Source organism: Pseudorasbora parva, chromosome 4 (genome assembly GCF_024679245.1).
Source record: "Pseudorasbora parva isolate DD20220531a chromosome 4, ASM2467924v1, whole genome shotgun sequence".
In the NCBI taxonomy this organism is placed as follows: Eukaryota; Metazoa; Chordata; class Actinopteri; order Cypriniformes; family Gobionidae; genus Pseudorasbora; species Pseudorasbora parva.
The window spans coordinates 32,507,817-32,579,905 of record NC_090175.1 but is presented as its reverse complement, the minus strand read 5'-3'; the positions used below and the strand labels follow the sequence as shown (position 1 = coordinate 32,579,905).

Here is a 72,089-nt window from a genome sequence, read left to right as displayed (position 1 = left end):
AGTGTCTGCTGAGCCGTGTCAAATGGTGTCCCCGAATTTGCCTCACTGGCACGACATGCTCAAAACCCTTCTTCGGCGCAATAATTCCGATCTTTCATGTATTCATACTCTTGTGTAATGGATGCCCGATCCTAAATAAACCTGACTCTTCCGTGATACCCTGAAAATTTTGAATAATCCGATCTAATATGATTTCCGACCTGTAAGGTTGCCAGAATAATAATCTTACACGGTGTGTTAATAGGCCAGAGGAGAACTGGCACCCCGACTGAGTCTGGTTTCTCCCAAGGTTTATTTTTCTCCATCATGCCCTGATGGAGTTTTGGTTCCTTGCCACTGTCGCCTTTGGCTTGGCTTGCTCAGTTGGGGACACTAAAAATATGATTAAAGTTATTCAACTTATTATACAAATAAAATATATGAATTAGGTCTTATTTAATTCTATAAACTATAATACTGATCTGCCAACATTGTCGCTATATGATAAATTAAAATAAGCTGATAACATCACTGTTTTCTCCAGTACGACTGTACAGCCAAATCTAATTTTGTCGCAATATTATCCTGTTTGACACTGTGAAGCTGCTTTGACACAATCGTGATTGTAAAAGCGCTTCATAAATAAAGTTGATTGATTGATTGATCAAACATTAGAAAGGGGTGCTTGCTACAAAATGTTTGGGAACCACTGATCTAATTGATCGCCCTTACCTCTTTAGGAAATAAAGATAAAACGTCATCAACAAAATAAGTATGCATTAAATAAATAAAAAATTAGTCTATTTTCAACTTAAATTTCAACTTAAATTCAACTATTTGTAAATTGTGAGAAAATTGCTATTTTAACCAGGAAAGCCGGGACATCGGTGCATAGCATCTGAGGGAGTCATATGTCGATTGCGTCATATCTGCTTTACCCTCGGTGTCCGGTTTTATTTGGCAGAATCACTTTACTCTTAGCAGTGTGAACAAGTGTCACAGCTGCCGCCAAGCGAACGCACAAATTAATGTCATAACATAATTTTCAACACACTCAAATGTATCTAATATGATAAACAGAGGACAGGCGTTTCAATACTTTATGTACTGCTTAATTGAGCGTCTGTTTGCATAAGAATAAAGTCATCATCATATAACCCTACACTATCAACATCATATAACCCTACACTATCAATGAAGTGGGATCTATGTTTTTTTTTTTTTTTTTAATCAGTTTTAATTTGATAAACATGACAATATAACATGAAACAAGGATTTACTGTTATATAAAATTAGTGGAACAGAAGGTTTTAGAATAAACATAAACACAAAAGATTGCTGTCATGTTGTGAATCCGGCCAATTGTGGAGCAGCTGTGCCATCATCAGCTCTCATGCAGCCACTCTGTAGAAGCTGTAGCAGCTGTATTAGCCAGGTGCTCTTAAAACACCCTCACGGTACTTTGTTGACATACATCACAGTCACGTGCCGCCGGCGCTGCCTCAAGTCGGACAAAATTTCTTACATGCATGCACTGCTTTAAGTCAGCCGTCGATTGGTCTGCCTATCACTGTATGAAGTCAAACAAGCCTTAGAACACAGGGGAATCACATGAATGGATCATATGGCAAATAGGAATACATGAGAAAACATAAAAAACAACTAAAAACTTGACAGTGAACATGACAAAATAAACATGGAACATGAACAAACCCCAAACACATAGTGACAATGTGGTTTTTAAAATCTCACTTAGCGGTCACGAGCAAAAATGCAGTTCCCACCCCAGTACCTGTGATGGAAAAAACATGCATTCCAGTATCACCTGTAGCTGTAATGTTCTAATAAATATAATCATATGTACTGAGTTATTGCTAGTTAAGTATAAGCAGTGTAAAGGTAGTGGGGGAAAGAAAATTTGGATTGTACTACCTTGTTCTGGCGACAGCCACCTGTTACATTTTCCGATTCACATTTTTTAAAGTGTTTTACATAGTAATTACATTTTGTGACATTTTACCATAAATTGGAGAGAAAAGACACTGTGTTAATAATCCCCTAACTGAATGAAGTATTTATTTTATATTCAACTGATCTTAAAGAGATAAAGTAATGATATTTATTTTATTTTATATAATTCAATGATACCTTGATGTCTTATGTGAAGTAAGCCGCCACCAACTTATTTTTCTGCTCCTCATCTTGCATCTGGAAGTTTCCGCTTTGTTCGAGGTAATATAGACAAATGGTCCATTAATCTGTTTTAGAGTCTCATTCTACATTCCATTGCTTCAGGCTTGATCTCAGTTTGCTGTTCTTTAAACACATTTTCCTACCTTAAGCAGCACTTTATTGTGGCGTGTTCCTTTTTGAAATCACATTAAATGGACACTAACCAGAAATCCATTTGAACTTGATCTTTAGTGAAGCATTTCCAGGAGACTCCATTACCTGTCATACCCGTGTACATTGGCCTACTTGTCAGGCCAAATTAGTAAGATGATGCGTTGTCAATATCAGCACTAAAGAACCCCTGTTGTCTCAAAAGGAGTCAGACCCAATTGCAGTGGCTTCATTGCAAGCAGATCAAATCAGCTACAGTTCATTCACACCCTAACTGACCCAATGCTGATGCATGGCAACATGACACTCTTAAACAAATACGAGCTTTCTGGATTGGATGCATTAGCCTTTGCTGTTCGTTTATCACTATCTAGGAGCCTCTACCAGAGGTCTGTGAAACTGAATATATGAAAAACTTCACACTTATATGTTAAAATCTTGTTTATGCAGTTGCCTGCTTGTCCCTGAGCATTGCATAGCCTAAGAGAGCGAGATAGGTCAGCCCCAGAGATTTGAGAGAAGCCCTGAGCACAGCACTGCCTCAGATTTATTGAAACTCTGTATCCTATCTCTCTGTGCCTCATTTGTCAGGAGACCTAATTTACACTGGCCCTTAAGACTAATTTCTAGAAAATGCTGATGTTGTTGAAACAGGGATAGTTTTCATTTAAATATATGATTTTAATATATAATAAAAAAAGGTAACACTTTATTTTAAGGGTCCAGCATAATGTATTAGTTAAGCATTAATTAATGATTAACTTGTTCACAAGTAAGCATTAGTTAAGCATGAACACACTATTAATTAATGATTAGCATTACATTTTAATTATCTGAAATTATGCATTAGTCAAAATAGTAATTAATGATTTGCTTGTTCACAATTATGCATTAGTTAAACATGGACACAATAGTAGTTAATGATTAACTTAACATTATTGTAAGGGCATATTAGCCATTATTTACAACTTAATAAGCCATATATTATTTTGTGTAGTGATGTAATTATATTTCTGTGCCATTCTTTTAAGTTAACTGAACAATAAGATGATTTTGCCATTATATATAGCTAAAATAGAGTAATAAAGACAATTTGACCCCCTATTCTAAAGTGTCATTCTCATTAATTATGGCACTTACTGAGTGAATTTTAAGTTTATTGCCCAGAATAATCCAGTAATTAAGGCTAAACTGCCACTAATTAAGTACAAATAAAGACCATTTGACACCCTGTTCTAAAGATAAGTTCTTATTTACACAACATTTTCAACTAAATATACAAATAAATGTAATTACTAAACTAAATTAACTATATCTACTAAATTACTGATCTGCCCACATTTTTGCTATATGACAATTGAAATAAGCTGGATGAACTCACTGTTTTCTCCAGAGTGGCTGTACAGCCGAATCAAAATCTCTTGCATTATTTTCCCGTGTAACCCCGTGAAGCTGCTTTGAAACAATTGGCATTGTAAAAAGCGCTATACAAATAAAGTTGACTTGACTTGATTTAACATGACTATTAGTTTGTTTAGCAGTTATGCTGCAATGTGATCTCATGAGAATGTGAAAGTGTGGTTCTACATTAATCTAACATTCATACAACATTGACATCACTAAATATTTAGCACTTTTTGTGACATTTTTATCTTCAACACAAAATGCTCAAATGCTCATTGGCTCTTGCTTGCTTTGTCACAGATTGCAACATGCTGTGTTTCAGTGTCTGAAATCATTGACCCTTGACAGCCCATGATGTCATCAATGTGTGACAAGGAAGTATATAATGAAGCCTTGTAAACATGACATTCATCTTTTCATCTTCAGGGACTGTTCTGTCTAAAATTGCTTCAAATTAAGGTAATACAAATTCATTATTTAATGCACACGAGCCATGCGTTGACTTCCTGGGATAAAGAGCATGCACAGTCAGTTCTTGTGGGAGCTGCTTGTATGAATTTTGAGTGTTTTTTGATCTGAGATCAGTCTACTCTCGCCTGGCTTTCTTTTCGAGCGAAGAGGGTTCGGCATATGGGACTGGTGGTGCAGGTCCTGCTATTGCCAAGGCAGAGCACTGACGCGCATCATGGGTTTCCCAGGTGGAACTTGCCGATCATCGCGAGAGGGGTATAATTGTCTCAGACGATCCGGTGGCTGACGAGACTCATTAGCAAGTGCTCTTAAGGATGTAGGCTAAAATTAAAACTATATAGACTTCAATATGCAATATACATTGATTAATGGCTACTGTATTATTACTTTATTCAAGAGCAGTGAGTGATTTTCTCTTTGTTTTAGTTGTTTTATTAATATAAATTTAGAGGTGAACTGATCCCTTTAAGGACAAGTGTTCACAATCACTAGGCTGTGCTGTTAAGACCTGCTCGCATCTCATATACAGACACACGCGATTTTAATTTCACTTTATTTTTATTTTTATTTCTGCACGGATATCACATGGATACAGTACAAGGGGTGGAACGAAGCCCAATTGGGTTTATACAGAGTTCCACTCCACTTACATGAAAAAAACCCAAAAAAGACAGAAAAGACACAAGACAAATAAGTTGAATAAAAAATAAAAAAAGGGTGAAAAACACATTTTCAGAAGCCTGATTATCCTTTTAACTTAAGGTTACAGATGTTGAAGGGTAATGGTAAAGGAGGATCAAAGGAGAAGAGCAGCATATAAAATAAACTGCAGGAAACTAAGACAAAAGACTGTCATAGTAAAGTTAAAAGATCTTTCAACTGTTTTTTAAAGACGAATAAAGATGACATAGATCTTAGGGACAAACTTAATTTACTCCATAATTGAGGAACCCTAAAACTGAGGTCAGTTTTATGAACGGAAAAACAAGATTTATTTCTCTATGCCTTGTTTGATGGATATGAGTATCTGAAATGAAAGTAAAAAAGTGTTGTAATGTTGGTGGAAGGTCTTCTCTCTTATAAATGAACTTATGAATAAATATCCATGATAAATAAACATTGACTTTCTCAATTGGAAGAATCTTGAATCTAAGAAATAGAGGTGCAGAAGGAGCATATTTAGAAGAGTTGGAAATTATACGCAAGAACTTCTTCTGAATTTTTTAAATTTTTGCGAGATAAGTGGGAAAAGTAGCACCCCAGACAATGTTGCAATAATTCATAAAGGGGAATAAAAAACTATAATAAAGTGTTAAATGAGCAGATGAGTGAATTGGTAACACGATTCTTAAAATATTTAACGTTTTAGAGGATCTTGTACAAACTAGATCAACATGTTTGGACCAAGTTAAACCTTCTTCAATCAGGACACCGAGAAATTTTGTTGAAGCCACTTGAATAACTGGAGCATCATCAATTTCTATACAAGCATGTTCTTTGGGATAAAATTTATTAATATTGTGAAATATCATAAAATTACTTTTTTTGACATTGAGCATTAGCCTGTTAGTACGAAACCAATTTGATAATATTTTTAACTCGTCATTAACATGTTTGATCAGGGTGACAAAATCCTCGTGCACTGCAATGAGATTGGTGTCATCAGCAATAAGGGTAAGAAATGATTACAACAAAGGAATAAATTGTTAATATAAATTAGAAACAATAAAGGACCTAAAATAGAACCCTGAGGAACCCCAAATGAAATTTTAGAAGTTTTAGAAAAGAAACCATTGAAGTAAACAAATTGTTCTCTATTAATAAAGTAATTGCGGAACCAAACTAAAGCAATACCCTCCACTCCATATCTATTAAGCTTAGAAATCAAAATATCAGGTGAAACAGTATCAAAAGCTTTACTTAAATCAAGAAAAACACAGAGAGCAATTTTTTTATTATCCAGGGCATTTGATATATAATTTACAAGCTGTATTAATGCATGTTTGGATTGGATTGGTTGCTAGGCAACGTGGGGGAGAGGACGCTGGCGTTGTCTGTTCGCCGCTTCTCCACCCACAAATCATGTTACTGTACTATTAGATTTAGATTTTATTTTATTTTATTATGTTTGTGACTAGTCTAACAGTCAGAGCTATAATTGGGGCTGATTGCTGGCAGCCACTGAGAGGACGTTGTTCACCGTTCGCCGTTTTCCACCTCTTCTCTGATGTTTATGTTTGAATTGCTGTGGTTGGTTCTGGTTTGGAGGACATTTGATGTTGCTCGCTGCGACTGCTCACTGGTGGTCTCCCTCGGGCTTGAGCTGCATGGTGGCTGAAGTTTGCACCGGGCTAGCGTCATCCGGGCCAGCGTCATCGGCGTCCGGCATGATGTTGGGATGTTCCGCTTCTCGGCTGCGCCACTGTTCCGTCTTGCATTGCGGCCGTGGAGCGGCTTGGACTTCTGCGCCGACCCCAGTGTGTCCACAGAAGTGCCCGGAGAGCTTTGTCTGCCTCCTGCATGGTGCTGCGGCGATCCCCACTGTCTGAATCGTCAAGAAGACCCATCATCTGGTCTTCAGCTGTCGTGCCTCAGCGATGTCATCAGGACAGTGCCGCTGGGAGAAATCTGAAACATGGAGTGGACCACAGTGTGCTGCGGAGCTAACAGAGACTTCCACCATCAGCCGTTTTCTGTTCACCATCAGCTCTATTTCTGTTCACCATCAGCTCTGTTTCTGTTCACCATCAGCTGTTTTCTGTTCACCATCAACTCTGTTTCTGTTCACCATCAGCTCTGTTTCTGTTCACCATCAGCTCTGTTTCTGTTCACCATCAGCTCTGTTTCTGTTCACCATCAGCTGTTTTCTGTTCACCATCAACTCTGTTTCTGTTCACCATCAGCTCTGTTTCTGTTCACCATCAGCTCTGTTTCTGTTCACCATCAGCTCTGTTTCTGTTCACCATCAGCTCTGTTTCTGTTCTGTTTTCTGTGTTGGTTGATTGTTTGTAGTATTCTATATTTTTACTTGTTATTCATTTTTTGTTATTTTTTCCCCCTTTGTTGCACTTTGAGATTCTTCGGAATGAAAAGTGCATTATAAATAAAATCTATTATTATGTTCAGTTGAGTGTTTTTTCCGAAATCCGTAATGGTGTTTATATATAATGTTATTAACAATTAAATGTTTGCTTAATCGTTCGTAGACGAGTTTCTCAAATATTTTAGAGATACAGGGCAAAATGGATACGGGATGATAATCGCTAAACACCTTTATATCACCTGATTTAAAAATGGGAATGACTTTTGCAATTTTAAGAGCTTGGGGAATAATTCCAGATTGAAATGATAAAGAGATTACATACGTAAGAGGTTGAATAATATGATAAATGGTCTCCTTGAGGAGGATACTCTTAATGCCATCGTGGCCAGGGGCTGAGTTTTTTAAAGAAAAAATAATATCTCGGACCTCCTTCGTAGTTGGATTATCAAGATTAGGGAGGCAAGAGTACTGCCCATTTATTAGGCTACATGGATCATTATCAGTCTTCTGGATATTGTGTACTAAATCAGAACCAATTTTGGTAAAAAAAACTATTGAAGCCATCAGCTATATCAGTGGGGTCTGATAGACACCTATCATAGTCCCTCAGCTCTGTGGGTGCAGATGCAGCCTTCCTATTACGACAGTACCTGATTTATAATATTCCAGGTTGATTTAATGTCATTAGAGACACGATTAAACTGGTCTGCATAAAACTTTTTTTAGTCGCCTTGATTAAGCTTGTGATTTGGTTCCTATATTTTCTGTATGTTTCTAAGTTATGCAGAGTGGGCTTGGTGACAGACTTACGATACAACTGTTTTTTCTTTCTAGATAGTTTCCTCAATTCACAGGTAAACGTCTCGGTTACGTATGTAACCCTAGTTCCCTGAGGGAACGAGACGCTGCGTCGAAACGCTGTGAGAACGCCTCTGTTTAAATGCGTCGTGAAGCGCCTGTAGAACCATTCCATCGGAAAAAAGATCGATCGTCGGCGTGATGACGTCATCGACCGGAAGCTATAAAACGTCCGTGAAAACAAACAGGAACTAACTTCTGATAAAGCCTGAAGTAAGTGATCACGGACACGCCGGGAGTATGGCAAAGCGACGCAGCGTCTCGTTCCCTCAGGGAACTAGGGTTACATACGTAACCGAGACGTTCCCTTTCGGGGAACTCGAGCTGCGTCGAAACGCTGTGAGAACGCTTATACCCACATCGCCATAGGACCAAGTGTCTCGTATGTGTGAAGCCGAAGCGCACACGGTTACGAGAGTACCTGTGCCCCTACAGTAGATGCCAGGTCTAGTTCGTAGAACCTGACAAAGGTAGAAGGAGACGACCAACCGGCCGCGTTACAGATATCATGGAGGGAAGCCCCCGACAAAAGTGCTTTAGAAGCAGCCATACCCCTGGTTGAGTGCGCCCGGACAGCCAGTGGAGACGGCTGCCCGGTAGCTTCATAAGCAAGTGAGATGGCCTCGACCACCCACTTGCTCATCCTCTGCTTGGATACTGGGGCCCCCTTCTTAGGGGGTCCAAAGCAAACAAACAATTGTTCAGTTTTTCTCCACAGGGCAGCTCTGTGGACATAAGTATCCAGTGCCCTCACAGGACACAGCAGATTTAATCTTTCCTGGTCTGACGTCATAAATGGAGGAGGACAGAAGGCTTGTAGAGTGATGGGGCCCCGTGGGCTCGTAGGAACCTTGGGGACATAACCCGGCCTGGGATGCAGAAATGCTTTAACCATCCCTGGCGCGAACTCTAGACATGAGGGCTCTACCGACAGAGACTGAATATCTCCTATCCTTTTAAGAGATGATATGGCCAAAAGGAAGATGGTTTTTAGAGTGAGGAACTTATCCGAAACCTCCTCCAGAGGTTCGAACGGAGGTCCGGACAAGCCCCTCAAAACAATGGCCAAGTCCCATGCCGGGACCCTCGAGTGCATAACTGGCCTCAACCTTAATGTGCCACGAAGGAAGCGTGTAATTAGAGGGTGTCTTCCCAAAGACACTCCACTGCAAGGGACGTGGACAGCACCCAAGGCCGCCACGTACACCTTAAGTGTGGAGGGGGTCAACCCTGCAGAGAACCTCTCCTGCAGGAACTCCAGCACTGTACCAACCGGGCAGTTAACTGGATCCCACTGGCGTTCTCTGCACCATGCTGAGAAAAGTCTCCATTTCAAAGCGTACAGCTTCCTTGTGGACGGAGCTCTGGAGTGTAGGATGGTCTCTACGACCTCGGCCGAGAGACCCTCCTCTATGAGCCTAGCCCCCTCAGAGGCCAGGCCCACAGTTTCCACATCTCTGGGCGTGGGTGCAGGAATCTCCCGCCCGCCTGAGAGAGTAGATCCCTCCTGGTCGGAATCTCCATCGGAGAGCCTTCCAGGAGAGATATCAGGTCCGCAAACCATACTCGGGTCGGCCAGTTCGGAGCCACTAGAAGTACCTGGGCCCCGTCCCGGCGTACCCTCTCCAGAACTCCTGGAAGCAGGACAATCGGGGGGAAGGCGTACAGAGGCAGCCTCGGCCACTCCTGTACCATGGCATCCAGCCCCAGCGGGGGTCAGAGAGAACCACTGCGGGCAGTGAGAATTCTCCGCCGAAGCGAACAGGTCTATCTCTGCCTTCCCATAAACCTTCCAAAGGAGCTCCACCACCTCTGGATGGAGTCTCCATTCCCCGGGCCTCGGCCCCTGTCTCGACAGGCTGTCTGCTTCCTGATTCAGGGCCCCCGGGATATATACTGCCCTGACTGACAGCAATTTCCCTTGGGCCCACAGGAGGATCCGATGTGCCAATTTGTCCAACGGACGAGACTTCAGACCCCCCTGGTGGTTTATGTAGGCCACCACGGACGTGTTGTCTGTTCTGACTAGTACATGGTGGCCCCTGAGGTCGGGCAGGAACTGTTTCAATGCAAGAAACACTGCGAGCATCTCTAGCCGATTTATGTGCCAGTGCCGCTGATGCTCCTGCCATAGACCCTGGGACGAGCGACCACTCATGGTCGCCCCCCAGCCCGTGAGAGAGGCGTCTGTCGTTAGCGTTACGCGACGAACAAGAGCCCCCAACACGGGACCCTGAGATAAAAACCCCGGGTTTTTCCACATGACCAGAGCACGTAGGCATCGCCGCGTGACTTTGATCGTGCGGAGCGGATTTCCCCTCGGGGAGAACCCTTTTGTCTTGAGCCACCACTGCAGTGGCCTCATGTACAGTAGGCCAAAAGGTATCACGTTGGACGCTGCTGCCATGAGACCTAACAGTTTCTGGAACTGTTTCACAGTGACGGCTCGGCCTAGCTTCTGTTCTTTGGCGGCTGCCAGGATCGATGCTATGCGTGTTGGCGATAATTGCGCCCGCATAATTACCGAGTCCCAGTTCACACCCAGAAAAGTGGTTCTCTGAGCCGGAGAAAGCACACTCTTCTTGGCGTTCAGCCTCAACCCCAGCTTCGACATATGGGCGAGAACAGCATCTCGATGCTGAACCGCCATCTGCTCTGTATTCGCTAGAATCAGCCAGTCGTCGATATAGTTCAATATGCGGATGCCCTGTAGACGCAGCGGCGCCAGAGCTGCATCCACACACTTGGTGAACGTGCGGGGTGACAGTGCTAGACCGAAGGGAAGTACACGATATTGGTATGCCTCTCCCCCGAAGGCAAACCTCAGGAACTTCCTGTGATGTGGAAGGATGGAGACATGAAAATACGCATCTTTGAGGTCTATGGTGACAAACCAATCCTCCGATTTGACCTGCGCTACAATCTGTCTGAGTGTAAGCATCTTGAATTTGAGCTTGGCCACCGAGCGATTCAATAGCCGCAGATCTAATATCGGGCGTAAGCCCCCATCCTTCTTCGGCACGATGAAGTAACGGCTGTAAAAGCCAGACTCCCTGCTGGGAGGGGGAACCCTCTCTATAGCCCCTTTTTGCAGGAGTGTCTCTACTTCCTGTGCCATTACCAGAGCCTGCTCCGGGCCCACCTCTGTAGGCAGGACACCGCAGAAAGGAGGTGGCCGACTTCCGAATTGAATGGCGTACCCCCTTTCTATTATCTGCAGGACCCAACGAGATATATTTGGTAGACGTTTCCACTCGTCTAGAAAATCTACTAAGGGAACCAGCCTCTCGAGGCTGGCCTCTGGTGTATTTTGAGCAACAAGCACAGTGCCCTGAAGCGGCGGACCGGCAGGGAACAACTGACTTGACTGCTCGGGGACCCCCCGAAGGGGGTGCGGACCACCCTCGGGTGGCCCGCGGAGACCGACTGCGCCCCGGCATTGCGGCAGGGTTGGCAGCGCGGCCCCCCGAGGGTGCCGTAGGGAAACGGGTACCGTAGGCAGGGGTAAGCACCGTTTCCCTACGGGGGGAACCACCCTCAGCGTCCTGACGCTTCTGGCGTCAGGAACGCTTCGACGAGGCCTTCTTGGCGATCAGGACTGTCCGCAGATCAGCCCTGCCCCTCGAAGGCCTCGTCTGAGAGCGCCGCCCCTCGTCCCCACGCTGAGGGGGAGCTCGGGCAGTGACGCTCTGTTTCTGCTGAGCCCTGTAGGAGGAGCTCGTACTCGGCTTGGGCTGCTTGGTGGTATCAGCAGCAGCCCCAGGGACCTGGACCCGGAGAGGGAGGAACTGCTTGAGCGCCGCAGCTTGCTTTTTCGACTCCTGGAACCTCTCGGTGACAGTGTGAACTGCGTCACCGAAGAGGCCTCCAGGAGAAAGCGGCGCATCGAGCAGAAAGGCTTTCTCCCTCTCCTTGATGTCTGTGGGGTTTAACCATAGATGCCTCTCCGTAGCCACCAATGCTGCCATGGAGCGGCCAACACATCTGGCCGTCTCCTTGGTGGCCCGGAGAGCTAGATCGGCTGATGATCTTAATTCAGCGATAATATCACCCCCCACAGCATCACTACCGTCCAAATCCCTCAGCAGGTCAGCCTGGTATGCCTGCACGATAGCCATCGTGTGCAGGCATGCAGCCGCTTGACCCGCCGCCGAGTACGCTTTACCCACCATCGCCGACGTTGTTTTTAGAGGTCTGGTGGGTAAAGTCGGGGCCTTCAGGGACGATGCCGAGGAAGGCGAGAGATGGCTCGCAAGCGTCTCTTCAACCTTTGGCATCGCCCCATAACCATACTGTCTCAGCCCGCAAATGTTGCTGTAGACCGAAGTCTGCGGGCTGAAGACACGATATGAAGCCGGTCTCTTCCACGATCTTGCCACCTCGGTGTGCAAATCGTGGAAGAACGGCAGGCCCCGTCGCTGAGGTTCTGAAGCGCGAGACGGCAGGAAGCGTTCGTCTAGCTTACTATGACGTTTTCTTCCTGCCTCAGATCTTTCAGTGGGCCAGTCGATGTTTAATCTGGCCACTGCTCGCGTCAAAACCTCAACTAGCTCCTCACTAGCAGGGGACTGAAGTGGCGAATCTTCAGTATCGATACTTTCAACGTCCACCTCCTCAGAGCTGGACAGATGAAGTACCGGCGGCTCTCTCGGGGGGGAAGAAACCGCCATGCGTGCTTCCATGCCCCGAGAAGAACCGCTGGATGGAGCAGGTGAGGGCAGAGATAAGGCAGCGCCCGTCTCTAACCCCTCTGCAACATCCAATTGTGATCCCCACGACTGCAGCCTCCGCTCCGCCTCGGCGGCAGCGGGACCAGAGCCGCGGGGAACACGAGCCGAGGCACCCTCCTCGAAGAGTGCCCGGCGGGAGCGCAGCGTTCTCAGTGGCATACGCTCCCAAGCATGCAACACAGAGAAGATGTGTGTCCCCGCCCGTGATGTAGCGTGGGCAGGGAGGAACACACTTTCTGAAATTGCTGCTTTCACTCGCCATTCTATCTATTTTATTTTCTCTTTTTTCTGTTAATATATGGAATATTTAACAAAAAGGGTGGAAAATCTCTGCTTTCTTGTATAATAGACAGACAAAAACACCAAATAGACAGACAGGTTCACACAGATCGCTTGCTGAAGGCTCAGAAGCTAGTTCCTGTTTGTTTTCACGGACGTTTTATAGCTTCCGGTCGATGACGTCATCACGCCGACGATCGATCTTTTTTCCGATGGAATGGTTCTACAGGCGCTTCACGACGCATTTAAACAGAGGCGTTCTCACAGCGTTTCGACGCAGCTCGAGTTCCCCGAAAGGGAACCAAGGTTTATCTCTAACTCCTCTGGATTTCACAGCAATCAGAGGAAAACTGGATTCCAGAGCAGAATTAAAGAGAGTCAAAAATAAGTCATAGGCTTTAATAGCATCCTGCAACAACATGACCTCATCCCATATGATAGAGCTGATGGCTAATTTGAATATTCCAATATTTTTAAGGGAGAAATTTCGATATTTTGCATGCACATTATTATTAGTACATGAATCAGAAACAGAATGTATCATTTGAAAGACTGGAAAATGGTCAGACACGTCACACCATAACAGTCCTGATGACACTTTATAGTCACATGAGTTGAACAGAATTATCTATAAGAGAAGCGTAGTGGTAACCCTAGTAGGTTTTGTGATTAAAGGGTAAACATTTACAGAGTATAGGGTATTAAGAAAATCATGTGCAGCAGTGTGATCTGCATGTAAGATATTCAAATTAAAGTCACCGTGTAACAGAGCTCGTTGATAGATTAAACATTCGCCGTATCAGATCGGCAAAATTCAGAACACATCTTCCCTTTTTAAGAATGACTTCAGTGCCGTTCTTTGTCCTTTTCTCAGAGAAAAGCTTAACTCCAAGTCTTCCAGAGTCGCGGTAAGAGCTGATTCGAAAGACCGCCGTTCGCCAGTTTCTGTGTTTACTAGAAGCACGCAAGCGCAACTCGGCCGTCGTCATTATGGCCCCGCCCACCGACTCTATACACGATGTGATTGGCCCGGCAAGAGTTAGGGGAATACAGCTCAGAAGGGTATTGAGAGTTGCTAGACGACACTTGCGGGCAGATTAAATTTGCTGCCGCTAGGGTGCGTCTAGATTTCTAGGCTAGGTTGCAGTGACATTCATTTCTTAATTTTATGTCAGGAGTGCATTATTATCGATCTGTTATGAACGATATTTTGAATAGATTATCAGACACACGTTCATTCTCTCTCGTCTGCACTGGCTCTGTGTTCACAGAGATCGCAAAGAACAGCTTTCAGTTTAGCTCTTAGTTCAAAAGTGCTTATATTTGGAGAAATATTGACATATCACGTTTGCAAAATATTTTGTCATACAGAATACCATTTCTATTAATTTCTCACTGAATTATTCGATATAAAAGAGTTAAAACATGCGCAGACCTCTCTCTGTGTCTCTTCTTAATGATATGCATCAGATATGACTCAGAAGGCATTGATTCGCCTTCTGATCTGTCATTCATCTTTCTGCTGAACACCGCCCTCTTGCACGACGCGCACCTCCTGTGTGGACACTTCCTTATTCTGGCTCGGTGAAGAACGAGTCTGTTCTACATTTCTACACGTGAACTAAGAAGCTAATAAACACACGATAACTATGGAATAAGGTTTTTGTGTGATTTGTCATGTGATTTCGGCTATTTTATATCAATAGTGGATGTTTACAATGTGACTGCTAACAGGTGTAGCGATTAGCTCCATATAAAATTATACATATAACATGTTTTACCATCACCATTTGAATGAAAATCCCATTACATCGCGACAGGAAACTAATAAAAACAATCGACGGTGGTCTAAAGTGAGATAAAGAATGAAGGTGTAGCGAATTAGCCCTTAAGGGAAATATTAATAATTATTCATAACTCATTATGATTTATTATGAATATTTGAATCATTTAAATAGATTAACTTTATGTAGCTACATTAATATTGCAATCAATCAATAAGTTCATTTGTGAACATTGATTATTACTTGATTCAAAGAAAAGGATATTTTTCATGGCTACAGAAAAAGTATTCTTCCTTTGTATTTACATAAGCGCTTAGAGCGCATAACCAGATCATTTAAGGGACAATTTGTTTGCAGGCAGGGAGTCAGAACCAAACATATATTGTGCACAAAATTTAATATCTATAAATCATGAACGAGACATGAAACACATACATACACAAAACATACATAGCAAGAGTTGAAGTGAAAGTGATTAGAAGAACCGGGCCAGTACAGATGGATGAAGTCTAAAGAGTCTAAAACCTTGAGAGAAACCATCGGTGACTACAAGCCCCTTTGTCTGAACAAAGGGGTTTACAGTTTTACTCACTACACAGCAATTTGTTTTGCGTATGATACTTGCATATGGCTTGAGCCGTAGAAGGTGGAAATCGCAGGAAAAAGTTCGATGGTTTGGTCTGATAGGTTTTACCATGCATGATTCCTTCCGTGGTGAGTGAAGGAACGACGGTGAACTTGCAGAGTCTCTGATGGTCGAAGAAGGTCGACATGAAATGTGTATGGCCGTGTGTGTGCCTCGGGTTTCTGGTCCCACACAGCACATGGCTTTGTGTATGGAGGCTCTACCTGCTTGGAGGGCCTGCATTGGTGGCCTGGCTCAAGGGCCAGCCACGATGACGTGTTGGTTCAGCCAGAGAGAGAAGAGAGAGGGAGGGCATCCAAGCACCTCTCTTTTTAAGGTCTGGGAGTAGTCACACCCTCCTGGTTGACTTGACCAATGAGATTGTTTGGATTTCCAAGCGGGAAATTCCTCTGGAGATTTTATGGCTCTTTGTTTCAAGCTTGAATCAATGGGTCTCTGCCCATTCATACTCTAATTAATGCAACAAACACACACTGCATTCTCTGAATAAGTGACATACATGGAAGTGTAAGTCGTGAAGTGAGCATTAATTTGATAGGAGACATGACATATATGAGGTTATCTGAACTAGTAAGTTGTTAAGACAAAGACAAAAAGATGCATGTTCATTTATAGATGGTTGTCTATAATTTGAGGCAAAAGCATGTGTTTTACAAGCTTTGTGTCTTTAACTCTGGACTTTTCATGTGGCCAAATTCTTTTGGGCCATAAAACGTCTTATCAGATGGTTTCCAGGGTAACGGAGAATCTTTCTCTGTTGTGTTGGGGGAAGGTCTGTTACTCAGCACAAAGCATTCAAAACATATTTGTTAAATGTAACTGGCGATTGTGTGTTTGATTCGCCTGAGTCGCTACATAAATCCCCCCTTTCGACAGTTGTTGCCCCTCCTATAGATAACAACGAGCGATATCAAAGGATCAGGAAGATCAGACACACCACAGCAATGTTAGGCTCCAGTTGTTTGTGTCTCCTGGAGTGATGAACGTTCCACGGCAGATAAGGCAGACAGTAGCCAAGCTCAGGTCTCTGTGCTCGTGCAGCAGGTGTCGAGGCAGCAGGTGCCCTGACGGTGTGTCACCTGTCATCCAGAAGTCCGTTTGTGTGGTGCAGGTGTCTAGTTTCAGGAAGTGGTTAGGGGTCTGTGTGACCTGAAGAGGGTTTTAGACTGACCTAGTGCTCGTAGCAGGAGGGCAGCAGGCTGTTGTTAGCCTCTCAGTCACGAGAAGTCCGAAGGATTGGAGTTCTGCTCTGCTCTGCTCTTGTGGCTGTGCTGACAGGAGCTTGCCTGAGCTGTGTCGGGCAAGGAGTTGGAGGCTTGTTCATGGAGCTATTTTGCTGGTTTCAGCAACTCCTGTAACTCTAAGATAGTCGTATCCAGCTATCTTTGTTCAGCCTTCGCTTGACACGTGTGTAAAGGGTTTGGCAGAGGATGTTGTCATCGGCCGTGGGATGGCCTGTGGTGTGCGCAGGTTGAGGGTGCAGTCTTCCATGGCTTTGCCCAGTGTCTTGTACCTGGATGGTTTCCATAGTGACAGTTCTGCACTGGTCCTGTGCTTGCTCTGTCCAGCTGCTCTCATTGTTCAGCAGCTGTCTGAGCCGTTTAAAGTCTTTTGATTTTGGTTTGGGCCTCAGTCTCTAGCTGGTCTGTGAGACTTTGAGGATGTGTCCGCTCCTTGCTGGTCTCTGTGATCTGCTGTGTAAGGTTGTTTTACCTTCGGTTTCAGATTCATGAGGTGGAAGCTAAGGAGTTGGAACCCTTGGTCATCTGTGTGGCTGCAACTCTGGCTTGAGTCATGTACTGTTAGTCCTTTTCTCTCATTGTCCAGTTGTGTTGGCTCTGGTGCTGTGGGCTTTCCGCAGCCCTGGGTGGAACCATGTTCCTCGCAATGGCCAGTCAGTCCTTTAGGTCTCCTGCCTAGGAAGACGGACTGTGCATCTGCAACATTTTGGCACACTTGTTGTTGAGAGTCGGGTGAGGAACTAATGCATGATCCTAAAGAGTTCACAGCTAAAGGTTCATTGGGTCAACTAGTGATAAAGTATAAAGCTTGATGTCTCTGGCATAGCTTGCTATGGAAATGTGTCTGCTTTGATTACTATCTTAGCTGTAGGGGCTAAGTTTTGCTTAGCTGTAGAGCTAAGATTTGAGTGGTTCTGAGCGTGTTTCAGAAAGGTGTAAGCCGAGATTAAATAAATGACTTAAGATGGTTCTTGTGGTCAAATTATTTCTCAGAATCTCCTATTGGCTTGCACAGGCTAGGTCTTTTAAGAGGTGGCAAAAGGAGAAGAACGGCCTTCCTATTCAGATTATCTTTATAACCAGTGCTCAGAACTATATTTATGCTCTAGTAGTCTTGGAGATTACTGTGTAGCAGGGTCACAGAGCTTTGTGCACTCATTGAGTGTAAACAGAATCACAAATAAAAATTGTTTGTCTCTGTTCCCTTTTGGGCTCTATGGGGAGACGAAACCACACTATATAGAGGTACAAGGTGGTGCCTGTACTTTCAGATATTCAAGAATATGACGTTTTTTTTTTGTTGTTTTTTTTTTGCGAATTTTACTCATGTAAGCTCTTTCTGCAAGTGCTTCTCTTTCTTTTTTTTTCTTTTTTTTGGACTATAGGCTTCTGGCACTTGTCTCAAGAGTAAGTAAACAGTTTTGCTACAAGTTAAAACTTGTTTAAGCACACAGAATTACATCCACCTCATGACTGAATACTGATGTTTCTTTCAGCGAATGAAACATAGCATTGATCAACAGGTAGCTATGCTTGTAGATGCAGCTTAAGTTTAGATGAATGACATCAATCTGACTATAATCTTTAAGGCCTTTACACGGTTGAAAGGGGAGCATCGCCCAAATCTATATCTATATAACTGTACTGAGATTCCTTCATCAGAAACAGGTTAAGCACTACTGCAAGTGGTATTTTTTTCTTTCCAACCAAAGCAGACTAATTAATTCTGGTACAGTTTATATGCTGCTGAGCTGAGATTCTTTTGCCAAAACAGACTTAAGCTTTAATACTGAAATTAGAGTCTCTTTCCTAAAATCAGTAACCTTATGCTGATACCATTTGACCTATGTTAAGATGTGTTTAAGATGTGTTCTACTTTCTGTTAAAGTAGAGATGTCAATTCAAGCCATCACTTCATCTGCACCCTTCAAACCAGCACTAGTGATCTGCATGGTCATGGACTATAATGTCATGTGTCATAGTTTTCAAAGTCAGACCTTTAGGTGGACAGTGGTTTAAGCGAATGGCTCTAGGCCGTACTAGCTTAATCAACTCAATCTGTCGTCAGGGATGCATGCGCTATCTGGAGTTAGCATTTTTCTTTTGAAAAGTTATTGTCATGAAAATTAATGCACAGCAGTGCCAAATCAAACAGTGTATATCAAATATCTGTATATTTCAACACTATGTATAGGCTGTTGACATGTGAGGCTCACAGCCATTAAAGATTTCGCTTTAAATCAGTAAAATTCAAATTTCCCTAATGCAGAATTTTGCGTTTTTGTGAACACACTTTCATCTACCTTGACACTTGTATGTCCTATGCTGACTAGGAACTTTTCCAGAGGGTGCCTTGCATTGTGACCAGGCTGGGTGCCTTCTGGTGATCCACTTTGGTTTCACTGTTTCAAAGTTCAAAGTCATTGGGGTTTTGAGAATCTCTTCAGAGGCGGCCTTGTGTTTATTAAAGGGTCATGAAACCCCCCTGCTGCAGCGGTGTTTTTTCACACCTTCGATTTGAAAAAGCTTGTTAAAAGGGGAGTGGTCGACTGTGAAAAGGTGGGATGGTATTATGTGGGAAGAGGGAATGTTTGCATAAATAGGGGAGTGTCTGTCAGTAGGTGCATTAAGATTAGCAATACCAATAGCTGCAGTTACAGCGGTTCTGAGACATGTTCTTGGTTCACGTTGGCATTGTTTACCACAGTGAGATTAAATGAGGGATGAGTACAGCGAATGAGAGAGCTATGAGTGGCGTGCAGCAGAGATCGCAAATCATTCAGCTCTTCAAAGTTCAAACCAGCATAATTCAGTGAGAAATGAAAATAAATGTTATTCTGCGTGACGAAATATTTTGCAAACGTGATAAAACTATATTTGTCCAAATATGCACGCTGTTTGGCAAGATGAACAACGTGCCGACGTGATAAGAGAACGTGAACCACCCAACATGCGATGTGATCGAGATGTGTAATTCTAGATCGGGGTAAAAGCGAAGGGGTTTGAGGCTAGTCTCGACTGCACATCTGAAGCAGAGCGATGCGCGCTGGGTTGCCGTGATGATCCGCGCTGTCTATCACTCGGCAGCTAAATCTATATTTGTCCAAATATGCACACTGTTTCACTAAGAGCCCGAACACATGCGGTTTAGTGCATGGCTGTGACGACAAATAAAACAGAGAGGACGTGGCTTTTGTTCATTAGCCTACAGATTACAGATTGGTTATTTTCAAGGGGGTAATCTAGCGCTCGGAAAGCGTTCCACCCCTAGGGGCTGCCATTGCTAACCAAGCCATCACCTGCTGTTAGCATCCCATTGACTCCCATTCATTTTTGAGTCACTTTGACAGTGAATAACTTTACATCTGAGACGTTTAAAGACTCCATTTGTCCATTGTTTATTTCTAAAGAAACACAACAATGCATAAAAGGCTCCGTTACCTTGTATCTTACACTATCGCCCCGCAGAAGCTGTTTTTGTAAAAATAGGCTAACGATTGCGTCATAACCAACGCGACCCTGTCGCACAGTTGAGAAATTACCGTATAGACCTGAGGAGACGCTCGCAGGCAATCTTTTACTGTCTATGAGACAGTTGGGGGGGTGTGGAGACATAAAGTCTGATAAAGTCAAGGGGGAAGAATGGGGAGAAGCCCATAGTGAGCCAAAAGCAACGGGAGAAAATATTTAAACAACGTGATTCAGCTTTTACTTTCCACATCTACTAGAAGACTCACAGCTGTCAGACAGGAGGCTCACGTCACATCTACGTCGTAAAGCTCAGTCTGAGCCTGCGCAGTTCGCTCAGCCATCAGGAAGTGAGTGCCCCTAGGTTGATTTCATTCTTTCGCCGTTGACGTCAATGGGATCACTCGGTCCATTTCTTTTACTGTCTATGGTTATTTTGCACTCCTGACATCGATAGTCAACGCTTGCAGGTTCGGCGTGCGATTCCTCAGGTGAATTTTACTTTACCGAGCCTTTGTAGCAAAGGCTTCCACAGACGGCGCCGGTTACAGCTCGCTCGGCGCCCTTTACTGCGCAGTTCGCTCAGCCATCAGGAAGTGAGTGCCCCTAGGTTGATTTCATTCTTTCGCCGTTGACGTCAATGGGATCACTCGGTCCATTTCTTTTACTGTCTATGGTTATTTTGCACTCCTGACATCGATAGTCAACGCTTGCAGGTTCGGCGTACGATTCCTCAGGTGAATTTTACTTTACCGAGCCTTTGTAGCAAAGGCTTCCACAGACGGCGCCGGTTACAGCTCGCTCGGCACCCTTTACGTTATTTCGTATCAGCACAATGCCTAGCTTTCCTCCGTGACTTTTCCGCACGCTGCTTCCAAAACTTCCCTACAATAATGAGGGAAGACGAGCCTGACAGAAGTGACTGTCTCATGCATATTAACTAAATTATCTTGTATGCATACTACAGCGCAGGGATTGGACTGAATGAGCTTTATGTCATGAATATATATCGAGAATCGCTCGGAGCGGTCGACGTCAGCATGTGCCCAGCTGCCCATACTTGGGCCGAAAAGGCCGCGCCGACGTCAGCATTTGTGACGTTGCTCCGACTAAGCTTTTCAAACCGGAAGACAGAAATCGCTCTGAAAAAATGCAAAAATAACTATTTTCACATATTAATACCATTAATGAGTACCCTTAGTGTTTTCAATGATGTGCAGCCTATACATATCTGTTTACATCTCAAAAAAAGTGTTTTGGGGTTTCATTACCCTTTAAAGGCCTTCTTTCTCAAATCACATGCATGACATAGTGTGGAGCTTGGCAGTATTGCCTACAAGGTGACTAACTGGTGTTGGAGGAGAAGGTTCTTGAAGCTTGAAACCCGAGTCTGTAGTAGAAACACAGGCAATTTTATGTCTGCCCTGTTTAGTGTGTTAGGGCAGTGCTCAATCCACTTTCAGGGTCTGAAAAGTTCTCTATGTTGGCCTGTTTCAGCTGCTGGTAGTCCGAGTGGAGGTTTCCTGGCTGCCGAGCCATAAAGCGTTGCATCTCTGGGCTGGATGTGATCCAGAGCAGATAGAGTCTATCTTGGTGGTTCACCATCGCCGAAGACTGCAGGTGAAGGTCAATTTCTCATGGATAGGCATGGATGTTGAGGTCTCCTGCAAGCTTTGGTGTGAGAGCAGGAAAGGGTCTGTCCATTTGCTTGAGGTCTGCACGTGTCATTTCAGGGTTTTTCTGAATGCATCCTTTTCCTTCTGCGGTTGCAGGAAAATGGCTGGTGAAAGGTTAAGCAGAGGGCTTGGGCTCCTCCCCCCCTTTGCGTCTGTGTGCAGGGCTGGAGGAGCTTGCGCTGCTGATGTGAAGTTCAGCAGAGTACGTCTTTCTTTTGAGGATTCATTTGCAGTTGGTCAGGCTGTTTTAGTTCTTTTTGGACCACACCACATTGAGCTTGTCTCTAATGCTGCGGGATTGCTGAGTCAGTGCTTGGACTTCAGCTTCTGGCTGCATGTAGATGGCCTCCAAAGGCCTTAGCTTTAATGTCTTTTCTATTTAAGTTCCACATTGGCTGTTTTAACAGAGTTTTTGTGTGAAACAGTTCTCTTTGGAGGTCTTGTACAGTAGCTTTATCCAGCTGCTCTTGGTGCCCAGCAGCTGTCGGAGCCTCCTGAAGACCAGTGATCTCTTCCAGTAGCTCTCTTCTGTCGGCGTCCTTGCATCTGAGCTGTGCCTTCTCATGCTGAGCGGGGGTTGGTTCTCTGTGGATCTCTGTGACTTACAGCGTCAGTCCGTTGACCTCCCTTTTGAGGCCTGTGGGGGTGTTGCCAAGGAGACGATGGTACTGGTCAAGTCTTTGTAGCTCAGCCTGGTGTCTGCTGTCCACTTGTGTTGCAGTTTCACTGTTCCATTCTCTGCCATTGCAGGTTGCTGTCTGCTTTAGGCTGAAGGATTCCCATCACATGCTCTGCCGGGTCTACAGGGGTTCCTGGTGGTGGCAGGGCTGGATGTCTGGGGCATAGTGGCACACTTTGTGGGAGAACGAGAGGGAAATGGCAAAGGCCACTGCAAGTTTTTACAGAGCTGGTGAGCTAACTGTGTAGGAGAATGGCTATGGGGGCCACAGGAATGGTTATGTGAGCCGCCTAAGACACGATGGCTGAAGGGTGCCGCTAGTAAGGCAAGGTGTTAAGATTTGATGTTGGGAAACACATGCTATGAATTTGAGTATATTGGTTGACGGGCTGTAAGCAGTCAGCTAATGACTGGGCTGTACGTGTGGTCAAACTATTACTCAAACACAGATGGTTCTCACAGGCTTTCACTTAGAGAGTAACAAAAAATAAACAAAACTGGAAAAATAAATAAATAAGATGAGATCAGAAAGGGAAAGGGAAAAGAAGAAAGGAGTGTTTTTACCTCAATTTTATATTTATATATATATATATATATATATATATATATATATATATATATATATATATATATATATATATATATATATACACTTTATATTTAGTTTCAACTAGGAGATGACTAAGCAGGTGTCACTTGTGGGTGATACTGCATAGATCATACTCATAGGGTTAGACTGTTAGCTTAAGCTAGCAGGGACACACCAAACAACTTAATGTCAAAAGAAAAGAAATAATGGGAAATGTTTCTAGTTCTGTATGTGGTCTACAGTGCATTTGGCCGGTAATCTTATACAGAGAAGGAAGATGGTGATGGTAAGGTAACTAAAGTAAGGTAAACGTACAAAAGAATTTCCTTATAGCTTCCAGAAACTAAAAGACAAGGTATGTAGACAAGTTGACATAAATTAAATTTGAAATTTAATTAGATCCATCTTAGCTGAATAGGGATATTCATGCTAAATGGAAGTCAATGAAATAAAATGAAAATAGAGGAATGAAGGTGAAATTAGAATTTCCTTATAGTTTTAGAAAAACTTAAAAGGAAATGGAAGAGTTGATTTAATTAAATTAGAAATTTAATCAAATTAAATTTAGCTGAATAGGGATATTCAGGCTAAACAAAAGTAAAAAATAAAATGAAATTGGTGGGATATGGTCAGAGTAAGACAAAAGCCCTATTCGGACTGGATTAGTTTAACATGGGGACGTGGGGGTAAAGTAATTATTACCAGAGGTTCTCGGTGATTTTAGTCCCGTCCGAATGTGCCATCTCGGTAATCATTACGGACAATAGCCCTATTCGGACTGGATTAGTTTAACATGGGGACGTGGGGGTAAAGTAATTATTACCAGAGGTTCTCGGTGATTTTAGTCCCGTCCGAAAGTGACATCTCGGTAATCATTACGGACAATGTCAGTAAAGATTACCGAGACTTTTACCTTCTGTAAAAACGTCCGGAAAAATTACCTCAGGTAATACTAATCCCGTTCGAATAGACCTGCTGTAAAAATGTATGGCAAAATTCCGTCATTGCCTGTTTAACCCTTTAGGCGCTAGAGGTTTTTTCCTAAAACGTTCGATTTTGACATCTTAATTTCAAAAGACTATATCCTAAAAGTGATAAAAGATAGAAACTTTCGATAAATTACAGAAATATTAAGGATGACCCAAAGTTTAGGTAGGGATTACATTTCCCCATCTAAATTGCATATTCATTAATAATAATAGTAATAATAATCTAATGCTTTATAATCTTTTGTTTTCACTGATTCAATGCGCTCTTGCTTGAAGATTTTGTATAGAATCATGATGTTTTTTTTGAGTCGGGGATGAAGTATGACATGTCTGCCATCTAGTGGAGGGGAAGTTGAACGGAATTTGACACCCTATTTGACAAAATCGGCCGTTTTATTCAGTGCCGCATCTTGTCGAGTAAACTCGACCGTGGCGCCTAAAGGGTTAAAAGTTAAAAAAGAGCACATTTTGCGACCTTGGAGGCGCTTGAAGCATTCGGTTGCATTGTAGGTGGTGGGACAAATCTGTGGAAAATGTCCAGTATTTTCCACATATCATTTAAAGCAAAAAGAAGATCAAAAGTACTTATTAGAGGCACGACACATTTTAGCTCTAGGAAAGTGTCTATTACCAACATAATCCAATCAGAATCATTACACTGGACCTAACTGTTTATTAAAACACACATATATATTGGAGACGGAGTTCAGACTGGCGCTCAGGTTATGTGTTTGCTCACGTTATAGCAGTAACGTCATACGCACATGACGTCAAGGAGGTGCGTAAAGCGAGTTACTCCTCCCACTTCTGCTAGTTTTACTGAGATGTCTTATCCCGTGCGAATTGGCCATTAATATTACAGACGTCCTGAGGTAAAATGACTTTACCCCCATGTCCCCATGTTAAACTAATCCAGTCCGAATAGGGCTAATGTCAGTAAAGATTACAGAGACTTTTACCTTCTGTAAAAAGGTCCGGAAAAATTACCTCAGGTAATACTAATCCCGTTCGAATAGACCTGCTGTAAAAATGTATGGTAAAATTCCATCATTGCCTGTTTAAAAGTTAAAAAAGAGCACATTTTGCGACCTTGGAGGCGCTTGAAGCATTCGGTTGCGTTGTAGGTGGTGGGACAAATCTGTGGAAAATGTCCAGTATTTTCCGCATATCATTTAAAGCAAAAAGAAGATCAAAAGCACTTATTAGAGGCACAACACATTTTAGCTCTAGGAAAGTGTCTATTACCAACATAATCCAATCAGAATCGTTAGACTGGACCTAACTGTTTATTAAAACACACATATATATTGGAGACGGAGTTCAGACTGGCGCTCAGGTTATGTGTTTGCTCACGTTATAACAGTAACGTCATACGCACATGACGTCAAGGAGGTGCGTAAAGCGAGTTAGTCCTCCCACTTCTGCTAGTTTTACTGAGATGTCTTATCCCGTGCGAATTGGCCATTAATATTACAGACGTCCTGAGGTAAAATGACTTTACCCCCATGTCCCCATGTTAAACTAATCCAGTCCGAATAGGGCTAAACACACACAAAACAAGAGCTTACTGCAGCTAAAACCAGTGATGGGTGCCTTTGAGGCCTCAGGGGTCTTTTGAAGCCTCGAGACTCTCGCAAATCATTTGTCTTGAATCAGTGATTCGAAGCGCGCATCAAACTGCTAAAGTTGTGTGATTTCAGTAAACAAGATTGTTAAGCATCATGGCATTTCAAAATTATTTTAAATTTTCAGGTTTCTCGCGAAACAATGTCTCTATGTATAATTGGAATATGAGCACATATCGATTATAAATCTAGACACATTTGATGGTGCCCTTGATTACTAGTGAAGATGCATATTTAACATTCTCTTTGTCTGGTTAACCCAGCTTTCACAAAATGAGCACTACAATTTACTGAAAAATTATGCCTTATAAGAAACCTCAGGTTTAGATGGATCATTGATTGTCTTTAATTGAATACACCTTCAACAAGACATTTGTGAATGGTTTGTTAAAGATGTTTCAATAAGTTTTAGCTGCACTTCCTGTTGTGACCCCCAAGGGTCACCGGATTGTGGCGCTTTGAGTGGTTCAAATCAGTGAATCATTTGTGACTCAATGGATTTGTTTGATTCGGAGCTTCACAAGCTTCTGATCCTTAATAAGTTATTCAAAGTCCCTTAGTCTAAAGGGTCCCAAAGTCTGTAAAATCTTTGGTACGAAAGTTACACTCTATGCTCAAACGTGTCTAGGTGTTAGCAGGGTGCTAACAGCTTTAGTTAAGGTAGAGGGCTTTAACTTATACGTGTAGGTTGGCTTACAAGCTAGCTTTGGCTTACAAGCTAACTTGGGCTACACACAGGTCTGTGACGTGAGTGCTGCTATCAGATTATCAGAAGTATCTGCTCACACGTTCTGTGGTCATGGGTCGCCAAGAGACCAGTGCCAGCCCACAACGGCACTCGAAAGGGAGCAAACTTTCGAGCCCCGCTGAGGGCACACACTGAGAACTCTAGCGTGGTCAGTCATGACTCACAAATCAGACAGCACATCACTCCACAGACAATGGTGACTTTCTAGTTAGCTAGGCTAGAATTTACACCACTAATTTGACGCGATTGTTTCATAAGAACGGTTTGACGCATCAATATGAATACGATGACGTAACGAATAATAATAAGGCCTTGATCGGTGACTGAGGAGGATCGCTCAGTCACCATTACAAACAATGTAGTGATATTTCTTCGTCACGCAGTTTAATTCATGCTGCTAATCTGAGATTTCTTCATCATGAAAAGACTTAGGCATTAAAGGCTGAAAGTAGTGTTTTCCTTCATCCACAATCAGGACCATTTATTCTGGTAGTTACCGTTTATACGTGCTGCTCTGGCATTTCTTCATCAGAAATAGTCTTACACTTGTTTAACGACTGAAAATATGATTTCTTAGATCATTTCAGGTTAGTTTCTTATCGTACGATTTAAACATGCATTCTAGCACTGGTAAACTGTCTGCTGTTCGCAGGAAGGTACACTTAAGCTCTAGTTTTGCTGATTTTGTCAGAAACTTGTATGTGCATTTATGATGTTAATACAATTTTATGGTACAACACATGATTGATTACTGGATCCGTCTGCAAACAATTGTTTAAAATGATGCCCGCATCAATCTTCACCAATTTGTAGCGAATTAGCCCTTAAGGGAAATATTAATAATTATTCATAACTCATTATGATTAATTATGAATATTTTAATCATTTAAATAGATTAACATTATGTTTCTACATTAATATTGCAATCAATCAATCAGTTCATTTGTGAACATTTAGTATTGATTATTACTTGATTCTAAGAAAAGGATATTTTTCATGGCTACAGAAAAAGTATTCTTCCTTTGTATTTACATAAGCGCTTAGAGCGCAAAACTAGATCGATCATTTAAGGGACAATTTGTTTGCAGGCAGGGAGTCAGAACCAAACATATATTGTGCACAAAATGTAATATCTATAAATCACGAACGAGACATGAAACACATACATACACAAAAAATACATAGCAAGAGTTGTAGTGAAAGTGGTTATAAGAACCGGGCCAGTACAGATGGATGAAGTCTAAAGAGTCTAAAACCTTGAGAGAAACCATCGGTGACTACACGCCCCTTTGTCTGAACAAAGGGGTTTACAGTTTTACTCACTACACAGCAATTTGTTTTGCGTACGATACTTGCATATGGCTTGAGCCGTAGAAGACCGTCCAGGTGGAAATCGCAGGAGAAAGTTCGATGGTTTGGTCTGATGGGTTTTACCACGCATGATTCCTTCCGTGGTGAGTGAAGGAAGGACAGTGAACTTGCAGAGTCTCTTATGGTCGAAGAGGGTCCACATGAAATGTGGATGGCCGTGTTTGTGCCTCGGGTTTCTGGTCCCACACAGCACATGGCTCTGTGTATGGAGGCCCTCCCTGCTTGGAAGTGTAAGTCGTGAAGTGAGCATTAATTTGATAGGAGACATGACATATATGAGGTTACCTGAACTAGTAAGTTGTTAAGACAAAGACAAAAAAATGCAAAATACCATACAGAAGAAACATTTTACAAGACAGTTATGTGTTTACATACAATGTCCTGGGGTGCATGTTCATTTATAGATGGTTATCTATAATTTGAGGCAAAAGCGTGAGTTTTACAAGCTTTGTGTCTTTAACTCTGGACTTTTCATGTGGCCAAATTCTTTTGGGCTGTAAAACGTCTTATCAGATGGTTTCCAGGGTAACGGAGAATCTTTCTCTGTTGTGTTGGGGGAAGGTCTGTTACTCAGCACAAAGCATTCAAAACATATTTGTTAAATGTAACTGGCGATTGTGTGTTTGATTCGCCTGAGTCGCTACAAAGGTGTAATTTTAATGTTTTAAATTGTGTTATGTAGCTTGTTGCTAACTGAAGCTCTAACCCAGATAGCAAAATTGCTCTGGCCCAGATCCGGCCCACACTTGACACTTTCATCTGGCCCACTACCCGCGTGGAATGATGGCACTTGGGCGGTCCACTCCCGTTTGTCAGATTTAGGCCACAATCAAGCCATAGCAACGCCGCATGTCAGCCATGAACAAAACGCATGAAGCAGAACTGGCCCACATCTGGCCCAGATAGCAAAATTGCTCTGGCCCAGATCCGGCCCACACTTGACACTTTCATCTGGCCCACTACCCGCGTGGAATGATGGCACTTGGGCGGTCCGCTCCCGTTTGTCAGATTTAGGCCACAATCAAGCCATAACAACGCCGCATGTCAGCCATGAACAAAACGCATGAAGCAGAACTGGCCCACATCTGGCCCAGATAGCAAAATTGCTCTGGCCCAGATCCGGCCCACACTTTACACTTTCATCTGGCCCACTACCCGCGTGGAATGATGGCACTTGGGCGGTCCGCTCCCGTTTGCCAGATTTAGGCCGCAATCAAGCCATAGCAACGCCGCATGTCAGCCATGAACAAACCGCATGAAGCAGAACTGGCCCACATCTGGCCCAGATAGCAAAATTGCTCTGGCCCAAATCCGGCCCACACTTGACACTTTCATCTGGCCCACTACCCGCGTGGAATGATGGCACTTGGGCGGTCCACTCCCGTTTGTCAGATTTAAGCCACAATCAAGCCAGAGCAACGCCACATGTCAGCCATGAACAAAACGCATGAAGCAGAACTGGCCCACATCTGGGCAACAGTTCATTTGAATTCTGGCCCAGATCCGGCCCAGATTTAATACCTTGCTTTGGCCCACATACCACGTGGAATGATGGCACTTGGGTGGTCCGCTCCTGTTTGCCAGATCTAGGCCACAATCAAGCCATAGCAACGCCACATGTCAGCCATGAACAAAACGCATGAAGCAGAAATGGCCCACATCTGGGCAACAGTTTATTTTAATTTTGGCCCAGGTCCGGCCCATATCTAATACCTTGCTCTGGCCCACATACCGCGTGAAATGATGGCACTTGAGTGGTCCACTTTTGTTTCCCAGATTTGGGCCAAATTCAAGCAATAGCAATGCCACATGTCAGCCATGAACAAAACACATGAAGCAGAAATGGCCCACATATGGCTCACAGTTAAATTTAATTCTGGCCCAGGTCCGGCCCAGATCTAATACCTTGCTTTGGCCGATATAAACCAGAACTGACCCTAATGTGGGCCACAGTTGGTCTTTTACACAATCCTCATGTGGCCCACATGCTGTTTGCCAAATCTGGTCCACAATCAGGCCATTGCACAATTCAAGTTACCTTTCTTTGTTAATGCTTTATAAAGTTTCAAAGCAGATTTAAAGGAATAAACATGAAAATAATTATTTAATTAAAGCTGCGAGCAGCGATGACGGGCCCAAGCCGGTGGCACCGCCACCCCGGTGGCATCAGCTTAACTGTGCACAGAAGGCCAATAGGCATTTAATATGGGAAAAAATAAATAAAGGGACTATGTCAAAGTTGAATTCACCTCATTAACTGCAGCAACTGGTGCTGCTATGACCAGGAACCACAACAGTTACATCTCTGAGATCAATTACATTTTATTCATTAATTTTATGTCAGATGATGTCAAATGTCAATTTCAAATGAGTGCAGTATACTGTCCAAATGCTGAAGTTGTATTATCCTTACACTTCTCTTAAAAATAAATTAAGCCAAATCACAGAGACCGCAACAATGATTTTAATATCAGTGTCAGGTAAGAGTAATATGCATGCATATAATTTATGGAAGTTTATTATAAACAGCCACTTTTATAAGATCATGTGAAATTAACTTTTTTTATCCATTTGAATTCTATCAATAAATAATTAGTTTAAAGAGGTGTCATACGTGATCTTTGCAAACACAGCACATGACCTTCTTTAAAGCCCAAGTTATAGAAAACAATTAAAAGTATTGGGATATCACTTTCAATTCTGTGCAAATATATTTTTTGCAGCTCAATTTTGTAAGTTCAGAAGACCCGTATTTAATTAAAGATATAATATATGTTTTTGTTTTTTACTTATTTTTCACAATAAAGTGATAGATATTTGTGATAGCCTATGATATGAAAGGGTTAAATTATGAAAACACAAGAGAAAAGGTGACACACACACAGAGTGAGAGAGACCCCCTACCCACACACACACACACACACACAAACACACACACACACACACACACACACACACATAGTGATCCTAAGAGAGGGAGAGTGAGGGGGGGGGGAGGGGAATGACAGACACAAAATCTAAACAGTGAGCGAACATTGTTTTTATTTCACTGTCTGAAAACACTGTTTTGCAATAACAACAATAGTTTAATCTTCAAAACAGTGTTCCCTAGGACATATCCAACCTGGTTACTAAATAAGGCTACACTTCCACCTTCTGGTTATTCTATATGCCGGTAGCTCATTGGTTATCATTTTTGTCCTTAAACATTAATCTTCTCATTTTTAAGTTACACACACCAATTACTTTTTGTTGAAAAAGACAATTAAATGTGTTTTTTCCTTTGTTAGTAATTTTTTTTTAAATATTTATATGTTTTATTAATAATTATTTGTATTAACCCAATTATTTAACTAATTATATAAAACAATATTGTCAATGCCCTACAAATAAACTGGTTTTATACATTTATTTTTTTATTCAAACCCAGAATAATATGTTTTATCCTTTAATGCAGGCCAAAGCACAGCATTGAGAGGTAATCTTTTTAGCGCACACACACACACACACACACACACACACACACACACACACACACACACACACACACACACACACACACACACACTCATGTCTGGTTCACTATCTTTCTGGGGACTCATAGACGTAATGGTTTTTATGCTGTACAAACCATATATTCTGTCCTCCTGCCCCTACCCCTAAACCTACCCATTTCACAAAACTTTCTGCATTTTTACATTTTCAAAAGAACTCATTCTGTATGATTTATAAGCTTTTGTACCCATTGGGACCTCAATTTAGGCCCCTACAGTGACATGTGTCCCCATGAGTCTGTGTGCATTCAGGTTGAAGTCCCCACCAGGCTAGAACAACACACACACACACACACACACACACACACACACACACACAGTAGTAATGCTGAAGTATGCTGCAGGCAACTCAAATCAGCTCAGCCCATCCCCCCATCCACAACACCCCCCTTCACCCCCCCACCCCTCACACACACACACACACACACACACACACACACACACACATACACACACACACACACACTCATGTCTGGTTCACTATCTTTTTCTGGGGACTCACCATAGACGTAATGGTTTTTATGCTGTACAAAACATTAATTCTGTCCTCATAGACTGCTCCTACCCCTAAACCTACCCATCACACAAAACTTTCTGCATTTTCACCTTTTCAAAGTAACTCATTCTGTCTGATTTATAAGCTTTTGTACCCATTGGGAAGTCCCCATGAGTCTGTGTGCATTCAGGTTTAAGTCCCCACCAGGCTAGAAAACCATTCACACACACACACACAGAGGCAAGGTTTTTTGCTTGAAAACTTATACAATATTGCCCTCTACTGGTCATTTAAGGGAGAGCATAAGTGTTGAAAAAAAAAAAAAAAAAAAAACAGTGTGATATAGAGAATAACCAGCAGGTGGGAGTATAGCCTTATTTATGAACCAGGCACGTGTGTTCTTATTTTGTGTTTTTTAGGCTTTTGCTACGGGAACACCGTTTGAGATATCCAATAACCGTTCGCATTTTAGCATCTTCTGTATATTTACTTCATGTTGTCCGAGTTTGGAGGAGATTGAATGAATCGCTTTTGAGGAGAAGGTAAAAACTCAGAGCTCGCTTTGCCACTTCTTGTTATCTTCCAACCAAATTATCTGACTTCCTGTTGGTCAGAGCTAATGACTGTAAATTAGAAAGTTGTCCGGCTCGAAATGTACAATATATATACCGAGTTTGGTGAATGTAGATAAAACTAACCCCCCCAGTTTGGACAAAAGTGACACACTTCCTGCTGCCAGTTGGTGGCGCTATAACTTTGACTCACAAAAGTCATATCCATGTGATCGGCCTCTTACAACGAACACACAGCTGAAGTTTCATCAAAATGAGTTAATGTATGCAAAAGTTATAACACACTTCCTGTTTCCCTTTTCTCGCCATAAATTCGTCTCCTCGCCACAGCCTAACCGTTTGAGATATCAAAAAGTTGCTCGCAATTTAGCATCCTCAGTGTCTTGAATTCATGCTGACCGAGTTTGGTGCTGATCGGGTCAATCGTCTAGGAGGAGTATCGCAAATTCCAGAGCATGCGTTTTCCGAACAACCCATAATAGCTCACTTCCTGTTGGGCTGACACATAACTTAGAGCACGAAAGTTGTTCGGCCCCATGAGCTCTATATTTGTACCGAGTTTCATACATGTGCGTGCAAGTGTGTTTGATTTATAGACCATGTTTTCAGACCCCACTTTAGGGGGCGCTGTCGAGCCCCCCTGCCACGCCCAGGTACCAGCCTCAGCCCAGCCCTGATGGCCGCAGGTTCCGATGTGTGTGCAAAGTTTCAAGAGTTTTCGAGCATGATAAGGGCCCCGAAAGTGCCCGAATAGTCGAAAAAGCTAAATTGTCCTTAGAAGAACAATAGGGCTCTGCGCCCTTTCAGGGCTTGGGCCCTAATAATCCTTAGAAGAACAATAGGGCTCTTCGCCCTTTCAGGGCTTGGGCCCTAATTATTCAAACAGCGTTAAATTCTGCAGTAAAGTCAGGTCAGTGTTGATTCAGTTCTGTTCAATAACTGTGTAAGGTTCATCAATTATGAAATCAGTTCAATTTGCTATAAAGCAGCTTTGCAGAAAACATGATGCAGCGCAGTTCAGTTCTCCTCCAATAGCATCAGTGCAATTAAATCAATATTATATAGACATTAGAAATACCATAGACATTTTGTAATTCTTGCTGCCAATGATACAAAAAAATTGTGCTTAGAAACAGTCTCTCTGACAGCGTGCACATGTCGTCAAATGAGGTGTCTTTCACTGCTTACTGCATGATGGTCCAAAATCAGTAGCAGTTGATACATTTCTACCAGTTAATCATATCTACCAGTATATAGCCCACCCCTATTGTAGAATATTAAGCGTCCCAAACTAAGCAAGCCTAAGGCGACAGTGGCAAGGAACCCAAAATCCATCAGGTGACAGAAATGGAGAAGAAAAAACCCTTGGTAGAAACCAGGCTGAGTTGGGGGACCAGTTGTCTCTGGCCAACGAACATGGTGTGAATATGATTCAGGCTGCATTACAAGTCAGACTATGGATTGCAATAATTCAGAATATTTCATCTAGATCCACCAGCTTGAAGATCAGGATACAACATGCCGACACGGAGTTTAAGCTGGCTTTAGGGGTCTGTGCAGAGGACAGAGGATCTGTGTTGATGGCTGTTAGCAAGTTCCTCACAGGGGATCCATCTCTAGGAGTTGTCTAGTTGACATGTTATCTGTTGACATTTAGGGCTGCGTTGATGTCTAGGTGCAGGTCCACCATCTGATCTGGATTTGGAACAGATCCAGCTGACAATGGTAACCTCGGGATAAGAATGAAAGATTGTTAGCAAAGAATACACCAAATAAAACCATTACTGTACCTTATCGCTGCCATATTTATATAAAAATGTGTATGTCACTTTTATGTATATAGATTATAACATCCTAAACACTAAAATTAGGGTTTTATTGACATGATTTATTATTTTGTGCAAAAAATACTGAAAATTTGGCTTCCCAAACGTTGATTTTAATCGTGTCTGGATTTACTTTCAGTGCAGAAACAACTGCTGATCCTTGTATCATTTGGTTAATTTCTACAATTCAGAAAGATCAAACAGATCTTAATATTAATCTGCACAAGCGACAATCAGGTCAGTTTTGGGAAAGATCTTGGGACATGTGGTCTTCACCTCACAGCAGGTAGGAAAAAAATCGGGATAGGACTCAGAAATCATGTTCATGGAAGTGATTATTAACGTTTAGGGGTTTAACGATACACTCGTGTCACGATTAAATATGTATCTCGATACTGAACTCCCGACACGATATGTATCCCGATACGATATGTATCCCGATAAGCCGAAATAAAGTTTTTATTTTTATTTTGTACTTTTTTATTGTTATTATATTATTTGTGTATTATTATCAGGACCCACAAATATTCCCCCATTGCATTATTATTAATTATATTTAACATTATGTTTTGTCATTGTATGATTCTATGTAATGAGATTATTAATGTAATAGTGTCACTGAAACACTATTCAAACAAAAATCCCTCACGAATTACTCGCACTTTCAATGCAGGCAGCATTGCTCATGCTCGCTATGTCCTGCTGTTCCTGCTATTAATGCAGTATAAGAATGAACCATCTAAACTGCTTTGAATAATCATACTACTAAAACTAAATGTGATCTGGTGATTTAAATTATGTTTCGCTTTCACTAAGGATTGCCGCCTTAAATGGTGTTTGCGCTTTGACTTTGGAGGAGTGCCACTTTAAATAATGTTTGCGCTCTCACTTTGAAGAGGGTCATTCCAGCAGTGCATGCATTTCAGATGATCAATGCAATCAATCACAGTTCTAATCGCAAGAAAGTGTGTCAAAATGGCCGCTCTCAAACTGTAAATGTTTAGCTCATCCAAGAATTTTACCTCACTTTCATGTTGTTTTCGCACGTCACACAATCATTTGAACGTCTGTGTTTACTACAGAATGTTCACTGTGTTAAAGCTACACTGTGTAACTTTTTTAGTTTATTCTTAGCTAAAAACACTTAGTTCTTTCAAAAATATGTGCTAATTAATGTATGTAATGTGATGTAATGCAATTCTTTCAAGTAATAAAGTATTTTCGTAAGTTTATAATATACCATTGAAAATACATACGGGTGAGGGTTCGAATGCCGGTCGCCATGTTGCTCCTCCATCTTAAAAGTACATTAGCCAAAGAGGGACATACCCGTAAATTCAAGCTTCGCCTTTCGCGTTTTAACACTCGATGGCACTCATGGACGAGGTTGAACTGGATGCCATGTTAATCTTGGACTAAATTGGCCACTGTAGGAGTTAAAACAAAATCGGAATTGAGAGGAACAGAAAATAATAATCACTGGTTGGTCAAATACCTTTACACCACTAAATGGGGGAAATTATCACACAGTGTAGCTTTAAATATTTTCACCACATAAAGCCATTGTGTCTATTCAGAAGACTTGAAGATTTCAGAAGATTTGGATTAGACCACTTGATTACTTTATTTTTTGCATCGTTTAAGTTTGAGAGTAATGGACTTTAAAATGGGTTTTTATAAAGAATATCTTCATTTGTGTTTGGAAGTTAAACGAAAAACGACATTATGGTGAGAATTATGACAGAATTTACATTTGAGGTACATTTGTAAATTTGTGTCTGGGTAAATTGTACCTTATAAATAGGCTTACTACAGCAAGTTGAGCCTTGGATAAAACAACTATATTGCAAATCATATCGTTTCCATCAACGATACATATAGTCACATTTTATTAATGCGATATAACAATTTATCATTACATCCCTATTAACGTTACTGCAGTGTGAAGCAGAGCAGTAGCGAGTGTTGTGGAGCTAAGCAAGGCTGCTGGAGTGATTGTTAATGAGATGAACAACACAAGCCTCACGAGCAGCGCGAAAAACTTTGATTATGCCATAGTCGCCGGCACTATTTCTGCTTTTCTGGTAATGAGTATGAGGTAACGCAGTTCTGTTTATCATATAACACATTTGAGTGAGTTTTAAATTATGTTATGACGTTACTCTGTGCATTCACTCAGCGGCTGCTGTGACACTTGTTAACACTACAGTCGGAGTAAAGCGCATCAGCAGAATAAAACCAGAAACCGAGGGTTAAGAGATATGAAAAACATCGTTAGGCGACGCCCTCACACGTCCCAGTTCCTTGGTTAAAATAGCATTTTTCTCACGATTTACAAATAGTTGGAAACATTTGGGATATTGAAGGTTCTCAACTGAACAAAATATGTAGTATTGGCCTAGTGGTTTTGGGATATCTTACTGCAAATGTTACATAATGCTATTTTACAAATCTAGACGCACCCTAGCGGCAGGAAATCTAATTTGCCATGAGTTTAGTCTAGCAACTCTAAATACACTTCTGAGCTGTAAAAACCAAACTCTGGTCAGGCCAAAAACATTGTGTGTAGAGCCAGTGGGTGGGGCTTAACATAATGACGGCAGAGAAGGTTCCGAGAAGGTTGGTTGTAGCGCTATCCTATCGTGTGCAGAGGTAGTTTGAAAGGCAACCGTTTATCCCGCCCCTCGGACTGAGCCCTGTCAATGGTGAGTTCCCAGAGCTAACTTCCTGATGTGGCTCTGGCATGTCAGGCTAACTTAATGCAGTTTTAAGTGAACATTTGGGGAGCAGTTGGGGAAATGATGTCTAACATTATATTAGATCTGTGAATTAGGTCTTTATATTTATGTTAATGAAACAATAAAAGAAAAAAGGTAATCACTCACTGTTCTTAACTGAACTACATTTGTAGCTTTAATAATGATCAATTCATTTGTAACAAACACACTAAAGACTAAACATTGATTTTTATTTTATTTGATTATTTGTTTTTCTTCCCTAAAAAGTTTAGATAAGTAAAACACTACAATATCTATACAGCTCTGGGAGAAAAAAAAATTAAGAGACCACTGCAATTTTTTTCTTAAATCAGCATCTCTACAAGTATCGAAGCCTACAAGTATATTCTGGCTTTACTGGCATAGGGATACAGTGAGCGTCGGGTTGCTTCCATCCTTAAAATTTTAAAGACGGCGGTTCATAAGAACAAGGTCAAGCAGCAGACATTGGGGACAACAAAGTTACAGACTGGCAGAGGGCGAAAACGACTCTACACTGACTGGAATGACCACCAACTCATTCGAATGTCACTCAACAACTATAGGATGACCTCAGGTGACCTACAAAAAGAATGGCAAAAGGCAGCTGGGGTGAAGTTCACGGCGAGGACAGTTCGAAACAGGCTCCCAGTGGACAGGGCTGAAGTTGTGGAAAGCTAGAAAAAAGCCCTTCATCAATGAGAAGCAAAGAAGAGCCAGGCTGAGGTTTGCAAGAGACCATAAGGATTGGACTGTAGAGGACTGGAGTATGGTCATCTTCTCTGATGAGTCCAATTTTCAGCTTTGTCCAACACATGGTCTTCTGATGGTTAGACGGAGACCTGGAGAGGCCTACAAGCCACAGTGTCTCACACCCACTGTGAAACTTGGTGGAGGATCGGTGATGATCTGGGAGTGCTTCAGCAATGCTTGAATTGGGCAGACTTGTCTTTGTGAAGGACGCATGAATTAAACCACGTACAAGGTTGTCCTACAGTCTAAAAAATGCTGGGTTAATAACAACCCAAGTTGGGTTGAAAATGGACAAACCCACACATTGAGTTGTTTGAAAAGGTCCATTCACTGGGTTCAAACAACCTATTTCTGGGTTTGTCCATTTTCAACCCAACTTGGGTTGTTATTAACCCAGCGTGTTTAGAGTGTAGAAGAAAACATGCTTCCTTCTGCTCTGACAATGTTCCCCAACTCTGAGGACTAGTTTTTTTGCAGTGGTCTCTTAATTTTTTTCAGAGCTGTATATACAGTCTTGTTCAAAATAATAGCAGTACAATGTGACTAACCAGAATAATCAAGGTTTTTCGTATATTTTTTTATTGCTACGTGGCAAACAAGTTACCAGTAGGTTCAGTAGATTCTCAGAAAACAAATGAGACCCAGCATTCATGATATGCACGCTCTTAAGGCTGTGCAATTGGGCAATTAGTTGAATTAGTTGAAAGGGGTGTGTTCAAAAAAATAGCAGTGTGGCATTCAATCACTGAGGTCATCAATTTTGTGAAGAAACAGGTGTGAATCAGGTGGCCCCTCTTTAAGGATGAAGCCAACACTTGTTGAACATGCATTTGAAAGCTGAGGAAAATGGGTCGTTCAAGACATTGTTCAGAAGAACAGCGTACTTTGATTAAAAAGTTGATTAGAGAGGGGAAAACCTATAAAGAGGTGCAAAAAATGATAGGCTGTTCAGCTAAAATGATCTCCAATGCCTTAAAATGGAGAGCAAAACCAGAGAGACGTGGAAGAAAACGGAAGACAACCATCAAAATGGATAGAAGAATAACCAGAATGGCAAAGGCTCAGCCAATGATCACCTCCAGGATGATCAAAGACAGTCTGGAGTTACCTGTAAGTACTGTGACAGTTAGAAGACGTCTGTGTGAAGCTAATCTATTTTCAAGAATCTCCCGCAAAGTCCCTCTGTTAAAAAAAAGGCATGTGCAGAAGAGGTTACAATTTGCCAAAGAACACATCAACTGGCCTAAAGAGAAATGGAGGAACATTTTGTGGACTGATGAGAGTAAAATTGTTCTTTTTGGGTCCAAGGGCCACAGGCAGTTTGTGAGACGACCCCCAAACTCTGAATTCAGGCCACAGTACACAGTGAAGACAGTGAAGCATGGAGGTGCAAGCATCATGATATGGGCATGTTTCTCCTACTATGGTGTTGGGCCTATTTATCGCATACCAGGGATCATGGATCAGTTTGCATATGTTAAAATACTTGAAGAGGTCCTGTTGCCCTATGCTGAAGAGGACATGCCCTTGAAACGGTTGTTTCAACAAGACAATGACCCAAAACACACTAGTAAACGGGCAAAGTCTTGGTTCCAAACCAACAAAATTAATGTTATGGAGTGGCCAGCCCAATCTCCAGACCTTAATCCAATTGAGAACTTGTGGGGTGATATCAAAAATGCTGTTTCTGAAGCAAAACCAAGAAATGTGAATGAATTGTGGAATGTTGTTAAAGAATCATGGAGTGGAATAACAGCTGAGAGGTGCCACAAGTTGGTTGACTCCATGCCACACAGATGTCAAGCAGTTTTAAAAAACTGTGGTCATACAACTAAATATTAGTTTAGTGATTCACAGGATTGCTAAATCCCAGAGAAAAAAAAATGTTTGTACAAAATAGTTTTGAGTTTGTACAGTCAAAGGTAGACACTGCTATTTTTTTGAACGCACCCCTTTCAACTAATTGCCCAATTGCACAGCCTTAAGAGCGTGCATATCATGAATGCTGGGTCTTGTTTGTTTTCTGAGAATCTACTGAACCTACTGGTAACTTGTTTGCCACGTAGTAATAAAAAATATACTAAAAACCTTGATTATTCTGGTTAGTCACATTGTACTGCTATTATTTTGAACAAGACTGTATATATATATATATATATTAGGGATGCCACAATACTCAATATAATATTGAACCGTTAGGTACGCATTCATGGTTCAATATGCGCTGGTGAATTGTGTTTTTTTTCCGGTTTTGCATTTAATTATTTATTTCCATTTCCCCCCGTTTGAAATATTCCCATAGACAGTAAAAGAAATGGACAGAGCTATCCCATTGACTTCAACGGCGGAAAAATTAGGCCAATCAGAGGCACTCACTTCCTGATGGCTGAGCGAACTGCGCAGACTCAGACTGAGCTTGAGGACGTAGATGTGACGTGAGCCTCCTGTCTGCTGTGAGTCTTCTAGTAGTTGTGGAAAGTGAAATCTGAATCACATTGTTTAAATATTTTCTCCCATTGCTTTTGGTTCTCTATGGGCTTCTCCCCATTCTTCTCCCTTGACTTTATCAGACTTTATGTCTCCACATCCCCCCGACTGCCTCATATACAGTAAAGATTGCCTGCGAGCGTCTCCTCAGGTCTATACGGTAATTTCTCAACTGTGCGACAGAGTCGCGTTGGTTATGACGCAATCGTTAGCCTATTTCTACAAAAACAGCTTCTGCGGGGCGATAGTGTAAGATACAAGGTAATGGAGCCTTTTATGCATTGTCGAGTTTCTTTAGAAATAAACAATGGACAAATGGAGTCTTTAAACGTCTCAGATGTAAAGTTATTCACTGTCAAAGTGACTCAAAAATGAAAGGAGTCAATGGGATGCTAACAGCAGGTGATGGCTTGGTTAGCAATGGTCTGATCAAGTCAAGGGAGAAGAATGGGGAGAAGCCCATAGTGAGCCAAAAGCAACGGGAGAAAATATTTAAACACCCTATGGGTGGAACGCTTTCCGAGCGCTAGATTACCCCCTTGAATATTCCTCTTTATTTATTCTGCTCTTTTTTTAATGGTTTGCCTGAGTCTATGCGCTGATTTGAGCAAATATCCAATCATATGCACTAAAGTTAAGGGTGTTTACCCGCATTTACGTTTATACTCTACATTTATTCATTCAATTTCATACTTAAATGCTACTGTACATCTCTGAGCTGCCACTGTAAATCTTTATATATATTTATTTTATTTAATACAATACACTGGGAATGTGTATACATTTTTTTTTATGTAAAGTTTTAAGTTTAAGTAAGGGTTTTCAAGTCTTTTAAGTAAAATAAAGAAAGAGTATTGCAATAAAAACCATTTTCTCCTTAACCTTTTTCTGTTCCTGTCACCCAAGAATAGAAGAGCAAAAAAAAAAAAAAAACGAACCGAACCGGAAAACCGTGGTTAAAAACCAAAGTAAGGTTATGTATTGAACCATGGACTAACTGTATTGTTGCATCCCTAAAATATATATATACAGTTTCTATTACTGTTTTTTATTGCATATTTCTTCTAATTTTTATTAACAAAGATGAAATAGATGAGATAGACCTAACAAGTGAAGTGAAGTGCAGTCCCGGATTTACTCCAAATGATTACAAACAATTAGTAAAATAGACCGTGTAAATTACTTGCGTGTCCATTTTCGTTACTCCTTTTCTCTTCTCCCTCTGTCTCACTTGCAATTTGAAGCCATCTGTTGAAGTGGGATTCTACAGCTTACTCGCTTGCTCTGTGATCCTGTTGTTTGTGTAATACAAGTAATACAACTAGTTAGTGCAGTTTAATGTCAAATTTATACATAAATGAATTTCAAATTATACATTATAATTATAACATTATAATTGGGAAAATACGTTGACCATATAGAACTGACTGCAGGTTGGTATACAGTGAGTGAAAGTGAAATCATGCTGGTCCAAGCTTTTTTTTCAGCAGAAGACAATGTGATTTTCAGTTCGAAGGACTTCTTTGTAACGTTAGTGATGGGAAGATCAGATCATTTTACTGACTTGGATCTTTAAATCATTTAGCAATCACGTCAAGTAGCGCAAACTTTGATAACAACTTCATATTTAAAATAAATAATAAAATAATGATAATAAAAACTATACATATTGCAGGCAAAATAACAAATTATGAGAAACAGATGATTCATTTAGGTTATTCTGGTAACGTTAGGCCTTGTTCATACTTTTGTCACGTGAGAGCCGCATAGAATGAAACAGACAGATATTAATATTTTATCACCATTTATTTAGCAGTTAGTAATTATCAAAAATCACGTGACAAATGTATGAAAGAGAGGTGAGCTAACGATAATCAACTTGAATTGCTAACGTTATCACTTACAAAATCCTTCAGGCAATGGCAAAAGTTTTGAATTGACAAAATAACTAATGTTTGATAGCTAACAATTGTAGCTTTCCTTAGCTAACGTTTTAATATCACATAACATGCAGTAAGTTACTCCAACTGAATATAACGAAGCAATCCCCAAAACGAAGCAATATTTTTTTTATTAAATCTTACCTTAACTTTCTTTGCCGTTTTCCACCGTCAAATCTCCAAACAATAATCCTCCTCTGCAGCTCCGTCTTTTGGGCGCCTTTTCCGCGGCTATTTTTTAAATTTAAAGGGCCGGAAATAGGAACTCGAACCAGTTGATTTTTATATATATATATATATATATATATATATATATATATATATATATATATATATATATATATATATATATATATATATATATATATATATATATATATATATATATATATATTCTAGCAAGGGATAAAAAATGTTTTTTGTAATGAAAGCATAACAAAAAAAAAGGGTTGAAAAAAGTTGGCTTCAAAATAACAATAAAATGTTCTCATAGCAGGTTTTGCTGATTTGTCATTCATTTAGCCTACTCTTAAATGCCTCAATCAATATACTGACAGTTTATTGGACAGGACATATATGATACAGATAATATTCAATATTTAAGTCAATATTTAGCAAAAATGAAAGATAAATTGAGTATTTTATTTATAATAATTTAGAATATCAGGGTCACTTGAAGCGGTTTATAAGATGACACTGCCTTACAGTTCCATACATTTACAGGTGAATGTGATTTCAACAATACTGTTTCTGGATATTTATAACATTGTTAATCCTGCATTCCAATCAACAAATCATATTTCAGTCACAAGCTTAAAGTTTATGTCAAGTTTATGTTTAAATGCAGGGTTTGGTGCTAGTTATTTACCTATCATTTCCCTCTGGGTTAGGTTAGGGTTAGGGGGTTAGGACTATGTTTCATGACAGGAATTGTGTTCCAGGATAAATATATACATATGTTGACCCAGGAATATGTCCTACTTAAAATCATGACAAAGATTTTCACATACAGCAACTCAAAATGTATCTCAGCCAAATATTCAAGTCAGGACCATTAAAAACAGTTCACAAATTTGACCTGTTGCAAACAATTCATAATCAGACACACACACGCACGCACGCACGCACGCACGCACGCACGCACGCACGCACGCACGCACGCACACACACACACACACACACACACACACACACACATATTTTCAACCTACTGTAGCTGTCTGTGTGTACACAGTATACACACAAACATGATTTTTATACTGTAAAAACTGTATATTGTATCACCCTACACTAAACCTACCCCTAAAACTTCTACCCTTCACAGAGAAATCTAAACTTTTTTTTTAAATTTCAAAAAGCATAATTTTTAATTTAGTTTTCTTCATAGAGACCAAAAACATCCCCACATGGACAAGGATTTCAAATATTGCCAGTTTTGTGTCCCCATAACAGGGTTTACCTAGACCACACACACACACACACACACACACATTGTTTTTTGTGTGAATTGTGGGGACTTTCCATAAGCGTATGGATTTTACACTGTACATTCTATCCCCCTACACTGCCCCTACCCCTAATCACAGGAAACATGCTGCAGTTTTACATTTTCAAAAAACATAGTATGTTTATGAATCCGTTTACATTGTGGGGACCGCTGGCTGGTGAGCTCAGGTTTATATTACATTGTTTGGTCCCTACAATATAATATAAACAAGTACACACACACACACACACACACACACACACACACACACACACACACACACACACACACACACACATTGCCCCTAAACCTACCCATCACAGGAAACATTCTGCATTTTTATTTTCTCAACAAAAAACAAAAAACTCATCCTGTATGATTTATAAGCATTTTGAAAAATGGGGTCATGGGTAATGTCCTCATATTTTACCCTCTCCCACATGTGTCATACCCATGTCATAATACACATTTAATCAGTGTCCTGATATTTAACAAAAACATGCCCACACACACACACAGACACACACACACACACACAATTAAAGTTATGTACTTTTTTTATCACAAGGCAGGCCAATCCACAACTGATATAGTCTTTTTGTCCAGATTAAACTGTACAATTAAGAGTTGCATCCTATCAAACATAGCCCAATTTCGTTACAAAGTATTATGCCATATTTTCAAATGTGGGCATTTTTAGCTATACATCTAAATTAACTGTAATTATATTTATGGCATATTTTCCATGTCAACTAGCCTAGAAATCTAGACACACCCTAGCGGCAGCAAATCTAATCTGCCGCGAGTGTCGTCTAGCAACTCTCAATACCCTTCTGAGCTGTAAACGCCAAACTCTGGTCAGGCCAATCACATCGTGTATAGAGTTGGTGGGCGGGGCTTAAAATAATGACGCCAGAGTTGCGTTTGCGTGCTTCTAGTAAACACAGAAACTGGCGAACGGCGGTCTTTCGAATCAGCTTTGACCGCGACTCTGGAAGACTTGGAGTTAAGGTTTTCTCTGAGAAAAGAACAAAGAACAGCACTGAAGTCATTCTTAAGAAGGGAAGATGTGTTCTGAGTTTAGCCGACCGGATACGGCGAATGTTTAATCTATCAACGAGCTCTGCTTCACCTTCGTTGCTCTGGTTGGTTGTAGCGCTATTTATCCGCCCCTCTGATTGAGCTGTCAATGATGAGTTTCCAGACCAAACATCTTGATGTGGGTCTGGCTTGTCAGGCTACATGTCAACTGTACTGTATATTTGGCAAACATGGCTGTAAATGTTATTAACTATTAACAGGCTTACACCCTGGTTAGCCAGTGCTGACTTTGCTGTACATTTACCAAATGTGGCCCAAATTTGGTGTAATGTATTCGGGCCATATTTGCTATGCCATGTCTGGGCCACTTTAGGTTCACATTCAGATTTGCCAGTGATTACTGTCCCTCACCTTTGCCAAAACTGCCCCAGATATGTTTTAACATAATTGGGCCTCATTTGCTGCACTATTTATGGGCCAGTTTAGGTTTACAGCCTGGTTAGCCAGTGCTGACTTTGCCATATATTTGCCAAATGTGGCCTAAATTTGGTGTAATGTATTCTGGCCATATTGGCTATGCCATGTCTGGGCCACTTTAGGGTCACAATCAGATTTACTGTCCCTATTGGCCAAAACTGGCCCAGATATTTTTTAATAAAACTGGGCCACATTTGCTGCATAATATGTGGGCCAGTTTAGGCTCACGCTCTGGTTAGCCAGTGCTGACTTTGGCGTACTTTTGCCAAATGTGGCCCAAAGTTGGTGTATTATGTGCAGGCCATATTTGCTATGCCATGTATGGGCCACTTCAGGTTCATATTCAGATTCACGAGGGATTACTGTCCCTCACCTTTGCCAAAACTGGCCTGGATATGTTTTTAAGATAACTGGACCATATTTGCTGCATTATATGTGGGCCAGTTTAGGTTCACACCCTGGTTAGCCAGTGCTGGCTTTGCTGTACTTTTGCCAAATGTGGCCCAAATTTGGTGTAATGTATTCGGGCCATATTTGCTATGCCATGTGTGGCCCACTTTAGGTTCATATTCAGATTTGCAAGTGATTACTATCCCTCACCTTTGCCAAAACTGGCCCAGATATGTTTTAACATAATTGGGCCTCATTTGCAGCACTTAATGTGGGCCAGTTTAGGTGTACACCCTGTTTAGCCAGGTCTGGCTTTGCCATATATTTTCCAAATCTGGCCCAAATTTGGTGTAATGTATTCGGGCCATATTTGCTATGCCATGTCTGGGCCACTTTAGGTTCATATTCAGATTTGCGAGTGATTACTATCCCTCACCTTTGCCAAAACTGGCCCAGATATGTTTTAACATAGTTGGGCCACATTTGCAGCACTTAATGTGGGCCAGTTTAGGTTCAAGCCCTGGTTGGCCAGTGTTGACTTTGCCATATATTTTCCAAATGTGGCCCAAATTGGGTGTAATGTATTCGGCCCATATTTGCTATGCCAAGTGTGGGCCACCATAGGTTCACATTCAGATTTGTTAGTGATTACTGTCCCTCACCTTCTCCAAAACTGGCCCAGATATGTTTTTAAGAAAACTGGGCCACATTTGCTACATTATATGTGGGCCAGTTTAGGCTCACATCCTGGTTAGCCAGTGCTGACTTTGCTGTACTTTTGCCAAATGTGGCCCAAATTTGGTGTAATGTATTCGGCCCATATTTGCTATGCCATGTGTGGCCCACCTTAGGTTCATATTCAGATTTGCGAGTGATTTCTATCCCTCACCTTTGCCAAAACTGGCCTAGATATGTTTTTAAGAAAACTGGGCCACATTTGCTGCATTATATGTGGGCCAGTTTAGGCTCACATTCTGGTTAGCCAGTGTTGACTTTGCCATATATTTGCCAAATGTGGCCCAAATTTGATGTAATGTATTCAGGCCATATTTGCTATGCCATGTGTGGGCCACTTTAGGTTCACATTCAGATTGGTTAGTGATTACTGTCCCTCATCTTTGCCAAAACTGGCCCAGATATTTTTTAAGAAAACGGGTCCACATTTGTTGTATTATATGTGGGCCAGTTTAGGTTCACACCCTGGTTGGCCAGTGCTGACTTTGCCATAAATTTGCCAAATGTGGCCCAAATTTGGTGTAATGTGTTCGAGCCATATTTGCTATGCCATATGTGGCCCACTTTAGGTTCACATTCAGATTTGAAAGTGATTACTATCCCTCACCTTTGCCAAAACTGGCCCAGATAGGTTTTACCATAATCGGGCCTCATCTGCTGCACTCAATGTGGGCCAGTTTAGGTGTACACCCTGTTTAGCCAGGTCTGGCTTTGCCATATATTTGCCAAATGTGGCCCAAATTTGATGTAATGTATTCGGGCCATATTTGCTATACCATGTGTGGGCCACCTTAGGTTCACATTCAGATTTGTTCGTGATTACTGTCCCTCACCTTTGCCAAAACTGGCCCAGATATGTTTTAACATAACTGGGCCTCATTTGCTGCACTTAATGTGGGCCAGTTTAGGTTCACTCCCTGGTTAGCCAGTGCTGACTTTGCCATACATTTTCCAAATGTGGCCCAAATTTGCTGTGATGTATTCGGCCCATATTTGCTCTGCCATGTGTGGGCCACAATAGGTTCACATTCAGATTCGTCAGTGATCAATGTCCCTCATCTTTGCCAAAACTGAGCCAGGTGTTTTTTACTTAATTGGGCCGCATTTGCTGCATTATATGTGGGCCAGTTTTGGTTTACACCCTGGTTAGCCAGTGCTGACTTTGCCATACATTTGCCAAATGTGGCCCAAATTTTGTATAATGTATCCAGGCCATATTTGCAAATTCCATGTGTGGCCCACTTTAGGTTCATATTCAGATTCGCCAGTGATTACTGTCCCTCACCTTTGCCAAAAATGGCCCAGATATGTTTTAACATAATTGGGCCTTATTTGCTGCACTATGTGTGGGCCAGTTTAGGCTCACACCCTGGTTAGCCTGTGCTGACTTTGCCATATATTTGCCAAATGTGGCCCAAATTTGATGTAAAGTATTCGGGCCTTATTTTCTTTGCCAAGTGTGGGCCACTTTAGGTTCACATTCAGATTTGCCAGTGATTACTGTCCCTCATATGTGCCAAAACTGGCCCAGATATGTTATAACATAACTGGGCCACATTTGCTGCAACATATGCGGGCCATATTTGGTTTACACCCAGATTAGTCATTGTCGGTTTTGCCAGATTTTTCCCATAGGTGGCCCACATTTGGTTTGTGATATTTGGGCCATATTCATTAATTATCATATGGGCCACTTTAGGCTCATATTCAGATTACACATTGCCATGAGTGCCGCATCTTTGCCTAAAAAGGCCCATATGTGATTTAAAATATTTGGGCCATATTTGCCATTTTACTTGTGGGCCACATCAGGCTCACATACATTTTATCCGGGCCATAAGAAGGCCCGCAGTGCCGCATCATTGCCTGAAGTGGCCCACATCCGCTTGCTATCTGGGTGCACCTGTTGCAACAACAGCTTTGTCTTTATGTTATAATAATTCACAGAATGTGCTTTCAGTTTTGTTTTGTGTTATTTTAGAGAGACTCTAGATAATTGTAGCTTACTGAAAATAAATAGTTTGCAGTTGATGGGCCATTTAACCAGCCATACATGTTGTCATAATGCTGCATCTACCACAGCCACCAGGGGTTGGTATGGCTTCCCCACCAGGGGTGAAGGGCTGGGTGTTTGCAGTTTACCTTGTAGAGTTTTCTTTGTTTGCCGGCAAGCCCGGGGAACTGATGAAATGATGGGAGTACAACGCTGGCCAACTTACAGTCCAAGTGATGTTTATTTAGACAGCTGTCGCTACACACGTGCTCAAAGTAAATTCCAAACAAAAATAAAGAAATAAACAAAATACTCAAATTAAACAACACAAAACATTAATACTTGTGCTAAGAACAGCAAACTAGGCATTAGGCCTCACCTCACAGCATAGCCATACAAGCTACAGGCATTAGGCCTCACCTCACAGCATAGCCATACAAGCTACAGCCCTTGGGCTGTCTCTGGCCCCTCTCCCTGAACCTACAAACACTCACCCTGCGTCCCAATTCGCATACTATCCATGCTAAATAGTATTCGAAAATAGAATTAGTATGTCCCAAATCGTAGTATGTTGAAAAGAGTATTCCAAAGATTCCCGGATGGTTTACTATTTCCGGTCCGAATTCACAGTATGGATCGATGGGCACTCTTACGGCTGATATTGCCCACAACCCATTGCGAGTTGGACGAGGATTCGATTAGAACTACAAACGCGGATAAAAAGCGTTAAAAAAAACTACAAACATGACGGATGTGCGAGTTCGACGGTTAAGTAGAGAAGTTTAGATAAAGGGGTTTGAGTGACCCTATCAATATTTAACCTGACAAAAATATATTTATTCAGTGTTGTCCATATTATATTTCACATGCAGCAGCATTGTGAACTTTTGTAATGACATGTTTGGCCATTAACTTTTAAATGCCTCATTATATTTAAACTGTAAACACATGAGGAGAGTCTCTGCATTAAAGACCCACAAATGGCAGATCAACGAGCGGCTACATTTATCTCCGATACGGCAAGAGATTCAACTGAATGTGGAGGATTTGAACTGTGACGAATCTGACGGTGAATGACAGGGCAGATAAACGGTGACGGGATGCACGTAACTAAGCGACAGAGTCCGTTAAAGATGGCGAAGTAGTATGTCCCGAAGCTTGCATACTTTTCTGCTACACACTCAAAAGTATATACTTTTTCTTCACAAAAAGAGTACATACTTTTAGGACGTAGTATAAGTAGGCGAATTGGGACGCAGCATCAGGCTTGTGTAAGCAAATTTCCCGCCAAACACTCATGGATCATACCATCTACGGGGGTCGACTCAGCTAACACCCCTAACACAAGAATAATGGTTTATACCAACAGTGCTATCACATTCACATTTAAACATAATTCAAATCATGAATATAATTGATCACACTATAAACAATGCTAAATAAAAAAAAATATAACAGTCCACAAAGTCTGGGTTCAATAGCTGCCCTCAGCTAAGCAACTCGGAATGAACCCAAGACTTTAAGACAAATCATAATCATGAAACTAATAAACAAAAATCATGAACATTATAAATCAAAACAACAATAATAATGTGAACGAATGTTCACGTGATGATGAGCCCTGTGTTCATCATCACACATGTTATAATGGATTGAATAATAGCTGTTACAAAACAAAAGATTCATAACAAAACAATAATGATAATTACGCCTCAGACATTCAAAAGTGTGAAACGATCGCTTAAGCCCCTTTTGCAAATACACGGATAATGCGACCCGGCACGCTTATATTTCAGCCTATATATCTCTATATTAATAACTATATATATATATATATATATATATATATATATATATATATATATATATATATATATATATATATATATTCTCAATTCTCAACACACACACACACACCACACTCACCTACATTTACATTTACATGTAATCATTTAGCAGACGCTAAGCGACTGGGGAGAGCAATAGAAGTAACGAAACAAACAAGGCCAACAACCTGTAAGAGCTGTAAGAAGTCTCAGTTAATTAGCACAGTACAGTTTTTTTTTTTTGGACAAACAAACAAAATTAATGGATAGTTAAGTGCTATTGTTTATTGGTCAGGTGCAATTAGAATGGATAAGATGTTTTAGAAGACATCTTAGAAGTCTCTTAAGATGTTTTTTTTTTTTTAAATGGCTACAGACTCGGCAGCACGAATTGAGATCGGCAGGTCATTCCACCAGGTGGGAACGGTCCAGGAAAATGTCCGTGAGAGCGATTTCATGCCTTTTTCTGATGGAACCACGAGGCATCGCTCACTCGCAGAACGCAAGCTTCTGGAGGGTGTGTAAGTTTGAACAAGCGAGTTTAGGTATATTGGTGCAGAGCCAGTGGTTGTTTTGTAGGCGAGAACTAGTGCCTTGAATTTGATGCGAACAGCCATTGGCAACCAGTGCAGTCTGATGAAGAGGGGCGTAACATGAGCTCTCTTCGGCTCATTAAAGACCACTCTCACCGCTGCATTCTGGATCAGCTGCAAGGGTTTGATAGTGCATGCTGGAAGCCCAGCCAGAAGAGCATTACAATAGTCCAGTCTGGAGAGAACAAGAGCTTGAACCAGGAGTTGTGCAGCCTGTTCTGATAGGAAGGGTCTAATCTTTCTGATGTTGTATAAAGCAAATCTGCAGGACCGGGCTGTTGCAGTAATGTGGTCAGTGAAGTTTAACTGGTCATCAAATCACAACTCCAAGGTTCCTGGCTGTCCTGGATGGAGTTATGGTTGATGAACCAATCTGAATGGAGAAATTTTGATGAAGTGCTGGGTTGGTTGCGAAAACTGACTGTAGGATCATCTGGTTGAAATGATAAGTAGAGTTGAGTGTCATATGCATAGCAGTGATAGGAGAAGCCGTGTTTCTGAATGACAGAGCCTAATGATGACATGTAGATGGAGAAGAGAAGTGGTCCAAGCACTGAGCCCTGGGGAACCCCAGTAGCTAGATGATGTGACTTAGACACTTCACCTCTCCATGACACCCTGTGTAGGACCTACCAGAGAGGTAAGACCTGAACCACTGGAGAGCAGTTCCTGAGATCCCCGTCTTCTTAAGTGTTGACTGGAGGATCTGGTGGTTAACTGTGTCAAAAGCAGCAGACAGATCCAGCAGGATGAGCACTGAGCATTTGGAAGCTGCTTTTGCCAGTCTCAGTGCCTCACTTACCGAGAGCAAGGCCGTCTCAGTCGAATGGCCGCTTTTGAAGCTGGATTGGTTGTTGTCCAGGAGGTAGTTTAACCTACAGAATTATTAGGAACACCTGTTCAATTTCTCATTAATGCAGTTATCTAATCAACCAATCACATGGCCATTGCTTCAATGCATTTAGGGGTGTGGTCCTGGTCAAGACACTCCAAACTGAATGTCAGAATGGGAAAGGTGATTTAAGCAATTTTGAGTGTGGCATGGTTGTTGGTGCCAGACGGGATAGTTGAAGACTGTAAAAATGTTGCCTGGTCTGATGAGTCTCGATTTCTGTTGAGACATTCAGATGGTAGAGTCAGAATTTGGTGTAAACAGAATGAGAACATGGATCCATCATGCCTTGTTATCACCGTGCAGGCTGCTGTTGGTGGTGTAATGGTGTGGGAGATGTTTTCTTGGCACACTTTAGCACCCTTAGTGTCAAAATGGCATTGTTTATATGTATATTGTTTATTATTATATCACGGCCTACCTCAGCATTGTTTCTGACCATGTCCATCCCTTTATGACCACCATGTACCCATCCACATAATGCACCATGTCACCAAGCATGAATAATTTTAAATTGGTTTCTTGAACATGACAAGGAATTCACTGGACTAAAATGGCCCCCACAGTCACCAGATCTCAACCCAATAGAGTATCTTTGGGATGTGGTGGAACGGGAGCTTCGTGCCCTGGATGTGCATCCCACAAATCTACATCACTTGCAAGATGCTATCCTATCAATATGGGCCAACATTTGTAAAGAATCTTTTCAGCACCTTGTTGAATCAATGCCACGTAGAATTAAGGCAGTTCTGAAGGCTAAAGGGGATCAAACACAGTATTAGTATGGTGTTTCTAATAATCCTTTAGGTGATATATATATACAGTGCCTTGCGAAAGTATTCGGCCCCCTTGAGCTTCGCGACCTTTTGCCACATTTCAGGCTTCAAACATAATATGAAACTGTAATTTTTTGTGAAGAATAAACAACAAGTGGGACACAATGATGAAGTGGAACGAAATTTATTGGATATTTCAAACTTTTTTAACAAATCAAAAACTGACGAATTGGGCGTGCAAAATTATTTCGGCCCCCTTAAGTTCATACTTTGTTGCGCCACCTTTTGCTGCAATTACAGCTGTAAATCGCTTGGGGTATGTCGCTATCAGTTTTGCACATCGAGAGACTGAAATTTTTGCCCATTCCTCCTTGCAGAACAGCTCGAGCTCAGTGAGGTTGGATGGAGAGCGTTTGTGAACAGCAGTTTTCAGTTCTTTCCACAGATTCTCGATTGGATTCAGGTCTGGACTTTGACTTGGCCATTCTAACACCTAGATATGTTTATTTTTTAACCATTCCATTGTAGATTATGCTTTATGTTTTGGATCATTGTCTTGATGGAAGACAAATATCCATCCCAGTCTCAGGTCTTTGCAGACTCCATCAGGTTTTCTTCCAGAATGGTCCTGTATTTGGCTCCATCCATCTTCCCATCAATTTTAACCATCTTCCCTGTCCCTGCTGAAGAAAAGCAGGCCCAAACCATGATGCTGCCACCACCATGTTTGACAGTGGGGATGGTGTGTTCAGGGTGATGAGCTGTGTTGCTTTTACACCAAACATAACTTAAAGTTAAATTTTGGTTTCATCTGACCAGAGCACCTTCTTCCACATGTTTGGTGTGTCTTCCAGGTGGCTTGTGGCAAACTTTAAACAACACTTTTTATGGATATCTTTAAGAAATGGCTTTCTTCTTGCCACTCTTCCATAAAGGCCAGATTTGTGCAGTATACGACTGATTGTTGTCCTATGGACAGAGTCTCCCACCTCAGCTGTAGATCTCTGCAGTTCATCCAGAATTATCATGGGCCTCTTGGCTGCATCTCTGATCAGTCTTCTCCTTGTATGAGCTGAAAGTTTAGAGGGACGGTCAGGTCTTGGTAGATTTGCAGTGGTCTGATACTCCTTCCATTTCAACATTATCGCTTACACAGTGCTCCTTGGGATGTTTAAAGCTTGGGAAATCTTTTTGTATCCAAATTTGGCTTTAAACTTCTCCACAACAGTATCTCGGACCTGCCTGGTGTGTTCCTAGTTCTTAATGATGCTCTTTGCGCTTTAAACAGACCTCTGAGACTATCACAGTGCAGGTGCATTGATACGGAGACTTGATTACACACAGGTGGATTCTATTTATCATCATTAGTCATTTAGGTCAACATTGGATCATTCAGAGATCCTCACTGACCTTCTGGAGAGAGTTTGCTGCACTGAAAGTAAAGGGGCCGAATAATTTTGCACGCCAAATTTGTCAGTTATTGATTTGTTAAAAAAGTTTGAAATATCCAATACATTTCGTTCCACTTCATGATTGTGTCCCACTTGTTGATGATTCTTCACAAAAAATTACAGTTTCATATCATTATCTTTGAAGCCTGAAATGTGGACTCACATGCCCATTATTTTAGTTTCTCCTAAATCGGCATGTTTGGAGCTACTTTTATATATATATATATATATATATATATATATATGCGGGTGCATTATATATAATGCGGGTGTGTACGCATTAATTTATAATTTATTAAACCGCAAATTTCAAGAATTAGCCCAGAATTATATATATATATATATATATATATATATATATATATATATATATATATATAAAATAAATATAATTCTGGGCCCTCTTGAGGATGGTCCAATAGGGTCTGGTACACATAATACACATGCACAAGATGCACTGTCAGCCGCGCATACGCACTAGACAAGATGCACTGTCAGCCGCGCTGCCCGCACATGCGCACTAGACAAGATGCACTGTCAGATGCGCATTTACACTTCCACTCAAAAGTTGCTGATCAGTAAGAATTCAGTTTATTTGATTTTACATTTTTATGCTTATCAAGGCAGAGTAAAAAGAAAGTATTGCAATTCAAAATAAGTATTGTATTGTAATATATCTTAAATATGTATTCTGTAAAAAATAAGAACAAACAGAATTTATTCAGTATTAAATTGTTTAGAAAAAAAAAACATTTACGAGCAAATTTTAACAAATGAACACATTCTTACAAACATGAATTTTGAACATGGAAAAAATTGCTTTTCAAATTGCAAAAACAGTTGAAGTGTATTTGAAAGTATCCTTTTTGAATTGCAATTATTTCACTATTTTATTTCACATTTTTATGTATTTTTTGTTCAAATAAATACAGCCTTCATGATCGTAAGAAACTTTTAAAACATTAAAAAAGTGTGTATATATATATATATATATATATATATATATATATATATATATATATATATATATATATATATATATATATATATTATAATGAATTAAGTCATAGCTTAACAAGTCAGTCACATTAATAATGCTACTGTCACATTAACACAATGTTAATATACTTCCAAAGACACCAGACATTTTTTTAAATCAACAGCAGTTGGTGGTTGAGTTTTGTAAATGATTATACTTAGATTTGTAAAAAAATAAAATATATATGTACGCGCACAGTAGAATGGAAAAAAAGAAAAGAAACGGACAGCGTGTTTAATTTTTTATATTTTGTGTGCGACAAAAGACTGGGTGTTCACCACATTTTCTTCAAATATATGCAAGTCCTAGCCTGACGTGGTCATACTCAATTCTAGCCAGAATATGAGTCTGAAACTGCTCCATTAGGCTGTGATTATGGAGCGTGTTTCAACCGAACCAGGAAAGACCTCAATTGGATAGACCTACAACCAATCAGAGCAACGAAGCGACGCATTGTCAAATGTCAACATAGTTCAACTGCACTGTGTTGCCAAGTCCACGTTTTTTCCCCCGCAGGTTGTTTTCTATGTCCGCGGGTTGAAGCGACTATTATGTGACCCATGAGTGCGAATTTTAGCAGACAACCTTGCCAAAATAACACACATTTTACCCCCCAAATGCCATTTTATAAAAAAATTAAATAATTTAATGATACACAGAGTACTTACCCAAAATGATCATCATTTCTGAGAGAAATTGTGAAGGTGAATGCATATACAAACAAGCTCTCCGTTTATGATTCAAAAAAATATAATCCAAGCCCCTTTGATGACGTGCATGATTATGTTTTTTGTTGATCATCTGTCCATCATAGTCTAAAGCCCGCCCTGATGATTTCATTGGTCCGAACAGTTTCTGTTCGGGGATAATTACTCCTCTATGGAGCAAGGCCAGACCGAACTGCCTGACAAATTGTGTGGGCGGGGCTAAGTTCGGCTGGCATCCAGGCTATCCAAGTCCGGCATAAATGTAAAAACACACCGGTGACTACAAGATCGTCCTCAATACGGTCTGCACTGCAGTACTGTTCCAAGGCCTCAGTGCCTTCTTCATCCTCCATGCACAGTATACGAGGAAGCTGAATTGAGCCAAGAAGATCACCAGAGTTCTCCAAGCACCACTAACTGTTAATCTTAAGATTCGTCATAATACACACCTAAGAAAAGAAACAAATGCAAAAGAGGATAATTAAGAATTTCCTGAACAATAATAGTTGCAACTCCTCTAATAAAACCTACTTTTCATGGAGGTAATCACTTCCGCAAGTGAGCCTCCATTGCATTTCTTCCAAGAATAGTTTTACTGCAAGTAGGGCAATGATAGTGGTAAAAATGAGAAGTTATTTGACAAAGATTAAATACACATAATGTCCAACTTCCAGACTGTTAGTAATTGAGAGGGTGTTCAAGACATTTCTTTTTTAAAATTTAACATTCAAGATGTTTATAAATGTTTACACGCTACCTTTTTTCTGTTCAGGGGAAGAAGATAAACACAAACATTTTGAATGCTGGATAAAAAAGAAATGGATTATACACAAACAATGAGTTTGATAATGTGTGTGAGAGAATTGATACACTGCAAATAAATGCTCTTCTTACTTAGTTTTCTTTTTTTTTCTTTTTTTTTTCTTGTCAAAATATTTAAAAGATTCTTACTTGAAGAAACATTTACTAGTCAAGTAAAACTTGTTGTCCTGTTTTGGGGAAAAATAACTCAAAATTAAGAGAGCTTTTGCTTAAAATAAACAAAATCTGCCAATGGGGTAAGAAAATTAATCTTAATTCAAACAGAAAACGTCCCCAGTTACGAATGTAACCTTAGTTCCCTGAGAACAGGGAACGAGACGCTGCGTCAGCTGACGCTACAGGGAACGCCTTCAGCATGACAGGTGTCTGAAATCGCTATCAAATCACAATCCTACTGACCGTCGGCAGCTGGTGATGTCATCACCGTGCGACCAGGAAGTATAAAAGGGCAACGTGCCAACATGACAATATCCGCTTCGTCTGAAGGGACTGTGGGCAGGCACACCTTGAAGCATGGCCATGTGACGCAGCGTCTCGTTCCCTGTTCTCAGGGAACTAAGGTTACATACGTAACTGGGGACGTTCCCTTTCGAAAGGGAACTCACGCTGTGTCAGCTGACGCTACGGGGAACGATATACCCACGCTGCCATGCTGAGGGGAGTGCACGCCCCTTACTGGCAGTGAGAACAGCCTGGACGAGTGTTCGTGGGAAGTCTGAACCACTCCCCCTCTAGCCACACAGGCTGCCAGTGACATCATTCCCTACGGTCATAGCCCAAGCTATATGCCTAGAGAACCTAAACAAGTTTTAACTGAGGTTTCCTACTCTCGGCTTGCTCGAGGGCCTGGGACCTACTACTTCGAAGGAAGGAGTCCCTTAAGGGAATGTGGGTAGGGGACCCGAGGGCGCCCCAGCCCGTCACTTTATTCAGGAAAACCTTCACCGAACGCCATCAGGGAGGCCTCACCTGGCATCACTTCTGTGGGACACCCCAGCTTGGCCAACCCTGTCTGTCGAAACAGAGCCTCCGGACATCGCTCTTACTCATGAGCATCCAGACTGAGGGACTGCAAACTGGCAATGTCCTCCTCAGACCGGAACTCGGAGACGGGAATCCTGGAGAGCAGTACTCAGCTTAGTGCTTCTTACCCTTGCCATCGAGGGGAGTCTCTTCTGCTCGATCCTAGGATCTACTGAACACATTTATTACAGGGGTGCTCAGGAGGCCTAAAAAAGACCTATGGACTGATCTACCCGGGAGGCCCGAGGGGGGCCTGCCCGTCTGATCAGACTCAAGCGGCCGTAAGCTCGCAGACGACCCTCAATGAGGGGAGCTCTTAAGCCAGCTTGGTAGGTAACCCATGCTGTAGGCTAGCCAGTCCCTGTCCTGAAGGGACTGCGCAGCAGAAACGGAGTCTCGTTGTGCTAGGGCATGAGCCCGCCCTTGAGTTATACCGGCCCAGGCCGGAACCCACCGGCGGGCAGCCGCTAGCTGTCAGCCCAAAGCCAGTTTTACGTTCCCGCTCCAGGGAACCGTTTCCCCTCCAGGGAGGCCATGAGGCGCCTCCACCCGGCACCGTTAGTGTTAGCTGTTAGCTGTTAAGAGCCGCAGGAAGGTGGCTTTACTGGTTCCTCAGGGGGCTCATGAGGCTATAACGCCAGAAGCCACCCATGCTAATGGCTAGCATGTCACCGAGACCTTCGGTCCGGGAATCCTTTCCCAAAAAGGCCCAAAAAGGCCTGACAGCATAATACACTGGCCTAGCGAGCATCCCAGCTCGGGGCTCGCCCTCAGGCGGCCTGCAGGCAGGTGGCTTTACTGGTTCCTCAGGGGGATCATGAGGCTATAACGCCAGAAGCCACCCATGCTAATAGCTAGCTTGTCACTGAGACCTGGTCCGGGAATCCCTTCCCAAAAAGGCCCAAAAAGGCCTGACAGCATAATACACTGGCCTACCGAGAGTCCCAGCTCGGGGGCTCACCCTCAGGCGGCCTAGAGCGGCCTACTTCCTGCCAGCCAACGTGCAAACTGTCGGGAGCTGTTGTGTTCCCGGGGCTCGCCTTCAGGGAGGCCTGTTTGATGCCTACGTACAGTCCGGTCTTTTTAGGGCGGCCTGGAGAGGCCTATTGCCGAATGGCAGTTCCCTATTAGATTGGTGACAGACGGTGCTTATCCGATGGCAAATCCCACCAGAAACCCCGCAGGGCCGGGAAACGACCATAGGATGGCCTGAAGCGGCCCGTCCCTGATAGCAGACCATGCTAGCCACCTGGCTAGCACCCACGCACACTGTTGCAAGACCTGGGAACCGGGGCTCACCCTACAGGAGGCCTAAAGCGGCCTAGATCCTGTCAACCAATGGTCGGAACCCTAGGTGCTGAAACTCAGCGAGCCCTCAAAAGTCGGGGTGACAGTGGCTGTCTGCTGGCTGACGAGGACTGGATATCCAGTCACTACGTGGGGACTCATCCCCAGGGAGGCCGTAAGGGGCCTACTTATGACGAGGTCCTGCTGCAGCCAACATCGCTGGGGAGAGCCCTCCCCGGCTCACATGGGCCACGATGTCGGAACTCACCCACAGGGAGGCCTACTGAGGCCTACCACCACACCCAGAGTTAACTTGCCGGACTGCCTCTTCTGGCGTCTCCCGCCAGCCAGCCTTCTATAGTCGGTCCGCCCCAGCGGCCCATAGAAGCCTTCTGCGACGGCGCAGTCTCTCAGGCAGCGCCTACCAGCGTGGACCTAAAACACAATGCCCACAGCAGTGCACTCAGCATAAAACGCCTTGAACCCTCTAAAGCGAGGGGAGTACAACTTACGCCACCTGCCTCCAGGGCGGCCGTCTGGTCGTCCAGCGGTCCGCCGTCCGCGCAAGGGCGTCAGCCGTGACAGTGTTTCGGCTCCAGGGGAGCATCCTACCAACCCATGCTTTCCGAAGGTTGCGAAGTACAGCTCGACCCGAGCCCTAAAAGGTGAAGCAGAAGACACAGAGAAAAAAGTGAAAGATATTGAAGACACACAACCGGCCATCTCCTGAACCAAGCCGGGGGGACGCCCAGAAGTGGCGGCCGCACTAGCTCTGGGGGGCGGGGCTAGCAAAACCAGTCTAACTGCGCACCGCGAAGAGACGCCTACCCCGTCCCCACGACCACTGGCTGAGTCGCGATTCATTCTGCTATACACCTTTTTGCATTAATAACAACCCCCAAATGCAGAAGGGGGGTGGGCATTGGCCGGACGACCCTAACTGCGGGGAGGCCGGATAGGGATACAAAGCTCCTGTGGGACTACCGATAGGAGCCCGGGGCAACTGCCAGGGCGATATGCCACCGCAAGACGCCACCGCCATCCCATCAATAGCCTAGGCCAACCTGATGCACTAACATCGGTCTGATAATCCCACAAACAACGGCCCTAAAAAGGACTGGGACAGACCTTACTGTAGTTCATGCACTAGCCTAACCTCACATATTCATCTAGATATTTTACTAGCAGAGGTGCCAACGCTACCCAGAGGTGGCTACAGCTAAAAAAGTTCACCAGGAGAACATACATCAGTTTATATCACCGCTACATGCCCGCGGCATGTGCGGTGGCCTCTACTGCTCATATTACACATATCCAGAAGAGAAAACAGCCTTATAAACAACTGTTGCTACACTAGCAAACATACAGCCTACATAAACACACTGTTTATACAAACATCGTTCTAGCCACCTTTACCGGGGAACTACAGGCCCACTTCTCCAACTGTTACACTTTTCTTCTTCTTTTGTAGACAAAATATCCCTCAGGGAAGCATAGAATCCAAACATACGGCATTGAAAAGAAGAATGTTTGCCCTAAAAGGGGACTCACCCGCTGTCTTCAGTGCCTCATTGCTTCATGTAACATGCATGCTTCGGCGCACTAACCTGAGGGTGGGGCGCTTTATTCTCAAATGTAAAGCCGAGGAGGCGGCCGCGAAATCCCGCTTTTCCCAGAGACGATGCACTGTGTGCGGGCAGAGCACACACCGGCCTGGCAGGCCGTCAGAGTCTCACATCCGCTCATCATCGGCCCGCTCGGCCTGGTGTAAAGCGCGCCCGGGAGAGAAAAGAAAAACAACAGAAAAACAAAGGAGGGGACACAACATCACTTCGCTTCACTTCGAGACTCACCACCTCGCTTCCGGCGGTGGAAGCAGTTCTTCTCCCCGATGTCCCTCCTCCTGTTGCGGGTGTCCCGCCTCTTCTGCGTCCTACTCCTCCACGGAGGGAGCGCACGAGAGGCCACGCTGTTGCGTTGGCCCAGTCGATGATCCTAGAATCTCGAAGGGCCAGGGACACCCTCCTGCCTGGGCACCGCCCCGGACCTCAGCGGAATACACGTTCTGCTGAGCGCGCCCTCGCCTCTCTGAACTTTCCCACCACCGCCTCGACGGAGGTGCCGAAAAGTTCAAAAGGCGAGACCGGGGCATCAAGGAGAAAAGCCTTTTCTTTCCCCCCGATGTCCGCCAGGTTCAGCCACAGATGCCTCTCCGTGGCGACCTTAGCCGCCATCGACCGTCCGATGGCGACTGCTGTGTGTTTGGCCGCCCGGAGAGAGAGATCTGTGGTGCGGCGCAACTCAGCCATCGCATCAGGGGGTAGGCCCTCCCCCTGGTCGAGGTCCCTCAGCAGATTGGCTTGATAGGCCTGCAACACCACCATTGTGTGCAAGGCAGCCGCCGCCTGACCCGCCGACGTGTATGCCCTGCCATTAAGACAGCGTCCGAGACCTACATGGAAGACAATAACTTCCCAGCCAACATTGCCATGTGGGCCCCATGTGGGTTTTTGATGGGCTGTCACTTGGGCCCTGCATGGGCAACCCAAGTGGGGCCCGTATAATTTTGTCCATCGGCTCCACATGGGCCCCATGTGTGTTAGCCCACAGGGGCACATGATGGGTCCATAGTGGGCTCTAAGTGGGGCCCATTTGTGTGTTCATTATAGGGGCCAACATGGGTCCCATATGGGTTCTAATAAATGGGCCAATGTGGGCCACATACAGAACTCTTATGGGGCCTAAATGGGTTGTTGACGGGTCTCTTGATGTGCTCATACTGGGGCCATATGGGTAACCAAGGTAGCACCCATTTGGGGCCTACATGGGTCTGCCCATATGGGTTGATGACGGGATCCAGATGGGTGTTATATAGGGCTCTTATGGGCCACAATGGTATATAGATGGGCTACCATATTTTCTGTTTGGGTTATCTTATAGTAAACCCCTAAATACAAACATTACATGTAATCCACTAACTACAATAAAATGTTAAAAGTATTCAATGAACAGAAACCAGTAGTTCATGCTTTAGTTTATTATGCAAAGTTTATTTGGAATAATTTGAAAATGACTACATTTACAACTTTATAATACAAAAGGTATCAAAAGTACAGTCTAAAATAATGTATTTCACAAACAAATAAAAGAAAAACAGTGCAGCTCCTCACTCCTCTGTCAGTCATCGCTCTCCAAACAGCCCTTTGAAAAAGACCAAACAAATGAATCAACCATTGTGCCACCTTTTGGTACCCCACATCAGACAAAAACAGATGGAGAAGAAACAACACATGCTAAATGCAAAATAATTCAGAATTAAGGTGAAGAATTAAGTGTGAAACCATCAGAAACCCTTTAGTCTCCAGCAGCACACTTTTCCAGAACTGCAACCTACCTGGAGTCTCCAGAAGTGAAGGTGTCAGGATCTCAGAGACTTCAGTTAGCGAAATAATCCTAAAAAATGACCCCCACTTAATAGAATAACAAGCAGTGTTGTAAAATACATGGTTATGGTTATGGTTATGCTTACAAACCTGTCTTGGAGTATCACCAGGCCTGCAAATGTTGTATGTCTACCTACACACCCATTTCAGGTTTTTCAGTCTAATGAGCTCATGAGTTGAATCAGGTGTGATAGATGTGGGAGATCTTATATAATTAATTATAAAGTGAAGATCGTGGTGCAACCTACTAATAATGACTGAATATTACCAAATCCTTCTGAAGGCATTACAAATTATTTGTAACAGTATTCTAAAGTGTTACTCTATTTGGTATCTTTTGTGCATTTGTTATTTGAATTAGCACTAAATAAACAAAGGGAAAAAGCACATACAGCTGAGTGAGGAGATGGATAAAGCTCCTCAGATCTCATTGCTCAGTGGAAACTAGTTGTTCTGTGACAACAAACATTTATTGAAGATCTATTTAAAATTAAGCATTTGAGAATGGAAATATTTCCCTCAATGTGCACACTTTTTGAATGGCATAATATTTGGTCAAATTGCAATTGTGCTGGCCTTTTTAGATTTTGATTAGATTGAAGTCACATTGTGTTTAAGTGTCAAAATAACAATACAAATTATTTCAAGGGTGATATGTGTGTGCTATCTATCCAATCAACCTTTGGAATTGACTGTGTTTGCACTTGTCTTGACTGTGAATGAATTAGACCACTGAGTTGCCCATTTTCAACCCATGTACTCATTTCCCACATAGGGAGCCCAGCTGGGTTTGTGGGAAGAACTACATTTATTAATATACAAAAAATCTCAAATCAACAAAAAAAATTACAAAAATAAAATGGAAAAATTAAGAAGTTATATATAAACTTATGAAATACTTAAAATGCAATAAATGTGATCAGTTGTTAGGGTTAGGCTGTTACCCATAATTGTACAAAAACAAAACCAACTGCAAACAATAAAATGTTACAATTCTAAATATTGCCCAAATGTGGCCCACATGGGACCCTGAAATAAACAATAATGGGCAACCTAACTGGGCCCCACAACTTTAGCCAAGATGGGGCCCACATTCAGCCCATCAAACTGCCCACCCTGAGCCCATGCCCAGATGACGCCCATGTAGCCCAGCTAAACCCCATGTGGGGCCCATATGGACATGTTGGCAGATAAAGTCATTATTTCGATTTTTTTTTGCGCACAAAAACTTTCCTCGCCGCTTCATCAAATTATTGTACAGCCCCTGTAGTGAGATGGACTTTGTATCGATGTTTTTAGTGCCTTTATGGGCCTTGTGAGTGGAAATATGTGACCCTGTCTGTGAAAACCCTCGTAAAGTCTTTTTTTTTTATTAATCACTGTTTTCTACATAAAATCATCCTACATAATGTAAAGAACATTCTGTTAAAATATTATTGATATCTCTAATATTAACTGAGTATGGCTATGTTAAAGATTTGCTGAATTTCGGGCCCAGAAAATCATGTTTTTGAGAAATTCCAATGTAAACACAAGCTTATTTTTAAAACTGCAACACATTTGATGCATAATTATCCTGAATATGAGCCATATACCACACTAAAGCTGAGATTCTCCCATTTTCAGTGACACATTTATGGGAAAATTCTTAAAGTTTTGTAAAACAGGCCTATTTATTATGATGCGTATGTCCAAAAAGCACAAAAACATTCAAACGAATTGGGGGTACAAGAGCTTGATTGTAGCAACAATTACCAAGTCAATTAATTTAAATTATTTGTATAACTTTATTAATAAAATTAAATATCCATGGAAAAAGTCATTAATATATAAATTAATTAATATATTACATTTCAGGAGAAAATCTCTAAATTAAATTATTTTACTGGGCTACATTAAGTACAGTACAGTAAGTACAGATATTGTATCACGGTTTTAGGTTCACAGTTTCAGGTTCACGGTTTCTGTATGGTTCGGTATTTGCTATGTTCATGAAAAAAAGCAATACTGTCAAAAAATAAATAAAAATAAGAACAAATAACTTAAATACAAGCAGCAGCACAAATAATTACTATTGAGCAAAGATAGGCTACTAATAAAATAATGCTTTTCAGGTAGGTCTAACATTGGTTTTTAGGTAGAGAAACTGAATAAATGGTAAATGGACTGCATTTATATAGTGCTTTTATCCAAAGCACTTTACATTTTTGCCTCACATTCACCCATTCATACACCGACGGCGATGTCAGCCATGTAAGGCGCCATCCAGATCGTCGGGAGCAGCTGGGGTTAGGTGTCTTGCTCATGGACACTTCGACACTTGGTCAGGTGAAACCGGGGATTGAACCACCAACCTTCTAGACAACCTACATGAACCACTGAGCCACTGCCGCCCCAGAATATAGTAATCAAATGAAAAAATTACTGCATATTTAACTGTGTAAATTAAATATTAATCCTTATTAAACTTACAAAAGCTATTCAATCAAGAGCAGTGAGTGATTCTTTATCTTTTTGACATTAAACAGACCCAAGGGGTATCACTTTCTCGACTGTATGTTCGCTTAAGGCATGTTCAGATTTCAGACTATGTCTGCTTGGATACTCATCAAGTTGAACATGTTGACATATAATTATACTGATATATATATATATATATATATATATATATATATATATATATATATATATATATATATATATATATATATATATAATACTGACATAGACATGTGTGTGAGTTTGTCCGTTCAAGCAAGACTTGAAGGAGAGCTCAATAGATGCGCGCTGTGAGAGGTGCATGTGCGATTTCTGATGACCACACAGAGACAAATCTTCTCACATCGCGATCGCACGTGAGTTCTCAATCGCGTCTTCTGGCTCTACACCCCTATTCATATTAGAAGATACGGCAGCGCTCACATGCATTAAACAAAGTTTACTAAGACAGATCGTTTTGCCCACTTTTATTATTATCGCTGTTGTAATGTATCACAGAGGAGCCAGCACGTGTGTCCATTGACAGAACCATACATAAAGCATTATTTTCAAGTTACAACCCATATTAAAGATGCGTCATCAGATGTGAGATGAACCGCAATGCAAAGTGCATGCTGAAACCTTTTATGCGGCACCCCGCGCACCCCGGTTGGGAAACACTGCATTAATCTGACGCAGCACCATCCACAAAATGTTTTCTATTGACACATAGCAGGCCTAATATGACTTTAAATTAAGATGGTTATTATTGGCACACTGTTGAGCTACAACCCTTACGCAACAAAAATATATTTCTCAATATATTAGTTGACAATATATTTCATGTGTCTCCATATATTGTGAAATTTACATGGTAATATATCATATTATATATTATATAATAATATATTATATATGCAAGTTATATATTGCAATATATGGGACAATACTCCAATTATTGCCGTTTTCATATATTGAATATATACCTATTATTATACTATTCAATATATTGCTATTTATATTGAAATATATCCTACAATCTATGAAATTATATATTGAAAGAGTCATTGTATATATATGTAAATATATATGTAAAATTATATGAGATAATATACCTCAATGTACTGGATAATATAATCAGATTTATATGGGAACATATGTCTTAAATATATTGATTTATATTACATAGTATATAATTATCATATATATTGTATACATGGTAAATATGAAATAATCTAACACTGTCTGTCATATATTTTAAAATATAACAGATTAAAATATAATATAGAAATTAGGGCCGGGACTCGATTAAAAAAAAAAAATCTAATTAATTAGAGGCTTTGTAATTAATTAATCGAAATGAATCGCATTTTAATTGCATATAAATATTTGACCTGAGAACAATGACAAGAAATTTTTCACATGGATTTTTAGTATCCCATTGAATAATGGCTGAATACATAAGCTTAATCAACAAAATATTGTTTATTTATTTCAGTCCAGCAGACCAGCGCAATGTTTGCCAGTAAGTGTAGCAAAAGCATATTTGTGATATTTGAGGCTCGATGTGCTGCGGTGATACGCGAATTCCTTGTTGCTCACAACCGTGCTCTTGACGACGCTTCCATTCTTTTGTTTTTTAAAACAAACATTCCCATCCACGGGGCCAAGCAAAGCAGTCTCATCAGCTTCTTCGTTCCATAGCTTCGTTCATGTTCACACGGTTTGTTGTTGTCGTGACTCCGGAGCGCTAGTTGGTGTTTCAGTATAATTGGTCCGTCGAAACTCATTCATTGAAAAACGTTCCGCGGTGCAAAAATAAGTGTGGTACATTTTTTTTTTTTTTTGCGTAATTAATTAACGCGTTAAAGTCCCGGCCCTAATAGAAATATTTTCTAAATATAGAAAATATATTGAATGTCATGCACTATCTGATTTGGGCTATTGTTAATCAACCTCTGTAAACATATGCAGGAGCTTGCTTAACTCATAAAAAATACTTTGTTTCAATAAAAATACATGAAAAAATTCAGTTTTGTTTGTATATCAATGTATTTTAATATATGAATCAATATATAGCAATACGTTGTCCATCCATATATTGCTATATATTTTCAAATATATGAGGAAGTTTTTGATACATTGAAATATATTTTCTAATGTATTGCAATATAAATTCTAGTATATTGCAATATATTTTTGTTTCGTAAGGGAAAACAAAGTATTGTATAAAATATTGGCAATGACACGAAAATATCTCCACAGACATCTGAACCTGGCTTAAGTTGCGATGACCTGATTGCCGCTCGTGCCAATTAATATTAATGTCTTTCTCTTCCTAATGTAGCTCGATTGTAATAACTACGCCACCCCGTATTAATGGGGAAAACCTTCAAAATAAAGCACACAAGTGCGTTCCACCAAGAGAGGCAAGAAGCATGGGTGTCGTACAGAATAGAATTTATTTGTTTCTAAGAAAGTTGGCCAACAATTATTTCAAACCAGAAGGACAAGTGTCATGGACTGAAAGTAAGGAAACAAAATAAATTAATTAACAATAAATCTTGACGGGCTGAGGCTTCCTCTACAGAGCAGGCTCGTGTAACCGCAACAGGTATACAATGGAAACCACGCCAATCAGAATCACACCCACCAAGTTCACTGTAAAAACACACAACTAGTGACACTGCAATAAAGGACACAGCAAGAATGACACCCCTTGGTGATGTAAAGCCTGTAATGCCGTAAAGAACCTGCCCGATCCAGGAAGCCCACAGCTCAGAAGAAGATACGAAAGTAAAATTAATAAATTAAACAAGTGTAAAGAAAACAATCAATTTACAAAATCAAATAACCAAAAGAAAGGAAGCAACGATTTACAATACACCCAGAATAAACCAAGAATAAATACTGACAACTCACATTAAAGAAAGAAAACTACATGTAAATGTACAAGAAATAAAAATCACCAAACTGCATGTACCAAACCGTTGCAGTTAAACTCAGAATAACTCATACAAACAAGTCTACAAAGAAAACAAAGAATATTAACAATAAACATAAATACATAAAACATCCAGCCCACTTAATGTTAAGTATCGTTGACACAGACGTACCCGGACACCAAAAGCAGCAGCGAGGCTCGAAGAGCAAAAGGAGAAGAAAAAGATTGTTGAGGGGAAACGTCAAGAAACCTGCTCAGCATCCAAAAACAGACTCAATGATCCAGTGAAGTAATACTTTGACGGCATCTAAAAAAGTCACTCAATATCCTTGTTAAACAGCAACAGCTGGCACTCCAATCAGGGTTACGTTAAGCAGCAATGCCATACCAATGGGAGCCCTGAAGAAGGCACACCGCAATGGAAGTAAGCAGGACATTGCACACTCAAATTTACAATTACTCATCACCATCCATAGTCCATGACAACACAAAAGGGGCGGGGTTGACCATGATGCACTCCAGGAGGCATGGACCACAAGTACACTCTAAAAAATGCTGGGTTAAAAACAACCCAAGTTGGGTTGAAACTGCACCGACCCAACAATTGGGTTGTTTTAACCCAATGGTTGAGTTGTTTTAACCCAGTGGTTGGGTTAAATGTTGCTTAAGACAACCCAATTGCTGGGTAAGAACAACTCAACCATTGGGTTAAAACAACCCAATTGTTGGGTCGGTGCAGTTTCAACCCAACTTGGGTTGTTTTTAACCCAGCATTTTTTAGAGTGTATTTATATGCCAATGGGGAAATAACTGATTGGCCACATCTTAACCGATAGTGACGCATTAACCAGTCACATGATCTCACTACATTCTACCCCCCACTTATGTCGTCGTCCTGACGATAACCCCACAATACGACCTCCTCATGCCACCTGGGAATATGACATGGTCTACAACCTCAGCCTAAGACTGGTCACTCATTCAATACACTGGTTCCTCATGCCACCTGGGAATAGGACACGGTCTGCAACCTCAGCCTACCATGACTCATGAAGACTGGTCACTCATTCAAGACACTGGTTCCTCATGCCACCTGGGAATATGACACTGTTTACAACCTCAGCCTACCATGACTCATGAAGACTGATCACTCATTCAATAGACTGGTTCCTTATGCCACCTGGGAATATGACACGGTTTGCAACCTCAGCCTACCATGACTCATGAAGACTGGTCACTCATTCAATACACTGGTTCCTCATGCCACCTGGGAATATGACATGGACAAAATAGATAAATATCAAAACGGTCACTGCCTTTACGGCACCATAGTGACCTGTTTCCCCATGACAAAGACAGCCTCGGTGTCACTCTCTGGCATCCCCTCAAGCGTCCATTGAAGGGCTTTGCTCCACACGTCTAGATATGGAATTGAACTGTCGGCGCACCAGCTGTTTAAGCTCTCATCTCCAATACTATAATTAATGTATTTGACAAATTAATCATGTAACATTTCAGTGTTTTCCATCGCATCTGACAACTGTCGCTCAACCTTCTCCAGGAGGCTCATCAAGGTGAGGGAAAACTCCAAAAGGGTTTCCCACCTCTTGCCACCTCCTGGAAAAGAAAGCTTCCTGTAAGGCTACAGACGAGCATCCATGCAACCTACATAATGGTTTAATTCTCCCCTTTCGTGTCGACTCTAAATTGAGCAACAAGCTCTAAATTCCTGTCATTCTCTCCCCATTATAAAAAAAAACAAAATTATATATATATATCAATATATACACACATATATATACACACACACACACACACCTTAGTTTTTTTCTTTTATACGCGACACAATGGACGTCACCTAAAGTCTCCAGAGCACACGCTGCTGCTTTTGTTCCTACAAAGTGTAAGAATGGATTTCACCTGAGAACAAACTAAAGGGATTAAAGCTGCAATAAAGACAATAAAGACAATAAAACTTCACTATCTGAATGCAAGAGTAAACAAGACTGCATCTGGCCCAATCCTATTTCCTCACCCCTGCCGAGATATGACCCTCTCACCCTCTGGGTCACATGCAAATATCACAGATACTGCCACAAGCTGTTTCTGTATGGTCAATACAAAGACTTTTGGTGTGATTGGTAAACAGGTTTCATTCTCGCATCAGGGGAACTGGTGACATTCCAGCTCTAGAAAAACAGGTCGTAAAAGAAGGACAAGCGGGTTTGTTCCTCTGGTGTAGGAGATGCTCATAAAGATCTTTTGATAAACATTTGCTGTCAGGCCTCCAGGATAGGTGGGACCATTTGGGTCTGAGAAAAGAACCAAGATCTGCATAAATATTTGGGTGCTAAATGTTTATTTTTCTTTGATCTGGGGGAGTATTTAAGGGAAAGGAGCAAACCGCTCAGGGAAGCATCTGTAATCAGAACTTCCCACACTGTTCCCGTGTGTTTCTAGAAGCCAGGTAAATGATGACTCTTTGAAACTATGTATATACTATTTTATACTTGAGTAACATTGTATGCTGATCAGTTGTGTATCATTGTCTTTTAATTTGACTATATTTTGATGATTTTGCCTGGCTAAATAAACATTTACTTTGATTAATCTTGTATTATTCTAAGGCCGCTTCTTTTAGTACGATCAAACGGAGTCTGGTATTTCCGCAAACGTTGTCTCGGCGATAGATCAAACAGCAGGACGCAATGGAGGGAGCATGGAGCACCACATTAGCGATAATCTGATTTCTGACTATCACTGTATTAGCAAGTTGTAGTCCCTGTGATTATTATTCCCATTACGCTTTAAGTTGAGTAAGCAGGCGCAACCACTTAAAGGTAAAATATTCACTCTGCAATCCTCTGACTAATATCAGAACCGGCTCGTCTGTGTTTGAGAATGTAATTCGCGAAACATATCTCTAAGAGATATCGGGTCCCTTGATGAACGAAGATAGTGAGAAGTAGAGATACTCAGAGAGATCAAAGATCTAAATTAAATCACAACTAATCATACGATCAGCCGTAATTTATAAATGTAACAAACTCAAATTAAAACATGGAGTCAGATTTAAAATTGGATCTTCACACTTTAATAAATTACAGTGTCCTTTATAGAAGCGCCCGAAAAGACGAACACGCAGTATTCCTTCGACCAGCTGTTGGATTCCTTCCTTGGGCCAAACAGGTGGAGTTTACAAAGAAAAAAATAAAACCACAACAAACATACATATATACATTTTATATATATATATATATATATATATATATATATATATATATATATATATATATATATATATATATATATATACACACAAGGTCCCACATCTCTGCCAAATATCCTGTGGACCCTGCCGACTACGCCACATGTAGCATGTGGCTCGATTGTAATGACTACGCCACCCCGTATTAATGGGAAAAACCTTCTAAATAAAGCACGCAAGTGCGTTCCACCAAGAGAGGCAAGAGGCATTGGTTCCGTACAAAATATAATTTATTTGTTTCTAAGAAAGTTGGCTAACAATTATTTCAAACCAGAAGGACAAGTGTCATGGACTGAAAGTAAAGCTGGGCATACACTGTGCGATTTCTATGGGATTTCAGCAAGGTTACCTACTCACACTGTACGAGTAGATCGCATGCGATGTAAAGCCAAAGCTCACGATTGATGTGCTCACACTGTGTGGTCCGGCCGTCGAGCGCGTCTTGACTGCTCACACTGTACAAGTGAAAAATGCGTAATAAAACCCCCATGGCGACGATAGACCATGGTGTATTAAAGAGAGGTAGCCTATCAAATGCATCAGCTATTGATATCAAGAGTATTTAGAATTTATGTATAAAATTATTATTATTATTAGAGTAGGCCTACTTTTATTATTAAATCGATATTACATTAGTTTGCCCCCTCCCCCCAACAATAATGCATAATCGACACACTGCATATTAAAATAATAGATTACTCCTCACTATTTAAAAACATTTAGCCCGATTAAACAAGGAATTATAGGTCTAATTATATGATTATAATGTCAGAACACTGCAATAATAATAAAGGCAGATTTATCTAAAAACAACTTGTATAACACAAAATGGGCCTACTTCTCTTCTATTTTTTTCTCACAATATGGACCAAAATAGAAATATTAAGAAAATAAATAAGAAAGAAAATAAGGCAATAGGCTATACGTTATCAGTATGTTGAATTACATTTATCTCTCGTTGTCTGAGAATATGCGCCGAAAGCTTGTCAGATTTTACTTTCACTTTCTGTAGTGAATAATTGACTGGGTTTAAACTGCGCATTGCGTGATATCCACTGACTCGCGTTCATGAAGAAAAAGAACACATTGCAACATGACATTGTGTCAAGAT

At 41.5% G+C, this 72,089-nt stretch overlaps 1 long non-coding RNA gene across 1 annotated transcript; it reads right to left on the bottom strand.

Moving 5' to 3' along the window:
- Nucleotides 1-33,434: 33,434 nt before the first annotated feature.
- On the bottom strand, nucleotides 33,435-42,567 carry LOC137073266 (uncharacterized). The gene is made up of 3 exons (XR_010904760.1): nucleotides 42,452-42,567; nucleotides 41,551-41,659; nucleotides 33,435-34,275 (listed from the first exon to the last, which is right to left on the bottom strand). It is a non-coding gene; the product is annotated as an uncharacterized lncRNA (long non-coding RNA).
- Between the last annotated feature and the right edge of the window lie 29,522 nt (nucleotides 42,568-72,089).